Below are 72,089 nucleotides of genomic sequence, written 5' to 3' on the forward strand. Positions count from 1 at the left end.
AACAAATTCATTCATAAAAACCTAGCTAAATTACCAAAGTTAGTTCAGAATAAAGCTAGAAAGAGAAAAATAGAATAAGAGTAGAAAAAAATAGAGAGCATTGAGAAGTGCTGGATTTCAAGTAACAGTTGCATTATCCCCCTTAAAAATAAAACCTCGTTAATTTCTGTTAGTCCAGGGGTTCCCAACCTGTGGGCGGCCACCTCCAAGGGGTCGCGACATTACCCCCACATTTAAAAATATGTCATTGCACAGTTGAAAAATTCAAATACATAGGGGGAAATAGAGTAGCATCAATTCTCGAACGCAATGGCGAATCAAAACCCTTGTGCCTAAAACTATTTTTTTAAAAACTATGTTTTGTGAGAAAATATCAAAAACAGAACAAAATGTGTCAAAATTATTTTTTTGACCATTTAATATTTAGTAAGTTACCGCCCTATAGCCAGGGCTAAGGCAGAAATACATGAAATACACCGACAGCTCAGTCGATTCCAGCCGAGGACCTTTGTGGCTACTACAGGAGCTCAAACTGAGGGAGGAACACAATATTGCAACTAAAATTACGTGACTGAATTTTGCAGCACGGTACAAACGTCATCTGATCACTGGTCCACTACAAAATCATACAGCTCTAAACACTTTTACTGGTCCATTTTGTATCCTGGTATAAAACAATGAAAAATTAAGAGTATAACCGAAAACAGCAGGGGTCCGTCCAGGATTTTTCCCAGGGTCCGTTTTTTGTGAAAAATCAATTATTTTTGTAAAAAATCAAATTTTGCAAAAAAAAAAAAAAAAAAAAAAAAAACGAAATTTTTGAATTCTGAGATGGCGCAAACTGCATCATCGACATTTAAAGTTGAGTGTTTTCCCTCTTTTCTTTTCTATTGAGAATATCATTCTTGCTCGAGTATTTGGGGAGGGGGGGGGAGGAATCGCTCTCTGGGAGATGGGCACCCCTCAAGTATCAATATTTTTTTACTATTCTACATTATGTTACATTTTTCTAGAAATGTTAAATGTATAGTATTAAAAATAATTGTAACAAAGAAATTCAAGCAGAGGTTTAGCATTTAACTTTTTGAACCAAGATATTGTTAAAGAGCACATAATTTAGTTTAAAACTTATAAACTCTGATTTTTACAAAAATAAAAAAATATTTTATTTGTTTACCTCTTAACAAAGCGTACTAAACATCGAAAATTCGAAAAATCGGATTCCCATAGCGGATGCAAAGAGATTGCAATCCTCGAGTGAAAACATCAAAAGTATAAAAACGACTCGTAAAATAAATATTTTTGACAAAATTATTTTAGAATTGCAGTTTAGAGTCCTATGATAAACATATCATTAATGTCTGGACACAGTTGAATCAAGAAAAAAAAAAAGAAGGAAAGAAAAATAAATAAATAAATAAAATAAAAAATGAACATTTGATTCAGCATTTAAATTTTTGACTCATAAAAGAAAATGGAATTCGGCTTTAAAAATTTAAGATAAGCGTTGTTATAAAAATAAAGAGACTTCATTTATTTGCATTCTAATAAATCGAAGTAAGTTTGAAAAAAGAATAAAATAGGATTCTCAGATCGAGTAAAAAGATTGCGCTTTTCAAAATGTAGGCATCTAAAGAAAAAAACGATGAATAAGAGTTTATTTAAAATTAATTATCCTTTTTAGCATTGAAAAATCAAAGCCACATAACTTTCTACCAAAATAACAATTAAACATCGCTCCCACCAGACGCTAAGTGGCGTTAAGTTTAAAAATGGTAACCCTATCTGGAGGGATCACATTTTCCCCCCATCCCTACTATCCTTTGCAGTTCTACGTTCATTTTGCTGTATATTATTGTTTATTAAATCATGAGCAGGGAAAAAAGTTCTTGTACGACTGGACTTACTGAAGGTTGACGCTTTTTCAGAGAAGTTTACAACACCGCTGCATAAAACAAACAAGCAAAATTAAAAACTAAACTCACTTTTAGCTGTTAATTTCTTTCAAAGAAACCAACTACAAGCATTATATTTATTTGGTCTTAGTTGTTATTTATCGCTTGCAGGAGCATCACAAGAGTGCCGATTTTTTTTTTCTTTTGAAAAATTAGCAGATTTTGTATAAGTTGATCCCTCTAATTTCACTTTAAGAAAGGTTTCAAACATTATCTCGTTATTTTGATTTGTGATTTGCTCTTCCAAAAAACAATTTGTGAAAGATCCGTTTTTGTTTATCAGAATTTTGTGAAGGGTCTTTTAACAGACCCAAATTTCCTCTGGCCAGACCCCTGAACAGTGTTACTGAATATTTGGTTTGGTTTAATACAAACCAAATTCCGAAACCAAACAGTTGACACGTTCGACTATTCGACAATAAACAAACACATATTTTCCCACGCAACAGAAGAAAGTTATAGAAAAGTACCAAAGTACAAAAATTATGATCAATGTAGATTAAATTCATTTCACTCAAACATTAAATTTAAATTATGTTGCTTTTGACATCATCTCAAATATTATCACACATTAAACTCACTTAAAGTTTTACACCGTATGAAACATCAATTATTGTTTAAAAACAATCCAAAAAACTAATCATTGTAATGAAAGTTAAGCGATGATAAACTGTAGTATATTACTAAATATCCGATCTTTGGCAAAATATGGCGTTTGGTGCATCTCTAATACGAATATCAATAAATGCTCTTTAACTTATAGTTTCGAACTTTAAAGCTGAGTGATTTCATTGTTTTATGAAAATGAAATGAGAAATATTCAAAGACAGAATAAGATACCGACGGAGCCAGTCTTTTGTTTAAAATGGCGCCGCTTCTTTTGTTCGAAGTGACGAGAAACAGACAGAAATCCCAAGTCATTTTTGAAAAGAGTTCTTATAATTCTACCTTCGTAGACACAATAGATGTAGAACATGAAATAAATCTCTAACTTTGGGAAGGGGGAATAATTATAAAATTGTACCTTTAAAAATCGCACCAGTTTCACCTTTGGCAGCTAAAAAAGCACAAATAATGTTCTTAAACACTCGAACTGGTTTTTGAACCAAAGTTTACATTTCTTTACATGATAGAAAGAAATTTATTAAAATGAAATCAAGTGGACAAAAACATGACCAAACATGCATGATCCAAACAAAACACATTACACTACATTAAGTAATTGGAGTAGTAAAAAAGAAAAGAGATCTTTGTAAAAGGCTTCTCCTCTTCGCGACACATATGGAGTAGAAGTGTACCTTTGCTTACATTCGACGAGCACGACCGGTAGCGGCCGGTTAGTTAATCACATGACAGCTAATGATCACGTGCTCCATTCAACCACTCAACAGCTTAGAATGGTAACCGGTTGATCATAGAACGCTGAGGTAAGTAACCGGTTACTTCGGCTTCCATATTCAGTGTTTGTAGCGTTAAAGATATGCGTTTTCCTGTAGCTTTATTTTTTACCACTTGATTTTATTTTAATAAATTTCTTTCTATCATGGAAACAAATGTAAACTTGCGCCGATATGTTTTGCTATTGAAGGAACCATTCCGTCATTCGTCTTTTTCGTTAAGCTGTACAAATACAATACAATACAAAATGTGACTACCAGCACCAGGCTCTGGGCAAAGCTAAGCTGATCCTAATCAGTTTATAAGTCCCAAATGAAGATCATTGGTCTTCTTAAAGCTATCCACCCCCTTGCTCATTACCACCTCTTCCGGTAAGCTGTTCCGAGTGCCCACGACCCTACTAAAGAAGTAATTTTTCCACATTTCCAGGTTAGCCTGAGTTTCGGATAGCTTAAAACGGTGTCCCCTTGTCTTGCTTTCCGTGAGAAAATTTAACCCGTTAACATCTTTCATTTTGATAAACTTAAACAACTGAATCCATGTCCCCTCTGGCTCTCCTTTGCTCCAGGCTATTAAGTCTGTTATCATAGTCTAAATATGAAAGTCCTCTTACTAGTCTAGTAACCCTTCTTTGAACCCTTTCCAACACGGAAATATCTTTCCTGAGATTAGGAGACCAAAACTGAACTGCATACTCCAAATGAGGTCTTACTAAACTCTCCTATATAACGGCAGAAGAACCTTCTGAGATTTATTTGAAATAGATCTATTGATAAACTCAAGCATTCTGTTGGTTTTGCTACTTGCAATGCTGCACTGTTGACTAAACATGAAATCCCAATTTATTAAGATACCAGGATCAATAACATTTTCTGCCTGACTAACGACCAAACATTCTGTAAACGATAACTTACATTACAGCAGTTAATAACAATCGCTCGTTTAAACAGTTTTTATTTGAGGGGAGGGGGGATTAGGAATAATCTGTGAGAAATTTATGGCCTTCTCAAATTTAGCAGCATTAGATTAGGGAAAGTTGAGGTCAAAAAAATAGCGCCACACACTCCTACTGAACGGGACACGAAAGCAGGGTCGTCGAGTGTTACGATGGGCCCCATGTCAGTTTGGTCCCCCTTCTGCCATTTAAATTTATAAAATTTATACTATTCCGATCCCAGATCGGGCCCCCTCATCAGCCGGGTCCCTCGTTTCTGATTAGGCTGACATAGCCTCTCGTCGGCCCTTCAAGAAAGGCACGGGAACAATGAATGAACTTTGTTCCAACAATTCCATCTTCATGGAATACAAACGAAACAAAAAATAGAGTAATTTGAGAGTATTAAAAAAAATCGGACCTTTGGAACTCCGAATTCGTACTTCTTTGATTTCAAGAGACTACGTTCTTTCTACTTCGATGCAACGCTCGATTTTAGTCCAGACTTCGAAATTTATCGTTCGTGCTGCCATCTAGCGAACAACTATACAAGTAGTCAACAGAAAATATTCTTCTGACACAATTTGGAGATTTCTTTTTTTTTTTTAACGCTTTATTCCTTAAAACAATATAAATGTTTTTTAAAAAATACTAAATAGGTTAAAACTATTGTTTACGCTGAAAAAAAAGGAAAAATATAATTTTGTCTTATATACATGATTATTTACATTAGATAGCGCTACTTAATAAAGGAAAGATAAGAATTTTTTTTTTTTTAACGTTTAGTATAAATGGATGAATTTATTAATTATTATTATTATTTTTTAAGGACAATAAATTGCGTTGATGATTGCTACGATTCTTAAATTGAATAATGCATAAATGTGATAAAATTCTAATCGCCACAAGTTGTAAAAATAATAAAGTTATTCAAACAGAAATAATAAGGCATTATACATTATTTTTCATTTGGTATATATTGAATAACTACATTGAGCATTCACATGAAATAAACTTTGCATATGTAAGAGCTATTATTTGAGGAAAAAAAATAATTTTAAATAGGACAAAATGGATAGAAAATAGTGAACGTTCTTTGATGAATTTACGTCTAAGATGAATTTCATCAAAGACTGAAAAGCAGACATTATGTTACGTTTATTTTTAAATGAGTAATTAAATAGCTCAACTCCAAACAGAGAAATATCCAATCCTATTTATTATGCTTAGTTTCATTTAGCATCTTGTTGCATATATCCTTTGCTAGTTCTTTTCTTTTTTATCTCATTGCTATAATGATGTTTTTTTTTATTTCTGTTCAGTTTCAATTCACTTCATTTAACAACAATATGTGTGTGTGAATCATTCTTTCTTCTTTTCGTGAAATTGTTAAAAAAATAATATTTGTTTGTTTATGATTTCTTCTGATAAAAATACTCTGACTTTCAAATTAATTCTCCTGAACTTAAAAAATTTTAAACATCATGATTTAAATTAATGATTTAAAAAATTCAACTGATTTAAATCAAGTTGATGGGAAATTTTGACGAAATCCTACATTGTAATACTTGATTACCGTACATACTATATCACTTCTACTTTTTATAACGTACGTTTATTGTAACACTAGAAGTATCCGCACAGCGATGCCCTTGCTAAAAATTTAATGGAAGTCCGATGAATTAAAAAAAATTGACGCCCCCTCACCCTCTGATCTGAAATAATCATTTTTCTTTGCATAAAATGCATACACACCATTTTCAAAAAAAAAAAAAAAAACTATTAAAATTTCTTTAAATTTAACCAAATAAACAAAAAAAAAAAGACAAAAAATAATATCTTTCAAATGCAAAAATAGTTCCGCAACAAGTAATTAATGGAATAAAAAAAGAACTATTTATCGGATTTTTTCGAATTATAGCCTATGTCACTCAGTAAGAAAGCACCTCTCACATAGTGAAGAAATTTTTCAATTAGGTGCAGTGGCTCCGGAGATTACCTCGAACATATCAACACACAAAAATCCGCCCTCTCTCTTTATAATATTAGTACAGATAAGGTTCCACCCAGATTTAGCATTGTTTATTAATATGCAAGTATCCAAATATTTTATTGCTTTATTATACAGTATAAGAGGAGATTATGAGTATGAAGGTGGGGGGGAAGGGGGGCATCTAATAAATTTCGTGTCCAGTATCTTCAAAAACCATAGTCGGGCTCTGCAGAATTCTGTTTATTGTTATTGAAAGTGTAATGCTTAAAATGACATAAAAATGAACTTCAAACTTAATGCAAAAGTTATTTTATTAGTACAAGTTAAAGGTAAACAACGACATATAAAAAGCACAACATTTTCGTGAAATATTGTAAATATGTTAAGAAGCTTCGTTTTTAAGGCAAAAACATAAATTAATTGATGTGAAGAAGATTTGAGAGATACCAAGAGGGTCCTCAACTGATTTTTCCTTGTAACCCTGAAACCCATGTATACCACTATATGCAAAATTATGCTTTTTTAATATTGATTATAATTACTCTTCAGCACAAACATTTGTGAGTTCTTGATGTTTAAAGTTTTATTTCCACAAAAATAGGGTTTATGGAATGTACGGATAAAAAATAAAAAAAGTAAACTGAAATGCTCAGTTAGGAGGGTACCCTCACAAATAATGTCACCCTTTGAGGGTGAGGGTAACAAAAAATGTGACATCACCGTTTTCTGACGTTATTTATTTGGACAGTCCACAGCTTTCTGAAACAGTGCACAGCTTGCTGCACTTGTTTTAGATTTTTTTTTTTACCATCTGAAACGAAAAAATGAAATAGAAAAATCGCAACTCACCATTACAAATTCTTTTATAGAGAACTCTATAGTCTCACAATTCTCAACCGACTTTATTTTTAACAGGATGACAGAAACAATTTACCCTTTCTATATCTTTCCGCAACCATGAGATGATACGGAAACTGTTTGACCAGAAAACTCGTGGGGAAGAGAGTTGGTTGCATAATGCATTAATTTAGTATACTATAACCAGGGCCAGACTAAGGCATGGGCCATGGGCCCAGGGCACCAATATTAAGGGGAGGGGGCACCAAATCTGAAGCCAAAGTTTTAAAAATGGAATGAATTTAAATTGCACCATAGCCAGGGTTGGCAAGTTTCCGCCGAGGCGGTTAAAACCACTGGTAGAAACCGGTTAAAACTGGCATGGCAAAAACCACTGTCTGCCACATTTGTGGCAGAAACTGGCAAAAACTCACAAAATGCCCAAAAAAGAAAAATAGTTGTTGACATTCAATAGAAAATGCATGGAAAAGATAATGAATTTGTTACCAAAGCACAATTTAATTACAATATTAACACAATTCAAAATCAAATGTTACATTGCTTGGCCAAAGCATTTAACTCTTAGAAAAGATGGTTTCTAAAATCTAAACACTTTCTCGATTTAATATGCGCAAATGAGAAACTTTAGCATATTCTTCAACAGAAGAGCTAGCAGGCAATGCATCAAGGAACAAGCAATGTTCGTGAAACTTTCATCTAATTTTTCTGGATAAATAAGTTTGGAGAAATAGGGCCAATATGTTCCGCAAAGTTTTGACACTAGATACAAAATCTACGCTAATATGGGCAAGTAAAATTCTGGCACTTTTTTCTTGAAACTCACGATAATTTCAATCACAAAGCAATTCAGATGAAACATATAAGCGAGCAAATTACAATCAGTAATGCCTGTTTAATTCTGTATTGCACTCCTCTTTCCTTATGATTTTCCGTCCTTTGTTAGACTAATTCAAATATTACGAGCATCTGCAATTGAAAAGTTCCCTTTCCAAACTAAATCGTGGGTACTAGCACAGTATTTTATTTTTTTTAAATTATGAAATGAAGTTCAATTCTTTAGTTTACTTAAACAAATATCTTTCAGTAATTACTTGAGTTATTAAAGATGTTTTTAAGTTATTGCCAGTTTCTGCCGGTTATAACCAGTTTTTGCCACTGGCACGGTAAAAACTAGTTTCTGCTGACAGAAAGCCAAACCTGGCCATAGCAAAGCCAAATACTAAGTCCAGCAAAAAAAAAAAAAAAAAACTACTTAAAATCCACAAGTCCCGAAACCACTCCAGGCTTAACCAGGGTGTCCACATAAAGGGAGGGAGGGGTCATGGGGTAGACTGCGGCATTTAAATTGCTAGGAGGGTATTTTGAAGGGGGTTTTTTTCGGGGGGGGGTAGGGCTCCCCTAACATTATGCCATATTTTATTGCATTTTAAATGCTTTTCAGAGATATTTTTGATATTTATGTCTTATTGTTACCAGGCAAAAGTTTGACAACAACATACGTATATTATAATACTTTCGTTGAAGCAAACATTCCCCCATTTAGCGTGAAGTATCAAAATACTTTATTAGAAGTTTGTATAAGTAAGGGTGGGGGGGGGGGGGGTTCATTGAATGAACTTCATGCCCAGTATCCTCAAAAGCCTTAGTCGGGCCCCGACTATAATTATTAAAAGGCATTTCCAGAAATATCATCTTCTCTACCCCTAGCTAGATGACGAAAATGACACCAAAAACAGGAAATAAATATTTACAAAAATAAAATTATTCTTTACAAAAAAAAAAAAAGTACAAACACTAACGAAATTAAGAAAACTTATTGACACTTATGAGTATTAGGAATAGAGGATTAAATGCAAACCAAAATTTTACAAAAAAGAAAGAGGAACCAGATTCTGCCATCGAAAAACAATGTGTGTAAAATCAATGGAACACACAATACACTTGTGCTCAATCTATTTTTCCAAAACTATGCTATTGAGAATCAAGACTTAGATGTTGATATTAACATTCAAACTCCCGCATATTCGTTAGACTTTTTTTTGTTTTGAGTGTCAATTTCTTGAGAAATTCGGTTTGACAGATAGAAACAGATACAAAAACAAATATTTGTTTTGTTTGTGGCCTGCAGTAGTTATGGCATTCAGCTAATAAAACATGAGCTTTGTGAGAAGAGCAAGAATTGTGACACTTTGAGACAAAAGGGGGCAGGGGGCCAAATTTGTAGGAAAAAAATGCAGCACCACCTTTGGACAGCCCTTTTATGGACTTCACAGGGATGGTTGTTTCTGCCAGAGGGTAGGAGAAGGGAGTACACTAAAAACTGTCCCTGCCACTTTTAGCAAATATGGAAAAAATATTTATTTGGCATGCAACGGTTTTGTTTTTACAAAATTTAACTCTAATCTTCCGATGATAAAATTTAGCTGCGAATATCTAATGCCTCCTTGAAACGGTCATCTATAAGTCAAATTTATACTGTTTGATTAAATCTCTTTTTTTAGTTAGTACTATGATTACAGAACATTAGAAAGGGTAGAGTAAATAATAACAGGTTCATACTGTTTCAAATTAAAGACATCAACAATAAAACAAATGAATAGTCTTAAGGATTAAGGAAAACAATTATTTTGTTTCAGAATGAAAACAACTCCGTTTCGTATTTAAAGCGACCAAACCATAATCAAAGCTATGAGAGGACAGCTCCACTAGCTTCAAAAGCCCTCCGGTCAGGCACATCACAGTTAAAAGCTGCGAGGACGTTCTGCATATCTCGTTCACTCAAATAGGCTAATATGTCGTACAGGATCGTTCCCGGCAAAGGAGGGAGACTTCCGAACAACGTCTCGAAGCATTTCAGGCAGGGAGCCCTCAAGATTCTCCTCCTTTCAGCCTTCTTCACTTTGAAGTCGATAAGTCTGCATAATTGGGGAAGTCCCGCGCCAAAACCACCCCCCAGCAACGCATCCCGGAACTCCCGGCTCTCCAGATAGTCGGCCACCTTCCCCCACGTGCCTCGCCGCAACATCGTAATAGGTGATATTGCGACGGAGCACTTTCGTCTCTTTCATTCGCCGGATCTCCGAAAAACATTCTTCCATTCGTTTCTTGCAGATCTCGACTCTACGGGCATTCCAACCCTTCCAATCCACCGAAATGTCCTTCCAGGCAATAAAAGAAATGATCATCTCAGCCACGCTATTGTCCCCGCTGTCTCTGAAGGCAAACTGAAGAGGAGAACTTCCTCGTTTATCCATCGTGTGAGGATGCCCGCCGTTAAACAACAGGTTTCTCACAGTACGTTTGAATTTTTCAATCGCAGCCATGTGGAGCGCCGTTCTGCCTTCTTTAGTCTGAAGAAGGGGATCTGTCCCCTGCTGCGAGCAGCAGTTCAACAATCTCTGTGAAGCCATATTTTGCAGCATGGTGTAGGGCAGTCATTCCGTCGTTGTCCCGTACGTCGACCAGGTCCTCCTTGCTCGCCGAGAGAGCAATTCCTTCCCCCTTCCGCCGCATTCGAAGTCGATTCCTTTCCCGAACGGAGAGTTTTCCGAAGAGGTCCCGAAGACAGAAGTTTTCTCACAATAGTTAGCATTCGACATTGTGCAGCTAAATGCAACACGGTCCGACCACGGTGATCCCGAAGAACGTTTCTATCATCGGCATCGCAGATGACTTCTGCAATCTGCTCCTTGCGACAGCTGAGGGCGAAGTGAAGCGCAGTCTGGCCCCACTTGTCCTGAAGATGCGTATTAGCCCCTGCAGCCAGCAGCATTGCCCACCATCTCTGGGGGATCCCTACCTGCCGCCTCGTGCAAGGCCGACCTCCCGTATTTGTTCTGTATGTCTATGAGGGGCTTTCGTCCGTTGGCGTCTCTGGGATTAATGTCAGTGCGAGCTGCGAGCAACATTTCGACCACTTCGAGGCGCACACGATAAACAGCCCAATGTAAGGCGGTGTCCCCCATCATCGTCCTGTATCTCGAGAAGAGGGTGTGTGGCTCCGAGGTGGCTGCTGGACCAAGCTGCGAGCAACATTTTCACAACTTCTGTAGATCTCCACCTGACGGCGCGCATGCAAGGCGGTCCGCCCTCCCTCATCTTGCATGCCAAAGTCTTTCGGTTCGGCCGTTGAGATTGCCAGAGTTGCGCACCGGTCGCTGCATTGGATGGCGCGATGGAGTTTCATTTCCCCAGATGCGTCGTGACAAGCTTCCACTCTTTTCCTAAAGGACAAAATGGTTGTTTTTAGAAAGGATCGAATTCAGCTCTCTCACTTTCTTTTTTGATACAAAAGCAAATTTTTTAAGTTGCATTGTTGAGAAAATTAGAAAATTCCAAAAAAAGGAGGCCCCGAGGTAGAACAGAAAGGTTTCGTTCAAACCTTTGACACTAGAGGGAGGACGAGCGCCCGTTGACCTCGTGCACAGATTGTTATTCAATGAATCGAATAATTAACTGAAAGGAAAGGAACTTTCTATAATATGACCGTATATGATTGCTTATTTAATCATTTGGTCTTAGCCCATTGGCGCAGCCAGAAATAGTTTTGGAGGAGATTTTTTGATCAAAAATACCTTCCGGAGGTTTTTTTTTTTTTAAACAAAAATACCTTCTGGAAGGGTTTTTTGACTAAAAAATACATTCTGGAGGTTTATTTTTTTTTAATCAAAAATTGTTTCTGAAAAGGCGTTTTTTGATCAAAAACACCTTTAGAAAGGATTTTCTTTGATCAAAACAACCCTTTCATATGCATAAACTACGGCACAAGAATTTGCATTTATGTTAAAAGCAATAGGTGGGGGTGTTTTTCACCCCAAACCTCCGCCCTCCCCCCGCTTTGCTGCGCCACTGACTAGAAGTGTAATTATTGAACCTTGCACCTAGAAGGACGAAAGGGGCCATATTGGCTCCCGATGTATTTTGCATTACGAAGAGAGAAAAGCTTCCTCACTCCTGCTTACCTGTAGCATGAAAAACTGTTTTATTCCTTTTAGTTTCATTTATATCTTCCTATTACTGTGGTTGCATGGAATCCAAAATGCGAAATCATGGCGACTGCCCGCACGCCAAAGGGTGGGAATCTCTTTTCCAAAGAGATACAGTCGAACCTCCATATAACGAACTACCACACATCTAAATTTTCTATATATCGAAATTTCAGCAAATTTCTATGTTCATTACATAGAAATCTCTATATATCGAAAAAAAAATTTCGAGACATTCGTGGATTTTGATTCAATTTCAGGCTGTTTGTTTCGTGAAAAATGAAAATTAGGGGAGAAAATGATGTCCACTAACGGTTGCTGCAAAATTCATAAGGAATCTGGGGTTGAGGGCTGTGTAAATAGGTCGTTGTTCTGTTCTGGAGTTCTTAAGTTCCCTCAAGTTTATTTCAAATCTAAGTTGTAACCAGTAACACTGTAAAACCAGTTTCAAGTTATGCCTTTTGTCTGTTGATTATCATTCCCAGTCTTTTTGGCTTCAGTAAAAATCATTCAAGTTAAGATTTTTTTTTTTACTTTTCTCTCGATTTCATTGTCAAAAACGAAACAACCCTAATGTTGGGAATCTATTTAATTGCCGAAGAATGAAGATGTGTGGCGGCGCAAAAATGTAATTTTTGTTAATATTTTAATTATTAACTTTCATTTATTCCGATGCTCGTATAAATTAGAAAATTGGGTTTCATAACATGAAAATTAGCTTTAATCTTAGTGTTTTAGGAGATTTGTACGATAAAATAAGGTTGTTTCTATAAATCGTTATTTCTATATATCGATTTTTTTTCGGCAATATGCTACTTTTTGTTAAGAAAATTAGAGCAATTTAAATGGTTGTTGGAAAGGTTCAACAGTCGTTTACTATTATTTCAAACTTTTTTTTTGGGGGGGGGGGCAGGGCTAAGAGGTAGGGAAAATACCATTGTATCTCAGCTCAATAGGCTTTGTACTGTGTACAATTCAGGAAATTATCATCCCCCAAAGCTGATGCTACACTGCGTAAATGCTATTTGGCGAAAAACAGCTAAAAATGAGTTTAATACTATGAAAAAGGTTGTGACCTAAAAATGGACCACTAAATGACCAAGTTATCATAATGTGGAACCGTAACGTGGGCAAGCCGATTGGCGAGAATTTCATCGTGCATTATTTGTAAACATACGGGGGAACCAAAAACACCTTTGAATTTTTCTACTACGGGCAAAGCCATGTGGGTGCCACTAGTCATAAATACAAGCGCCTGACCAAAGTATAAGAAAATAGCCAAATGTTTTTTTTTCTACTTGGCATTTACTTACTCTGCTTCTGTATGAACATTTAAACTATGATTTTTGAATATATTTATCCAAGAACATTCTTCATCACACATATTTTTGCCTGTTTCACTTATCAACTAATAACTCACGCAAAACTATTGACGCAAATTCCGTAGCATAATATTCCACTTAATACGAAATGCTAACTCCATAAAGTTGAGCAAAGCTAAACCAACACTGTTTGATACAAACAATGTAACTACCAGATGTCAAGACGCAAATTTTAATCACAATTATTTTTTTCCCGAGGTTTAACCCCCCCCCCCCCCCCCAGGTTTTCGTCAAGAAAAAAAATTTTCCCCAAAAAATTCCCCTCAAAACCCATTTTCCCAAAATTTCTCCAGAGAGCACCAGATTTCCCCAAAATGGGGAAATTACCCCCAATCTGGCAACTCTGCTTTCTAGGTTAAATGATAATTTCTGAAGAAAAAAAAGAAAGAAAACGCTCAGCTGAAGGGTTGATTTCCAGCCCCTCACAGGGGGCTATCGCAAACGAGTAATGTGAGATCAGAGCCAGGATTCTGTTTCAGGGGAGGAGGGGGGGGGAGTCCTTACACTAAAAAGACTGTCACATTTGTCAGTTTTCATTAAATCGCAAATAGAGTTGACTTCATTGAAGATTATGCTGATTTTTGAGAACTGTGATTAGTGATCGTAAAATACCGATACATGGGTATTTTTTAAAGGGACAAACAACCTCAAAATTTATGCTTCATAGTAATACAAATAAAATGTGTGTGCTCAATTAGAACACAGAAATACTGATGCGTTTCTACAAACAATAGTGCTAATAATCCCTTAAAATTCAAGCAGAAAAAAAGAACATTGAACTAGTTACTTTCACAAGGGTGCCGATCTCCCCGAAGTTTAATGGCACAAATCCCCCCCCCCCCCCAAAAATCTCAATGCTCTATCCTTTTTTCATTTTTAGCTATCGCTTTAATTTTATTTATTTTTTAAAAACAGATTGTTTTCTTGAGTATCTATTTTTAATTACTTTATTATTATCATTATTTTATTAGAAAAGTTATGAGCTATGTCAATGACATACACACACAAAACCTAAATAAATTAATGAAATAAAATATAAACAGATAAGAAAATAAAATAAACAATTTAAAAATCAATCAATAAATAAATTTAATAAAATCAATGAATTAAAATAAAATTTAAAATCCCAATGTGTGGGACTTAACTAAGATCAGGGTTCGAAAATATATTCTTTGAAAATATCCGACAGTTTGATATCTATCATTTTGATATTATATCCGAAATTTTCAACCAAAACAAACTCAAGTCTTCAAAATAGTAAATGCATCGTCAAATCGCTCTTTATTTTCTTATATTATTATTACAATATGTAGACTTAAAATTAAGGTTTCTTTCATTATTTATATCTAATATTTCATTTTACATTTCCATCCATTTTAATGGAGTTCATTTAACATTACCTGTTTCGCTCATTTTTCTTCTATTGGCTACTTTTACAATTGTATATGATTCAGAAATAATAAGATGCATTAGTCGGTGCACAGTGTTTAGACATTTTCTTTTTTTCTGAGCAATGTTTAATATTTAATTAGGCAATTTTACTATGAATTAAAATTATTACATTACTAATAATTTTTTGAATATAAAATACAAGTAAAAAAGGAATTATTATATTACTTTGCTATATTAATGATGTATAAATACATCATAAAATATAGGACATTACTTTTTGGTTATTTTTAAGAAAAATGAACAATATTAATATGATTTACGTACTTTTTTTTATTGAAAATGTTGTATTTGGAAAAATATAGAAAATGTCAAAATATCATTATATTTTCAAAATAAATATCGGATATACAGTAGAAAACCAATTATCCGGGAAGTTTGGGACCATCGCTATCCTCGAGATATCTGAATTTCCAGGTTTTCTGGATCGCTAAAAAAGGCTATTGGCCGATTGTTTATGAAACTTAAATTACTGTAATATATAGTAATGCCGATTAAAATAAGAAGAAAACAGTTCAGAAATGCTGTTAAATATTGAAATATTAAAAACTATTGGGCGAGTGCAAAAGTTCGTGCGGAGTTGCAATAGATGGCGTTAGAACGGGCGTAACGTGTTGTCATTAATACCACTACCTACGTAAGTCAGATCGTTGGAAAGGTGACATGTGCAGCTTTCATTCCAATCGAAATAATTTGTGCAGGTACAAACTGCTTCGAGAAAGATTACTTTTAAAATGAGTGTTGATAAAGTGCATTTACGGCACGTCATGCTTTACGAGTTTCGGTAGGGAATGAACGTTGCAGCAGCCGTAAAAAACATTCCAGACGTTTATCAAGATCAAGCACCAGCTAAACGAACTGTGAAAAAATGGTTCGCAAAATTTCGTTGCGGAGATTTTAAGCTGGAAGACGAGCCACGCTCAGGTCGACCTTCCGACATCGATGACGACGTTTTGCGTTCTTTAGTTCAGAATACTCCGCGAATTTCAACAGAGGAAGTTGCTACAGCACTTAACGTTGACCGATCAACCGCTTTTCGGCGTTTAAAAAAAATCGGATTTGATTTAAAGCTCGATGTATGGGTGCCCTATTTGTTGACCCAGAGCAACAAAATCCACCGAATTTCTGCTGCCGTATCTTTACTCGGGCGGCTCAAAAACGAGTCGTTTTTGGATCGATTAGTGACGGGCGATGAAAAATGGGACCTGTACAACAACGTTCAGCGAAAATGAACATGGAAACAGGCAGGTGAACATGGTGACGCAATGGCAAAGGCCAGTTTGCACCCGATGAAGGTGATGCTCTGTGTTTGGTGGGATTGCAAGAGTATAATTTATTTTGAGTTTCTCCCCGCCGACCAAACGATCGATTCGGACAAGTACTGTCGCCAATTAACTAATCTGAACCGAGAAATCAAACAGAAACGTCCGAGTTTGTCAAATCGCAAAGGCGTAGTCTTTCAACAAGATAACGCTAGACCACACGTTTCAAGACAGACGCTACGCAAACTGAACAGCCTGAAATGGGATGTCCTAACTCATCCACCGTATTCTCCTGATATCGCACCATCGGATTATCACTTATTCCGGTCATTGCAAAATCATTTAAATGGAAAAAAAACTTGACTCTTTGAATGCCTTACAAAACGTCGTGTCTTCGTTCTTCCAATCTAAACCACGCAGTTTTTAGGATCGAGGCATCCGTATGCTGCCAGAACGTTGGAAGAAGATTATAGACTACGATGGAGAATATATCATCGATTGAATAAAGAGTTTTACTTGCCTAATCACTGTATGACTTTCGTTCACAAACTCCGCACGAACTTTTGCACTCACCCGATACTTTCTGAGGATTCATCGGCAGATATTTACCTGGGAGGTTCTTTCTCCGAATCTTCGGATTGCCGTTTCGACGTTGACGGCAGCTCGCGATTCGCTCCACAGCCATCTCCCTGGAAAAAAGAGAGCTCTTAGTGCCGATTTACACGATTCCCGCTTTCGGACATGTGACGTCATTTTGAGCTCGAAAACCAGTTTTCGCGCCTCCAAAACCTGCCTGACTTCGTCGGGAATGGGTTGTGGATCGTCCACAACTCCAAGTCAGAAAAGCGAAGTCCGACGTGCGATGATTGGCTATTGTTGTCACATGCACGTTTCTATAGTAACAATAAACCTTCTAAAATCAGGGAAAAGGTAGCCATCTTTGTGTCTACGGCAATGGTTTTGATGAAGTGAATTTCAAAGTGTAACTTCGAAATTGAACAAAGCCACATAAATCATTGATAATCGCGCGAAACGAATGAGCCTCTTTTTTATGAAGGCACTGGAAAAAAAAGCGATTTTAAACATGCTAGGAACTACAGCGTAGCATCTATACGAATTAGCTGGGTAATTCTTATCGGCAGGATCATTTCTGTATATTCTGTCATAAGAATTATCTTGCTGGCAAAAAGAAGATATTATAATATTATTCTTGCTTATGGAGGCAATGAGAAGATTTACTGGATTTTCAATGTTACACCCGAAACCTTTTCAAGTAAGTACCATTGTGATTGTTTATCATACAAATACTTTTTGATATTACTTACACCTAGTATGTAATAAAAATAATGACATTGTTTTCATTAGTAGCTAGAAGTGTTTAAACAATGTTTTACACAATATTGTAATAGCTTCATTTCATAACAAATGAAGAAATCTTTAAATAATTATCAACCAAATGTTGTAAAGTCATTTTTTTCTTAGCAACTTCCAAGTAGGTACATATTCTCAATTATGGGACTGCTAATAGTTCAATAGATTCTTTTAAATTTACTGTTTTATTCTAGGGCATAATTGTACGTAACTTATTATGGGACATAATACTATATGTACTAGTTATTGTAAAAAAGATATTCACGACAAATTGTTATGTGATGAATCAGTTCATGATTTGGCTGGGCTGAAACTCTGCTCCATTCCTATTTTTAATCAACAATTGTACTTTATGTTGAAACAACAACAAATTTTGGCAAAATATTCAGTATTCAGCTGAAGACAAGGACATAATTTTAACTTAATGTTCAGTATTCAGTGCATCCTTAGTTTTGGCTTATGCAGTCTTTTTAAAAAAAATAGAGTTTACGGAAAAAAGACACACAGGTATCAATTTTACATTTAATGATAATGATAAAAATAAATACAATGTGTATAAATTAATTACAACTTTTTCTTTAATTTCCTGATAAATATTAAATAATTATTACTCGTTTGATGGCTTCATAATAACATTGAATGCAAAAACTTTGTTCGATATCTTTCTTTCCAAAGCTACATCAACATTGGAAAAGGATAGGCGTTACTTGCGAGTGCCAAACTAGAGTGAAAGGTGGGTGGACGAAAGGGAAATATTCTCAATGCATGTTACGCATGTTCATTTTAAGCTATATTTATCTGATATTTTTCTGTTCGCATACAGGAGGGGGGGATCTTCAAGGTTTTTTTTTTCTTGCCATCATTGAATAAAAAATGACCATCAATATCTTTTATCTGACTAAAATTTCAATGCTTCATAGTTTCTTCTCAAATCCTTCACAATTAAACCTCCGGTTTTGCTAATCAACTTAGCTGAGGGTAAAATATTTATCTTCGTGTTTGTTGTTTTTATATTCAATTCCTTTGGTGTTTGCAAGTAGCGGGATTCTAAAAAAACAAAAAACCCTAATTAAGATACATTTCTGTAATGCAGACTGCGTCATCACCCCCCAGTAACTTCCCATCCATAATCACTTCTTTGACCTCCAGACAAGGCGGTCGGTAAAACTAGCATTTGTAAAAACCCAACTGGATTTTTAAAGAATCACCTGGATTTTTTCAGGTAACTTTTAAATTTTGGTTTCTTTTAAAATTTAAACTGATTATTTTTCAATTAAATCATGGAAAAAGTTAAATAAACAATAAAAGTAAAATCTATATATCTAAACAAAATATGATGTATGTTTGTGATTGTGTGTGTTATGTCCTCTATACAAATCCACAATTAGGGTCAGATTTTTGCCAAATTTGTCACAAAGGTCCTTTGATACTTAAGAATTTACATGAGGGGTTTCATCCCACGGTGGACAACCATGGGAGGGGGGGGGAGGTTCCTTACACAAATACAGTTTATCAAATGTTGTGTAATGCTTAGGAATACACATAGGAGGGTATTCGTCTACCTATGGGGAGAACGCCCCATAAGGGCTTTTCCTTATACAGCTCCATAACTTACAACAGATCTTTGTGAAATTTAGCGTCTTTCTGCGATTTTTTATTTGTGGTAATTCCACTGCTTTATGTTATCATACATAAAAAATACAGTTAGCGCATTTGTATTATTATTTAGATGTGCAGAACATTTATGTACTGTGGACAATAATTTAGCTTAACATTTTAGTTCCGAAAAGTAATGACTTGACCTTAATTACTCAATTCCCCTCCCCCCCCTCCCTTTATTTCTTTTATTATTTGTGTATTAAAAAAAAAAAACTTTGGAAGGACTACATATTTGTTTTAGATATTAAATTCAATGCCTCTTGTAAGGGTTCCGTGTTTTAGAGCTTTTGATTTCACCGGAAATTATTTCAGTTTCAGGAAGAGTTGGCAAGGTTTTGGACACTACGGTAAAAACCCTGCTTTTTACCGTCGTGTCCAAAACAATATTTTTAGAAAAATTGTATTCTGTGAGAAAACATCAAAAACAGAATAAAATGTATCAAAGTAATGTTTTATATTGAACATTAATTCAATGAGAACATTCAACTTATTTATGCAGCTGATTTTAATCTAGTTACATGGAAGTTGAATTCTTTTCAAAACCCTCGAGTCCTAAAGTGTCGAAAACTATTTTTGAGAAACTATATTTTGTGAGAAAATATCAAAAACAGAACAAAATGGGTCAAAATTATATTTTTGACTGTTAAATATATTTATTCAATGTGAAGTATACAACAATTCAAGTGTGAATTCATATGTAACAAGTATAAATACATATGTAACTTATTTATGCAGCTGATTTTAAGATACTTAAGTAAAAATTAAATTCATTGAAAATTTCAATTTGTATGCAAGTTCCCCCCCCCCCCCCCATAAACCAAATTTTTCGACATTTATGCAGGTGTGCAAAAGAAAGATTTCAAAATATAGCACAATAATTGACATAAATGCTATAAATTACAATTTTGTATAGCTACAGAATGTATATATTAAAAATATGAACTAAAAAAAGAATAACTCAAGTTCTATAAAATGAGTGTTAGTCATCAATTTCTTGTTCTTTAATCTATGATTTAAAAAAATAATTTTCGTTAAAACATCACCTAAAACTTATTTGCAAAAACCATTTTCAAAAAAATAAGCCTTTTTTTGCACCTAAATATTGCACATTTAATAACATTCCTTTGTGTTATAAATGGAACTGAAATTAGTTGTCTTGGTAGTGTTGAGAATTTCCTTCCATAACTCTACCAACTGTTACATAAGGAAGTTTTTATGTAATAGTTATTAGCAATTTTTTAAGTAAAATTTTTTTTAAATGAACATTTTGGAGAAAAATATTATCAAATACTCATTATTATTTATATGTATGCATTGGGAATATTGCAGTAAATAGGAATGATTAAATTACACCCCTTTAGCAGTAGCATAGTTTTGGGCAGTTTAGGAGAGTTTTGGACGGTAAAAACCACCTGTCCTGTCCTAAACCAGTTTTGGACAGTCCAAAACCCAACCCTGGTTTTAGACTTTAAAAAGGAATATCCTCTACTTCAATTTAGAAATCTATTCAGCAATCTGTTGTCATGTTTTGACACATATGAAACTTTGAATTATTATTTATAAATTTGAGATTAGAGAGATATTAAGAGCAGCGTCAACTTAGATATTTAAAATATTTTCTTTTTCCAAAAACGTATATGCATATCTAAAGCAGGGCCCAGCGCGAAAAATCACACCCGGGTTTTTTCGAGCAGGCATATTTGGAAAAATCCACTATCTCGATAAAGTAGGTTTTTCAAAATTTTGTACATTTTGAAACATTTGCTTCAGGAACAAACTAAATATTGATCAATACAAAGTCCAGAAATCGACATCTTGCTTTATGGACAGTAAATCAAATATTAGAAATTTAAGCTGCATATTAGCCGTTTCCCATTTTTAAAAAAAGTACTTATCAGACTAAAGTGAGCAATAATTATTTCAATCAAATTCCAAGATGTTTTTTTTTTTAATTGTTGGGGGAAAATGCTTTGATTAACTGAAACTGGCCATCTTTTTTTTAACAACAGCTCAATGCAAGGTTTCCAAGAGAAAAAGTCATAATTCAAAAGTCAATTCCGATCACCCCTCCCTTACATCCACCCTTACTCGAAACAACTTCGAGATGAAGAGATAACTGATTCCTGCTCAAAGGTAAAAACGTACACTGTGTTCCAAAAATAGATATATACATTGTTTTCCTTTTGATACATCAAATAAATGCCAAACGCATTTTTCAATACTGCATTTGTCTATAAAACCTCACCCCAGGAGTTAACTAGAATTTTTTCGAATGTTAATGCATAAAGGCGCTCAAAAAACATTTGCACGACGGCCCTGATCAGGCTTGGTGTGGGACTGCATACACGTAGATTTGTACATGTGTTAAATGTAGCCCCCCCCCCCCCCCACCGAAAAAAATTATTTCAACAACACTGTTATTATTATTCCACAATAACATGCAAATCAGTTCTAAAAAAATATACTCTTGATACATCACTACAAGCATTTTATTATACAGTGAAACCTCTCTGAGAAGCCACCCCTTCGTTCAGTGAAATTGTGGACACAGAAAGGATGGCCATTCTTAATAGTTTTCATTATTGAACTTGAGCTGTACTGCGAATTATATAATTCAACACTTTTTAATGATGTTTCAAGAAAATAAAGGGGTCAACAAACTAAATATTGATCAATACAAAGTCCAGAAATCGACATCTTGCTTTATGGACAGTAAATCAAATATTAGAAATTTAAGCTGCATATTAGCCGTTTCCCATTTTTAAAAAAAGTACTTATCAGACTATACAGGTTTCAGTGATACAGGTTTCACTGTATCACTAAATGAAAAAATGCTCCTCATCGAGTTCTGAAAATGTAATAGCAATAACACAGGAAAAATTATCAACTGTTGTTTTCCAAGCGGCTATCAAAAAGGAAAACTTTTGCACACTGAGAACAATGGTATTCCCATAGGGTACATTCCATGTATGCCGTATACTCTAAAATATTTTTTAGACATATAGCGTATACCCTCAAGTTTCAAAAATTTTCATATAAAGACATATTACGTATATCGTCGCCTCAGAGCAACACTAAGATATCCTACGTTGCTCTGAGGCAACAATATGATCGCATACGCATATTATGCGTAATGGATTACTGGGAGTATACCCTCAGAAAAATAGATGGGAACATCACTGACTGAGAATAATTTGCACAAGCCAAAAACCTCATTTTTGAAATAGATTAAAATAAGCAAATAAATAAATATATGTTTAAGTATTCTAAAAATTATTTTATTTATGAAATCTTTGTGCAATTTCAACTTTTCATGCATACAACAGCAGCATGGTGTGATAAGATCCTAGAACATAGACCATTCTATTTTTTAAATTAATCTTTGAATTTCAGGGGAAGGGGGGGGGGGTCGCGGGAGGGAAGGCCTGTTTGAAGAACCCAGAATATCTTCTATTTATTTTTTTAGTTTGGCTTAATTGTGCACATGTTATGTATTGAATATGCACACAGATTTAAAAAAAAAAAAAAAAAGCAGCGGTAAACCATTACCGCGAAACACGTGAAAGCACTGTTTGACAAATTCAGAATTTTTTACTTCTATTTTTTAGCGTGGCTTAATAAAAAAGATTAAAAAATAAATCAGCGCTATCCAAGACATGTTTTCTAAAAAAAACCTTCAACATTTACGGAGAACACTTCAATTCTTTAACAATTAAAAAAAGAAGAATAGGAAATAACAGAAGATTCGACGGAAACAAATATAAACAAACAGGAGCAGACGCCCTGTCAAAACACCGAACCGGTTACGAAATTTGCATACGCTTCCCGCTTTCCGCCTTCGTGTAAATGAGCAACGATTTTCCTCTGACTTGTGACGTCACATGCCTGCCGTCCGATGTCCGAAAGCGGGAATCGTGTAAAAGGGGTCTTAGGACAGACAACGCGGCTCACAAATCAAACCCCAGTCGAAGAGGTAGTCGGAAAAGGACGGTTCCTTTCGCGGCAATAGAGAGTTGCCCTTTATTGGGCGCAGGATGTGTCAGTGTTGCCAGATTGGGGGAATTTTCCCCATTTTGGGGAAATCTGGTGCTCTCTGGGGAAATTCTGGGGAAATGTGTTTTTTGAGGGGAATTCTTTGGGGAAATTTTTTTTCTCTTGGGGAATCCTGGGGGAAAAAGATTTGTTTTTCATGTTTAAATTCCCGTCAAGAAGTAGTTACATTGTTTGTATCAAACAGCGTTGGTTTTGCTCTGGTCAACTTTATGGAATTCGCATTATGTGGAATATTATGCTACGGAAATCGCATTAATGTTCTGCGTGAGTAACTAGTTGATACGGTAAAAATAAGTGTGATTCTTGGATAAATATATATACAAAAATCATAGTTTAAATGTACATACAGAAGCAGAGACGTAAATGCGAGTAGAAAAAAAAAATTTGGTTATTTCTTATCTCTCGGTCAGCCGCTTGTATTTATGACTAGTGGCACCCGCGCGGCTTTGCCCGAAGTTTAAAAGGTCTTTTGGTTCCCCTGTATGTTTACAAATAATGCATGATGAATTTCTCGCCAATTGGCTTGCTCACGCTACGGTTTCACGTTATGACAACTTAAAAATTTACTCGTCCATCTTATGAAAATTTTGCTCGGGAAAATGTTCTTAAAATTGGAATAGAAAAAGAATAAAATCGAATTTTGGAAACATCGCTTAAAGGCGCACACCCCCATGCTTCAAACTAATTCTTTGCCAAATTTCATGAAAATCGGTCGAACGGTCTAGGCGTTATGCACGTCACAGAGATCCTGACGATATCCAGACAGAGAGACTTTCAGCTTTATTATTAGTAAAGATAAAGAAAGATAAAGAAGACAAAAAAAAAAAAAAAAAAAAAACGAGAATGGGAAGAAAAAAAGAAGTTGGGGGAATTTTATCAGAAAATTTGGCCATTTTTGGAATTTTTTTTTCAAGAGACAAATATTAGAGGAAATCGATTCATTCTATGAAAATATTAGTGGAATTTCTTTTTTTTTTAATTTGAGGAATTTTGATAGAAAACATCGCTTTTTGGGGAAAAGTTGAAAGGGAATTGCGGAAATCTGGATTTGACAATCTGGCAACACTGGGATGTGTAAACTGGAATGTGCTTACTTTGATGTACATCCAAGTAAAATACTGTTTTTTAGAGTCTGTCAAAATTTGTCTCTTTACCAAAATGGAGCCCACAAAAACTTGTACGTGTTCTGCACGAAATCTGTCTTCTTGTATAGCCAATTATAGTAGGTATCTGCAGGGGCACAACCAGGGGGGGGAGCACAGGGCCTGTGCCCTCCCCCCCCCCAGAACGCAAATTTGAACAATTATCAAAAATAATCTTTTTTTTTTAATTCGAACGAAGATGGACGTGCTTTGAGAAAACAAAGTGGTTCTGAAGTAAGCAGGGATTGTAGACAATAAGACAATTTTATAAGTGTACATATGCAATGTGGGTATTTAGGACTCATCAAGTGTAAGTGATTTTATTGACTATTTTGTTGTATTTTAAAATGATTTCATGCCATTTAAATGTGTTCCTTTTTTTTCTTTCCTAGAATGATCTTAAAAATGTGAATAGTTTAGAGCTTTTGGTGATAAAAATTCGTGTGCATTTTGATTTATTTCATTAATATAATAAATGAAGTAATAACAAGTATTGATTTCCATTTATTAATTTGAACATCTTACCGCCGTACTGTTGTTTCAAGTACTTTAAAGTTTATTCTTAACGTGATTTCAATTCTGGCATAAGAACAATTCATGTTTTTGCAACAGTTTTTGAATAAATTGCAAAACTTACACAATTTTAAGGAATTTTACTAAATAAATATTAATACAAATACAAAAGTGACGACCAGCAACAGGCTCTCGGCCCAGCTAGACTGGTCCTAGTCAGTTTACAATCCCCAGTGAAGATCAATGGCCCTCTTAAAACTATCTGCTCCCTCGCTCATGACCACCTCTTCCGGTAAGCTGTTCCCAGGTTCCACTACCCTGCTAAAATGATTATTTTTCCTAACGTAGATGTTAACCTGAGATTTAAATAGCTTAAAGCAGTGACCCCTCGTCCTGTTTTCAGTGCTGAACTTCGGCCCCGTAACATCTTCCATTTTAGTAAATTTAAACAACTGAATCACGTCCCCGCGATCTCTTCTTTGCTCAAGACTGTACATTTTAAGCCTTCTGAGCCTGGAATCGTAGTCCAAATGAGAAAGTCCATTTATTAGCCTTGTAGCCCGCCTTCGAACCCTTTCTAATACATTAATGTCTTTCTCGAGATAAGGAGCCCAAAACTGAACAGCATACTCCAAATGAGGTCTCACCAAACTTCTATATAACGGCAGAAGAACTTCTTTAGATTCATTCGAAATAGATCTATTGATAAACCCAAGCATCTTATTATTGGCTTTGTTACTAGCAATGCTGCACTGTTGGCTGAACTTTAAATCCTGACTTATTAAGACCCCCAGATCAGTAACTTTGTCTGCCTGACTAATGACTGAACCTTGCAAATAATAATAACTTGTACACATATATAATAATAATAATAAATATGTATTGATGTAAAGAGAGAGAGAGTGCTGATAGAGTGCTGCGAAAAAAAAATTGTGCCCCCCCCCTCCCCTAAAAATATTTTCTGGTTGCGCCCCTGGGTATCTGTCGATCCTTGTACCGTAAAAATGAAGTTGTTACTAATAAACGAGGAAAATTGTCGCTAAAAAAGAATTCAACCAAATGTGTATCTTGATGGTGGGCAGCGAATCATGTGCTGGTTCACAAAATACCTCACTGTCAGTCTTAGAATGGGAAATTACTGACTTTATACATTACTAGCAGTACCTGCACAGCGATGCCCGTGCTGAAAATGTAATGGAAGTCCGTTGAGTAAAAAAAAAATTGACGCTCCCTCCCCCTCTGATGTAAAACGATCATTTTTCTTTGTATAAAATGCGTACACACCTTTTCAAAAAAAAAACCTATTAAAGTTTGTTTGGAATTTAAAACTTTTCATCAAATCATTAAGTTAGATTTACAGTCGTTTTAAAACTCTATTTAGCCAGTGAAGTGGTTTTTATTTCAATTTAAAATATTTCGCCAAACAAACAAAAAAGACATCAAATAATATCTTTCAAATGTAAAAATAGTTCCGCAACTCTATTGTTTATCGCCAAACTCGCCCAGCAACCACGCTCTCATAATCCTTCTGTCTAACGAAAAAAACAAAAAAAGCCAAAAAAAAAAAAAATCCAGTGGAACATTTAAAAATTGTCAGAAAATAAGAAGAAAATGTTGTACATTGCACTCGGATAAAAACAAAAAAAAATATCAAAACTCGGAAAAATATCAAAACTTTCTTTTCTTCCAAAACAAATTGCCAATACAATGAACTGATTTTATACATTATTGATATCGTTGCTACAGCATTTACTCAGAATCAAATATTTTTAGTAGGTTTTCACTCCAAAGAAACTGAAATGCTTCGACATTTAAAAATGTACGGGTTTTTAGTCATTATCTTTGACAGTAAAACTTTTGGAATGGATTATGGTAGAGGACCAGGGGCTTCTAATAGGGCAAGAGGATCTGTAATAAGTTATCGTGCATTGAATAACAAGAATAAAGTATTAATAATGAACATTAAAGGATAAATTGATTACAGAATTTTTTTTTAATACCTTTAAATAAAGAGATTCATTTTTATTTTAAATCTCATAATAGTTTTTATTTAAACAAGCAGTTCTTGTGGGTGGTTGTATATATACATATTGTAACAAATTCTGTAAATAGTAATTATTTTTGTGATTAATGTGTTGTAATCTAGCTAAATTTGGCTTTTATTTCATTATTTTTATCTAAAATTATCTTAGTAACGTAACCCGTAAATAGCTTTTTGTGATGTACATACCACCCCATAACATTCGGCCGAAGTATACGGCCCCCTCACTTCGGAATGATAAAATTTGTGAATGGAATAAAAAGAAAATATGAGATGGTCGTAGATCGGTCTGTGATTTTCTGGAATATTCGAGAGTACTCTTCGGGGTTTTATAAATAGCCCTGCGGCAAGTTCGAAGTCAGTCTCGTTTTAGTTTTTGCCTGTGAAGCCCTTCAGCTGTATTTTTGCGTATTTTGATGTAAATACGTGTTCGACCATTGAGTGGTGGCAATCGATATTTGCCTAATTGCTATGGTTAATTTAGCAGTTGTTAACGATATTTCTTGTACATAGTTGTAAATAAATCTCCTGCGTTTTCTCAAGAACTGTGTCGTCATTTCAAGAAAGTTTGAAGCTGCACGAACTCTTAACAATATATATACAGCAATTTCGGATTTAATTGTAGTTATTCTCATTCATCTACATCCGTGTTTTTTCTGTAAAAATGCAAATTAAAAAAATCATTTCATAATGCAGACTTTGCTTAGGTTAAGCCCTGAAAGAAACTAGCATAGCACAGACGATTTGCAACCCTTGCGATGAAAATGAGTGTCCCTATAAAATTTTAAACTTGCTCAGGGTTACCAGGCTTGGTTGTTATTTGCCTTTTTTCGGCTAATTTCAACCACACTCAACTGAGGGTGAAAAATTCAAAAGCAGATATTTGGCTTTTTTTTTTAAGCGAAACCATTATTTGATTGTTGCACTTTATTCTATTTATTCATTTTCTTTTTTATATTTTAAATAGATTTTCTTACTTTTTAAATCCCACATCTGCAAGACACAATATACAAACTATATCTAATACTCTATACAAATGTCTCGACACGGCAAGAAAAAAAAAACGATTGAATTAAAGTCTCAAGTTTTGGGTTGTTTTTAACTATTTGCCTCCCCTAGGCAACACCTCACATTTCGCTTTTTGTAAAGTAGAATAGCTCGTATGACCATAATTATCTTGAAAAACTTTCGGTGAATTCATTTCTCTTCGCTTTCTCCGTTTAAATATTTCCAGCCTGAAAAGACTATTAAACAGTCACGCAGACATACTGTGAATAATATTACAGGAAAAAGTTTGCTTTCAAGTATCATGTAAGAATAACGGAATTTTTATAAAAATAAAAGCACTTTTCATGATGCACTCAAAAGGACAAAATAACTTTTCTGGGTCGGAAAGAACAATTTAAGTATACCTGCAGTTTTCAGTTATTCGAAGAAAAAGATTTCACAAACGAAGAAAAGTGCGCTCAAGTCAAATCGAGAATTTCTCTCTTATATAACTAACTAGCTTTCAATCATAAATTTGAGAGTTGTATATTTTTCTTAATGGGAAAGATTGGTTTGAAATGTCCCTTTCCAGAACGGTTTTTTGAAAACCATGGTTAAAATTCATTGTAAAGGCCTCGTTTAAATTTCTTACAAACATTTTATTTGTACGCAAACAGAAGATGGCAACAAATTTTTTTTAAATCATCGATAGTTTTCGATGTTTTGCCGGAGCATCGCGTCATTTTGACATTTTATCCTGCATTTGTTTGGTATCACAAAGCAGTGCTTTCCAAATGATGAACGATACAAAAATTTTGTCTATTTGTGTGTGCCTGTGTATTACTGTATTGAGAAAATGAGTGGGTGGTGTTTTTTTTTTAATCGGTGATCATCGTCTACAGCGCTCTATTCCTCTTTGTGTCAAAGATCTCATCCCCGCAAACTTACAGCGCATTCGTTATTTTTTAATTAACAATCAAATTGTTCACTGTAAAATATTTATATGGCCGAACAACGTTTGCTGTGTCAGATACTGATCAATAAAATTTAATTTTGTTCATATACAGTAGGCGCCATTTAATGTGATCACGGTTTATGTTATCATTCGCTTAATGTTATCAGGATCATGAAGTCCGGGAACACTTGTACGTTAACACATGTTAAAAAGTCGTATATTGTAATCGGCGTCTTCGTTTATTGTTATCACTTTTTCATAAACTTTCAATCTTTTCCCCGTTTTTGTTCCTCAATTAACAGAAATACATAGGCAAACCCTGACGAGACTAACATTCTGTGTAGCATTTTGTGGTTTTCAATCAAAATTTTTCTGGGAATGAAGCTGCAGAAAGTTCACCCCCAGTGACCAGACTCCAACAAAGAAAACTTTCTTTGGCACCCAAAAAAATTCAGTCGCTGGACATGGCATTGATGTCGGACCTCTATTGTTGCCATGACTTTGTAAACTATTAAAGAATTGTGTCGAGATTGAAAACAAAGCAAAGTTAAATTAAAATTTAAACAACAAGCAAAATCATGCTGGAAAAGATAGAAAAGCTGAACGTGCTTGGAAACTGGTTTACGAATGTCGGGGAAAACGGTCATGTTTTACTTCACCTATTAGTATGTGATTAAAAATTGCATAATTTAGCTTTAACTTTTCATAATTCAGATATTTTCATTCTGTTAATTTAATAGTTTGTAATTTGAAACTGCGTTCAGTTGACTCATTGTGATTTTAATTTGAGGTTGCCGAAATAAATGCATCGTAATTGGAAAAAAATCATTATTTTGTGTCTCCTGGATTCTTTTCGGTTATTGTTATCGAATTATATTTGTCCCAAAGTGTTCACATTAAGCGGCGCCTACTGTATTTTGATGATTTTTGTTACAATACTTTATTTAAATGAGGGAGTGCCGCTTTACGTACGTAAGAGATAAAAATGCAAAAGATGATGTAGCTATTAAATTTAGAAGGTAAAAAATGTGATGGGTACACAACATTACCCCTGCTACATATTTTATGTCTTTTTCTAACTCAAAAGAACAGATGCAACACATTCGAATATACGCACCCCTTAACTTAATATTTTTTGACACCCTTAAAATATGTTATATTAGAGTTTGAGACTTTCAAATTCAAAAAATTTGGATGTTCTTGTGTGTTTTATGCATTCAAAATCTGGAGGAAAACACTGTATTGCTTTGAAAGAAATGATATTCTTAGTAGCTACAGTAAAAATAAATACTGCAGATAAAGCAGGATTTGAGAGCTGTACGATTCTCCAAAAGGTTATAATTTAAACATTCAACAAAAAATGTGGTGAAAAGAAATTTTTAAAACAGTTTTGAAAATTCAGAGGTTCAAACCCTAAAAACCCGCCCCTAAAATGCGGCCTTGAAACTATTACATAATATTACATGATATAATAAACCATATTCGAAATACATTCTACATTTTTTCCTATTTTTAATAAAGAATGAATCACTTCGATACAATCGAAAGCCCGATTTTACGTCCTCCGAATTTACGTTTTTTCTGCATTTAAAGATTTTTCATCAAATCCCGTCGACAGATTTGCTGCCATTTATTTCCCGTTATTTACGTTTTTTTTTAACCAAGATCCTCGAGAATCGTAAAATCGGATTTTCACTTACATAATTTTTAGATAGTTTCTAAAACAACTATCTTAAACATTAGATGTCGTGATATTTTCAAAATAAATATTGGATACATATCATCCTATTAAATACAGTTGGCTCTCTGTTGAACGACTTTCAAGGGACCACAAAAAATTGTCCTTAAGTAGAAAGCGTCCTCAAATAGAATGCTCTTAACACTACAGTGGACCATTCGGGACCGTGAAAAGCCGTCGTTAAATAGAGAAAGTCGTTAAATAGAGCGCCGTTAAACAGAGAACCAACTGTATCATGGTCATCAACCGATACATATTGGTGATCCCTGGTTTGCATACAAAACTGTGGAATGTGACGTAGAAAAGAAATCAAAGAGTTTGTGTTCAAATTGAAAATGTAAGGGAGGAAGAAAAAGGTTGATAAACTGGAATTCAATTTTCAGCAAGTGTCACCTCAACGAGTCTCCACACACACAAAACTTAGGGTTCATTTCAAAATACTTTCTAACGCCATTTTCTTTCCTGCTCTGAAGAAGCCCGCGTTCCATTCAAGATAATATCTGCACCCCAGAGCCAGACTGAACTAACAGGGGCCAATCCAGGATTTTTTTCTCCGCCACCTATTTTTGTGAAAGTATTGCATCATTCTATTTTTGTGAAAGTTTTTTTTTATCAGCATTGTTTTTGTGAACTTTTAGAGGCATCCTATTTTTGTAAAAGAAGTAGTGGAACAAGTGAAATTTTAGTTCGAAAAGTGTAAATGTCATCTGGTATTATTTTTAACCCAAGAAGTACTAAAAATACTGTCGTAATTTCAGCTTAATGGTCTATGTGCTGTGTACAATATAAGAAATGATGAGAAAAATGGTTCCTCAAAACAGATGTTTAAAAGATTGCGATAGTCTTGCTTTGGAGTGAAACAGCTAAAATTTAGTTAAAATATTACAAAAAGGTTTCTATTTAAGCAATCGTTCACATAAACCTGCTTATAATTTTATTTTATGAGTATATTTTGTTTTAAACAGAGAAACAAATTTTATTTTAAAATGCGAATTTTTGTGAAATTTTCGACGTTTTTGTGAAGCTACTGATTTTATTACTCGATTTTTGTGAAAGTATCGATTTCAAAATAAGATTTTTGTGAAGGTACCGAAAAATGGTAGCAAAATCCTGTATTGGGCCCTGACTGAGTCGAAAAATTGCGATTTTCCGCTCATTAGTGCATTGTATGTGGAAGCCTATTCGGTATCGAGCCACGTGAACGTCATTCTTTTCAAAAAACTCCTTTTTCATTTTTTTACCAATTTTAAAAGGGCGCACGCCCCATCCTTTGTATGAGCCAGAAAAAGTTTTTCCTCTCTCCCGTTAAATGACCATAATGTGACTCACGTCCTTCTGAGGTACAGGCATTCCAAAACATTGGCGTACCTTGGCGTCAGTTCTGTTTTTGAAAGAAAAAATTCAAACAAAAGTAGTTTCACTTACGGAATTCATCTTTCCTTAGTTTTACTTCTTCACTCTTTCCAAGACTTAATTAAATATCTTCTTTTGTTTTTACTTCCCAGTGCCTGCAATTGCAGTTCCTGTAATTAGAATCAAAAGATAGAACATAGGTTATGTATTCAAACAGATTTTAAACAATATACATTTTCATATTCGCAAATTTTTCAAAAATAAATTCCTCGCAAAACGAACATTTTTACTCAACAGCACACAAAAGTTTCATATCGGGGAGTCCGAGATTTAAATCGGAAACAAATTGCGCAAATGGCACCGACCGCTGCAGAAAGGCAAAAAAGGAGGCGAGATAAAATAAAAAACAAAGGAATGAAGATTACAGAAAGGAAAACAAAGTAAAAGCTAAAAAGAGCAGAGGCTGAAAAACAAATTAATTCATTCATAAAAACCTAGTCAAATGACCAAAGTTCAGGGTTGTAAGAGCTTTGGCCAGTAGTGGTTTTAACCATGGATAAAAAAGGTTTAAACCAGCAGGGATAAAATCAGTTTTATCCAGTTTTGACCACTTAGATAATTATCAAATTTTAAATGAAAACCAAATAATAATTTATTGAAAAAGAAATGCAACATAATCCATCGCCTTTCATTATTTATCTAAATAGTTTGTTTAACAGTTTGTAGAAATTACAGCATGTTTAGAAGATAAGGTTTACATGAAAAATATGCAATAACATTAAAAAAGTAATAGAGTGAAACATTGTAAGTTGAATAGATAGAATTTAATTCTCCCACACAAATGTACAAAGTATTTGGAAGTATTTCAAGTAATTTTGAAGAATAAATGAGAGAAAAAAAAAAGCTTATTTTAAAGACATATATAGGCATTTTTTTAAAAACAAAACTAAAGGTACAGGGGAGAAACACTTTTAAAAATTAAAAAGCAACACTACAGAAAAGTTACTATATTTATGTTACAGGCTATTTTGTATTCTTCATGTCTTTTGCTTTAGTTGTGATTAATTTCAGTTATTAATTTTGAAGAAAGTTGAAATTTGTTCACTACTACTGCTTAATGTAAATTACTTCTCTAATATTACATTTAATTAACTAAAAGTGCTGTGCTCAATTAAAAAACTTCCAACCATCAGATTTATTAGTTGCACAAAACACACATCTCTCACAAATTAGAAGTGTATTTTCACGTAATTTAGTTCTGGCCAGTTCTATGGTGGTTAAATCCAGTTTTGGCCAGTGGCTTGAAGGATAAAATCAGTTTTGTCCGGCCAGAACTACAACCCTGCCAAAGTTAGTTCAGAATAAAGCTAAAAGGAGAAAAACAGAATAAGAGTAGACAAAATATAGAGCATTGAGAAGTGCCACGTTTCAAATAACAGCTGCATTATCCCCCTTAAAAATAAAACCGTGTTGGTTAGTCATTCAAAGCACCACTTCCCATACCTTCACAAAAGAAAACAGCAGTTGTAAAAGGTTTTAGTCAAACAGATACTCCCAGATCTCCCTATATTACAGTTGAGGGTCATTCCATGTCAAATCAACCAATAAAAAATAAATTTTTAAGGTCAATGTTTTAGAATGTAATGATTTTTAATCTGTCTATGATACACACCTCCATGATGACAAATCTGAAGTTTCAAATTTTTTCAACAATTCTCTCCAAAGTTATAAATTTTTTTAAATCTGAAAGCATCATACATTTTACATCGTTTAGTAATCTTTAAAAGGCGATTATCAAAGAACTAATTGACTTAAAAGATTAAAACTTGTGCTGTTTTGTTCAGTATTTTAAGAGGTTTTAAAAAATATATAACAAAGCCTAGCTACAAAAAAAAAAAAAAAAAAAAAAAAAAAAAATATTTTAAAAAAAAAAAATTTTGTAAAAAAAAAAAAAAACAAGATACTTAGGCTTCTTTAAGCAACATAAATTCAAAATTTCATGATGGAATTTTTTGGTATCACGGAGAAAAAAAAATTTCTCTTTCAAACAGTTGCTTCAATTTTATTTGTAAAAAACATTTGTTCTAATGGAAAGTAGTTAAAGTTTAAATCGGGACTATTGCGCAGAAAAACAAGTACTTGGCAGTATTGCAAGCATATTAACAAGTTCAAACAATTTTTTCGGTGAAAAAATATTTATTATTGAATAAAAAATCTAAATTTTATTTAAATTTGAAAACTTCAATTTAAAAGTTACTGAAGCTTTTTTAGCCATATTTTAAAAGCAAATTTAAGTTTTATTTATATATATAATTTAATTGCTACAATATAAAATTTAATATTTTTTTAAGCCCATTAAGAAGCAGTTTGAGATGTGTGTAACTCACTTTGCTACTATAGAACTCAATTTGTAAGTCCTAGTATAGATATACTTTCTTCTTATGTAAGATTTCAGTTGCTTTTCCCATCTCCTCTTTCGAGACTTGGTATGTTCTGCTTGTAGCAGGGTTGGGTTTTGGACTGTTCAAAACTGGTTTAGGACAGGACAGGTGGTTTTTACCGTCCAAAACTGTCCGAAACTGTCCAAAACTATGCCAAAGCAAAAGCGGTGTAATCTAATAAATTTGTTATTTACTCCAATATTTGTAATGCATGAATATAGATATTAATGAGGTTTAATTAATGAGTAGTTGATAATATTTTTCTCCAAAATGTTCATTTAAAAAATATTTTACTTTAAAAAAATTGCCAATAACTATTACATAAAAACTTCCTTATGTAACAGTTGGTAGAGTTATGAAAAGAAATTCACAACACTACCAACACAACTAATTCCAGTTCCATTTATAACTAAAAGGAATGTTATTAAATGTGCAATATTTGAGTGAAAAAAAAGAAAAAAAAAAGCTTAATTTTTTTTAATGGTTTTTACAAATAAGTTTTGCATGATGTTATAACGAAAATTATTTTTTAAATCATAGATTAGAGAACAAAGAATTGATAGTTAAACACTAATGTTATAAAATTTGTGCTGTTCTATTTTTAGCTCATATTTTTAATATAATACTTTCTGTAACTATAAAAAATTGTAATTTTTTGCATTTAAGTCAATTATTGCACTATATTTGGAACACTTTTGCACACATGCATAAATGTCGAAAAATTTGGTTTATGGAGGGGAAAAGACTTCTGCATACAAATTGAAATTTTTAATGAAGAATTTAATTTCAACGTAACTAGAAATCAGTTACATATATATTTATACTTGAATGTTCACATTGAATAAATATATTAAATAGTCAAAAAAGTAATGTTGCCACATTTTGTTGTTTTCGATATTTTCTCACAAAATATAGTTTCTCAAAACGTAGTTTTGGACAGAAGGGTTTTGGACAGGATGGTAAAAACCTTGCCAACCCTGGTTTCATTGGTACACATTCATAAACATAAGGAAATTGGTTGCTAATATCAAAAAAAAAAAAAAAGAAGAACTAAATCAACTCATGCACACAAATTGAAATTTTAATCAAGAATTCAACTTCTATGTAACTAGATTAAAATCAGGAGGTGCATAAATAAGTTGAATGTTCTCATTGAATAAATGTTCAATATGAAACATTTCCTTTGATACATTTTACTCTGTTTTTGATGTTTTCTCACAGAATACAATTTTTCTAAAAATATGGTTTTGGACGCTTTCGGACAGTTTTGGACACAAGGGTTTTGGACAGGACAGTAAAAACCAGGTTTTTTACCGTGGTTTTTACCATAGTGTCCAAAACCTTGCCAACCCTGGCTTGTAGCAGTGACAGGATGTAATTTGCACAGAACAAAATTTTTAGAAAAGTCTGCTTTTCTTGGATAAATGAATGATGATGATGGTTCGCAAGGATGAAGGAAAGAAACCTGGATTTCTTCTTCTGCCTAATCTTTTGAAATTACATATCCTATCCACCATTTGCTGTCATAGGCACAAGCAATATAGCCCACAATTTCTTCAAACTTTACATCCCCATTATGAGGGCTCATGAACTCGGGATCCTCTGTACTAGAGCCTGGTTTTGGATCTTTGCTGAACTCACTCATAGCATCATCGGTTTCAGGAACTGAAGAATGTTTTTGCTTGCTTAATTGTATACGACAAGCAGTACAAATTTTCATTCCTTCTTCAATGCCATATGTTAGTATTGTCATCCACAAGCTTGCAGTTCTTAGATCTTTTTTCATCCAATGTCCTTCCTTTTTAAATGAATTGCAGCAAAATATGCTCCATTGTTTATCCATTTTCAACTGAAAGTTGGCTCTTAACAACAAAAATATGCATACATTTAACATTAAAATAACAATAAAACTTGGAAAAAAATTTCTCAAAGAAAGCAAGCAGTAAAATTTAGAATGCCACTGTCCAAAAACAAAGTACTGAAGATTTCATTGCCTCTGTAGTGGGGGAGAAAGCCTAAGGGTTCGTTACAGCAGGCAGCTGATGAGTGGGAGTGGCTACTTAGGGGATGGGTAGCAGGGATGTAGGTGCTGAAGCATGACTCATGATGGTCAAGCTCTTCTACTGTATCAACCCATGAATATAGGATTGAAAAAATGTTGATTGGAGACCTTTGCTTTACTGAATTATTTCAACATTTTCGATTACGGACCATTTGCCATCAATAAGTAGACTAATATATTTTCAGTTAGTAAATTTTAATTCTTGTCTATTTAAAAAAACCTGCATATATATATATATATATATATATATATATATATATATATATATATATATATATATATATATATATATATATATAAAGGAATCAAGCCAAGGGTGCCAATAACACCTCCTCAAATACTGTACAGCCCCCTCCCCCCCACAGGGATGAAACCTCTTTACAGAGAAAAATGCCCCTTAAACATCCCCTTAAAAATCTTAATGGCACAGTCTTTGCCATCCCTCCACCCCCTTTGGATGATCCAGCTGGTCAAGCAGTATGAATTGTTACATGAGTAAAGATGTTGAAAGAGGAAATTTTTTTTTTCTTATGATACCACAATAATGCCATCATGAAATTTTGCATAAATGTTGCTAAAGTAAAACTTAATAACATAAATTTTTTTCAAAAAAATTTTCAATTTCGATTTTGAGTTTTTTTTAATTAAAAATTTTTTTTTCAAAAAAATGTTAAAAAAAAGAAAAAGGTAGAACTAGGTCATGTCATATATTTTATAAAACCTTATTAAATACAGAACAAAACACTACCAATTTTAACTCTTTGAGTCAAATAGTTTTTTAATTACGGCCGTTTAAAGAAAACATGTCAAGAAAAATTTTCAACTTCGTCAAAACTTCAAAATATTATAACTCGAAAACAAATGAGTGAAAAAATCCAAAACTTTGTATATTTTCTCTGTTGTGGTAATTCTCCATTGGAACAAAAAATGAGCAAAATCTAAAGACATGACGTTTTGACCATTGGTTGATTTGATATGGAATTACCCTAGAATAAAAGTGCTTATCAATGTAAACAGTTAACATGGAATGGCAAAGTTCACTGGAATAACAATGGGTCTTAAGCAGGGTTGGCAAAGTTTGGGACACTACAGTAAAAACCCTGGTTTTTACCGTCCTGTCCAAAACTAGATTCATAGGGAAATTGTATTTTGTGACAAAACATCAAAGACAAAATAAATCTATCAAAGTAATGTTTTATATTGAACATTTATTCAATGTGAACATTCAACTTATTTGTGCAGCTGACTTTAATCTAGTTACATAGAAGTTAAATTCTTGATCAAACTTTCAAATTGTATGAATTAGTTTATTTTTATTTATTTATTTTTTGATAATAGTAACCAAGTTTCCCTATGTTTATACACATGCAAATGAAAGCGGGGTTGGCAAGGTTTTTAACACCCATTCAAAACACTTGTGTACAAAACTATTTTTTGAGAAACTATATTTTGTGAGAAAATATCAAAAACAGAACAAAATGTGTCAAAATTATTTTTATTTTTTTTTGACTATTTAACATATTTATAGAATCTGACCAATTCAAGTATAAATAAAAATGTAACTTATTTATGCAGCTAATTTTAATCTAGTTACGTAAAAATTAAATTTTTCATTAAAAATTTCAATTTATACGCAGGAGGGTTTTCCCCCAATAAATCAAGTTTTTCGACATTTATGCATGTGTGCAAAATAAAGTGTTCAAAATAAATATTTCAAAATTGACTTAAATGCAATAAATTACAATTTTTTCTAGTTACAGAATGTATTATATTAACAATATGAACTAAAAACAGAATAGCACAAGTTTTATTATGTAAGTGTTTAGTCATCAACTTCTTGTTCTTTGATCCATGATTTGAAAAAAAAAAAAATTTCGTTAAAACATCATGCAAATATTATTTGCAAAAACTTTTTTAAAAATTAAGCTTTTTTTTTTTTTTTTGCACCTAAATATTGCACATTTTAACAACATTCCTTTGTTACAAATGGAACTAAAATTAGTTGTATTGGTAGCGTTGTGAATTTCCCTTCATCGTACGTAACCAACTGTTACATAAGGAAGTTTTTATGTAATAGTTATTGGCAATTTTTTTAAGTAAAATATTTTTTAAATTAAGATTTTGGAGAAAAATATTATCAAATACTCATTAATTAAACCTCATTAATATCTATATTTATGCATTGTGAATATTGCAGTAAATACGAATTGATTATATTAAAAACCACCGATCCAGTCCTAAACCAGTTTCGGACAGTCCAAAAACCAACCCCGGTATGTTGACCAATACCAGTTGAACGAGATTTGTGAAAACTTTTGAGCTTGTCCCAATTAATCTGCACAGAACTGCATACATATGATTACATTATACATTTCACAATCTACTTTTATTTTTGATTCAACAAAAAATTAATTATTTTTGAATTCATTATAAAAAAATATTAACATACATAAAAAAGAAGAAGACTGATGGCTGAAGTAATGTTATTAATTTTCTTTTTTTTATGTTTTCTTTAATTTTCTATAATTTTGAATATTTTAACTATGTATACAACATTGCAACAACAACTTCTTTTATGTGTTGATACTTTTCTCCTTAACCATTAGTGCTTGTCGATAACTTTTTAATTTTCATTGCATTAAATGGCTACTAATAATTAAAAAATACTGTGAAACCTGTGTAAGTTGACCACTCGCGGTGCAGCACTTTGGCGGTCAACTTATAAAGGGCAGTAATTTTTTTTTGTCATTTCTTGCACCATGTATTCATTTTTTGAGGAATTCACCCTTACGCTTTCTGTTCAACTCACTTTCAGTGTTTAACATTATTGAAAGTGAAACAATAATTAAAAATACTATTCAAATAATTTTATTTTTTTCCTTGTTTTTAACTATATTAGACACTAGATTTAGAAATTCCACATACGCCAACTAATTTTCTCTGGCTTTCTCCATTTTTAATTAGTTTTAATATTTCATACTTTTTATTAATCTCAAGTTCAACTAACTTTCTTTTTGAAGCCTTTAATGTGTAGCACAAAGAGTAACAAGCTCGACTCTCCCAGTTCATAAAGGCAAAATTAAAATCTCTTAATCCCTTGCACCAGAAACATGTAACTTTACTCATTAGCAGGCCCAGATCTGTGCACTAAGACTTATGCACTTTACAAATAGACACTGCTGGCCACTAGGGGGGGGGGGGCTACATATTTTGTTGCAGGGGTGGGGGCCCAAAATATATAGATCCGGACCAGCTCTTTTTGCACAACTCCTGTGTTGCCACAACATGTTGCAACTGACACAAGTTCGGAGAATAAAGAGCAGCATAAGCTCTATTCTGCTGGTTTAGTTAGTAAAATGCTAGTCTGTCATCAAAGCATTAAAAACATTCTTGGAAAGCTATCAAATAATAATAATAATAATAACAATAAATAAATAAATAATAAAATAAAATAATTTTCTGAAGAAAGTTTAAAAAAATAAACCAAGTGGTCAACTTACAAAGGTTTTTTACAATACTCCAAACCAAATTTGCGTTACATTAGTGGTCAACATACAGGGGTCTGGCCAGAGCAAATTTGGGTCCGTTAACGGACCCTTCACAAAAATCCGAACAACCAAAACGGACCTTTCACAAAAATCCAATCAACCAAAACGGACCTTTGACAAAATCCCGATCAACCAAAACGGACCCTTCACAAAATTCTGATAAACAAAAAGGGATCTTTCACAAATTGTTTATTGAAAGAGCAAATCTCAGATTAAAATAATACAGCATATTTCCTGTATAAAAACGATAATGGTTGGAAACTTTTTTAAAGTTAAATTAGAGGAATCAACTGATACAAAATCAGCTAATTTTGCAAAAGAAAAAAAAATCGGCACTCTTGTGATGCTCCTTGGGGGCAAGCCATAAATAATTACTACGGCCAAATAAATATAATGCCTGTTGTTGGTTTCTTTGAAAGAAATTAACAGCTGAAAGTCAGTTTGGTTTATAATTTTGCTTGTTTGTTTTATGCAGCGGTGTTGTTGTAAACTTCTTTGAAAAAGCGTCAACATTCTCTGAATAGGCGTAGTAAGCATTTTTCTCCCCACCCATGATTTAATAATCAATAATATACAGCGAAATGAACTTAGAACTGCAAAGGGTAGTAGGGGGGGGGGATGTGATCGCTTCAGATAGGGTTACCAAATTCAAAGCGGTGCAATGTTTAACTGTTTATCGCCACTTAGCGTCTGGCGGTGCGATGTTAAACTGTTATTTTGGGAGAAAGTTATATGGGTTTGATTTTTCGATGCTAAAAAGGATAATTAACTTAAAATAAACTCTTTTATTTACCGTTTTTTTTTCTATAGATGCCTACATTTTGAAAAACGAAATCTTTTTACATCCGATATGAGAATCATATTTCATTCTTTTTTCAAGCTAACTTCGCTTTATTAGGATGCAAATAAAGGAAAAGGATTCTTTATTTTTGTAAGAAAGCTTATTTCAGGTTTTTAAAGCGGAATTCCATTTTCTTTTATGAGTCAATAATTAAAATGCTGAATCGATCGTTTATTTTTTATTTTATTTATTTATTATTATTATTATTATTTTTGCTTCAACTGTGTCCAGATATTAATGATATGTTTATCATAGGGCTCTAAAATGCAATTCTAAAATAATTTTATCCAAAATATTTATTCTACAAGCCGTTTTTATACTTTTGATGCCTTCACTTTGAGGATTGCAATCTCTTTGCATCTGCTATGGGAATCTGATTTTTCGCATTTTTGATGTTTAGTACGCTTAGTTAAGAAGTAAACAAATAAAATTATTTTTTTTTTTTGTAAAAATCACGGAATTTGTAAGTTTTAAACGAAATTCTGTGCTCTTAAACAGTGTCTTGGGTTAAAAATTTAAATGCTGAACCCCCCGACTGAATTTTTTTTTTCTTACAGTTGTTTTAAATACTATACAAATAACATTTCTAGTATAATTTAACATGATGTAGAATGGTAGATAAAGATTGATACTTGAGGGGTGCCCATCTCCCAGTGAGCAACCCCCCCCCCCCCCCCGATGCCTCTCCCCCCCCCCAAATACTAGAAAAGCACTAAAGAATGATATTCTCAACAGAAAAGAGGGAAAACACTCAACTTTAAGTGTCAATGATGCAGTTTCCACCATCTCAAGAGTCTAAACTTTCGTTTTTGCAAAAAAAAAATTTTTTTTTTTTGCAAAATTATTTGATTTTTACAAAAAACGGACCCTGTGAAAAATCCTGGACGGACCCCTGACATAGACAGGTGGTCAAGATAGAGAGGTGGTCAAGCTACAGAGGTTTTCCTTCATTATATGAGATAGGACAAATTCCGTTCCCGACAAAAGCGGTCAACATAGACAGGTGGTCAACTTACAAGGGTGGCCAACTTTACAGGTTTTACTGTAAATTATAAATGCTCCTAAATTAGCCTGCTGACCACAGACTACCCTTAATATTTTCATGTTTAGTTTGCATAATGTAATTTTATGAACAATAGTGTGATAGTCGGATCAAAAACTGGAATGAAATTTTAAAATTACTCGAGAAAATAACTTCTCTTGGGTGGAGAAAAATAAATAGCCTTTTAGCAATGAACTTACGACTATTTCTAAAGTCAAAATAAGAGAAAACATATGATCGAGAAATCGGCAGAATCAAAAATAATAATTGTGACTCGCCGATTAATCGGCATATTTACTTATCGGGGCATCCGTACTTTAAATAAGTTTTCAGGACTTTGAACGAAAATATCGATTTTCCATATCAGAAAATTTTTTTTCCCTATGACTATCCAGGATTTACATGACCCGTACGAACCCTGAGCAGAGCTTAAATGCTGCAAAATAAAAAAGAAGAAATTTTGAACAGCTAATCACCTTTGTGGCTACTACAGGAGCCCAAACTGAGGGAGGAACACAATATTGCAACTAAAGTTACATGACTGAATTTTGCAGCACGGTACAAACATCATCTGGTCACTGGTCCACTACAAAATTTTACAGCTCTAAACACTTTTACTGGTCCATTTTATATCCTGGTATAAAATAATGAAAAATTATGAGTATGACCGAAAACAGTGTCACCGAATATTTGGTTTGGTTTAATACAAACCAAATTCCGAAACCAAACAGTTACAACTATTCGACAATAAACAAACACATATTTTCCCATGCAACAGAAGAAAGTTATAGAAAAGTACCAAAGTACAAAAATTATGATCAATGTAGATTAAATTCAATCCACTCAAACATTTAATTTAAAATTATGTTGCTTTTAACATTTTCTCAAATATTATGACACATTAAACTCACTTAAAGTTTTACACCGTATGAAACATCAATTATTGTTTAAAAACAATCCAAAAAACTAATCATTGTAACGAAAGTTAAGCGATGATAAACTGTAGTATATTACTAAATATTCGATATTTGGCAAAATACGGCGTTTGGTGCATCTCTAATACGAATGTCAATAAATGCTGTTTAACTTGTAGTTTCGAACTTTAAAGCTGAGTGATTTCATTGTTTTATGAAAATGAAATATTCAGAGACAGAATAAGATACCGACGGAGCCAGTCTTTTGTTTAAAATGGCGCCGCTTCTTTTGTTCGAAGTGACGAGAAACAGACAGAAATCACAAGTCATTTTTGTAAAGAGTTCTTATAATTCTACCTTCGTAGACACAATAGATGTAGAACATGAAATAAATTTCCAACTTTGGGGGGGGGGGGGAATAATTATAAAATTGTACCTTTAAAAATCGCACCAGTTTCACCTTTGGCAGCTAAAAAAACACAAATAATGTTCTTAAACACTCGAACTGGTTTTTGAACCAAAGTTTACATTTCTTTACATGATAGAAAGAAATTTATTAAAATGAAATCAAGTGGACAAAAACATGACCAAACATGCATGAACCAAACAAAACACATTACACTACATTAAGTAATTGGAGTAGTAAAAAAGAAAAGAGATCTTTGTAAAAGGCTTCTCCTCTTCGCGACACATATGGAGCAGAAGAAGTGTACCTTTGCTTACATTCGACGAGCACGACCGGTAGCGGCCGGTTAGTTAATCACATGACAGCTAATGATCACGTGCTCCATTCAACCACTCAACAGCTTAGAATGGTAACCGGTTGATCATAGAACGCTGAGGTAAGTAACCGGTTACTTAGGTTCGTCGAACGCAACCTATATCTGCGAGTTCGGCTTCCATATTCAGTGTTTGTAGCGTTAAAGATATGCGTTTTCCTGTAGCTACATTTCTTACCACTTGATTTCATTTTAATAAATTTCTTTCTATCATGGAAAGAAATGTAAACTTGCGCCGATATGTTTTGCTATTGAAGGAACCATTCCGTCATTCGTCTTTTTCGTTAAGCTGTACAAATACAATGCAATACAAATGTGACGACCAGCAACAGGCTCTGGGCCCAGCTAAGCTGATCCTAGTCAGTTTATAAGTCCCAAATGAAGATCAATGTCCTTAAAGCTATCGATCCCCTTGATCATTTACCGCCTCTTCCGGTAAGCTGTTCCGAGTGCACACGACCCTACTAAAGAAGTAATTTTTCCTCATTTCCAGGTTAATCTGAGTTTTGGATAGCTTAATACGGAGTCTCCTTGTCTTGCTTTCCGTGAGAAAATTTAACCCGTTAACATCTTTCATTTTGATAAATTTAAACAACTGAATCATGTCCCCTCTGGCTCTCCTTTGCTCCAGGCTATTAAATCTGTTATCATAGTCTAAATCTGAAAGTTCTCTTACTAGTCTAGTAACCCTTCTTTGAACCCTTTCCAACACAGAAATATCTTTCCTAAGATTAGGAGACCAAAACTGAACTGCATACTCCAAATGAGGTCTTACTAAACTCCTATATAACGGCAGAAGAACCTTGTGAGATTTATTTGAAATAGATCTATTGATAAACTCAAGCATTCTGTTGGTTTTGCTACTTGCAATGCTGCACTGTTGACTAAACTTGAAATCCCGATTTAATAAGATACCAGGATCAATAACATTTTCTGCCTGACCAACGACCGAACATTCTGTAAACGATAACTTACATTACAGCAGTTAATAACAATCGCTCGTTTAAACAGTTGTTATTTGAGGGGAGGGGGGATTAGGAATAATCTGTGAGAAATTTATGGCCTTCTCAAATTTAGCAGCATTAGATTAGGGAAAGTTGAGGTCAAAAAAATAGCGCCACACACTTCTACTGAACGGGACACGAAAGCAGGGTCGTCGAGTGCTACGATGGCCCCATGTCAGTTTTGATCTCCCTTCTGCCATTTAAATTTATAAAATTTATACTATTCCGATCCCAGATTGGGCCCCCTCATCAGCCGGGTCCTTTAATTCTGATTAGGCTGACATAGCCTCTCGTCGGCCCTTCAAGAAAGGCACGGGAACAATGAATGAACTTTGTTCCAACAATTCCAGCTTCATGGAATACAAACGAAACAAAAAATAGAGTAATTTGAGAGTATTAAAAAAAATCGGACCTTTGGAACTCCGAATTCGTACTTCTTTGATTTCAAGAGACTACGTTCTCTCTACGTCGCACAGTGTGGCATAGTGGGCAAAAATCCACCGAACTCGCGCGTTTTGAGCTAGGATCTTCTATTATGGCTCAAAATGCGGCAAAATTCTTCGACTATTTCGTAGTGGTGCTACAATTTTGAATTTCTTAACCCCCTAGGCCCCGCAGAGCTCAGAATGAACCCAAGTCGTGATTTTGAAAACTAAAAAGTATGACCATATTTTTTCCCTGATATGTGGCTCAATGCTTAGTATAAATCGAGGAATTGGATGATAAAACACAACTTTTGATCGCTGCCGGGTGTTTAGAAATGCTTTTTTCCACCGTATAAGTCATTAAAAACATGATTTTTCAGGTTTTTCCGTTGAAAAAATGGGTTTTAACGGTCTTCACACATCTCCCGCTCAAGAACAAATACATGTTTTAATTTTAATCTACAAGTTTTCAATCATTTTCCAAAGTTCAAAAGGTAAAAACCTCCCTAAAACACCGAAAAATTGCTCAAAGTCCGAATTTCAGCTCGAGATCCTACCATTGTCCACGGGAATAAATCTGCAATAGCGGCAAACAGTTTATTTTATATGTATACATTTATGTGTATACATTTTGAGAATAAATCGTCTGCGTTCAAATTAAGACCTTTACATTTAGAATTTCCGAATGCTTTTGATGTTTTTAAGAAAATTTAATGTATTAAAGTAACAGTTGAGCAAATGTGTAGACGCAATATTAGTATGTTTGTTTCCTTGGATTAATCGGAATATTTGAATTATGGCAGGTATGTTCACTCTTTTAAATAAGTATGCAAAATGGAAAACTTTGTTCTCTGTTACATAAATAAGTATTTAAACAAATTATGTAAATTACATTTTTAAAAAATCAGTTTCTGCTTGTAAGACCAACAAAACAACACATAAATTTTAATATAAATTCAATAAAACTTTATAATCAAGTTAAAATAACATGTCTTTACTGTTTTTCATACTTCTAAAGTGAAAGCTAATGGACATATAATTGTAAATATTTGTTTTTTAAATTAAATAGAGTGAAGTAAAATCATATAATTTCATTAATCCTTTCATCCCTACCTTAAATTTAGCTGTATTATAACCTATAAATGATGTTGTTAGGAACAAAACTGGGGCTAAAAGGGTTCACTTGAGCATTAATTGTTTAGTTTAAAACACATTAAAATTTTAACATGTGTGTTTACATTTTAAGTTAGAATTCCAACAAAAACACTTACGAAAAAGAGTGAAAATACCAGTTACAATTCAAATATTACGATTATTCCGAGGAAACAGACAAACACACTAATTTTGCGTCTACACATTTGCTCAACTGTTACTTTAATACATTCAATTTTCTTAAAAACATCAAAAGCATTTGGATATTCTAAATGTAAAAGGTCTTTATTCGAACGCAGACGATTTATTCTCGAAATGCATACATATAAATGTATACATGTAAAATAAGCTGTTTGCCGCTATTGCACAGATGCACTCTCGTGGACAATGGTAGGATCTCGGGCTGAAATTCGGACTTAGAGCGATTTTTCGGTGTTTTAGGGGGAATTTTAACTTTTGAACTTTGGAAAATGATTGAAAACTTGTAGATTAGAATTAAAATATATATTTGTTCTTGCGCGGGAGATGTGTGAAGACCGTTAAAACCCATTTTTTCTACGGAAAAACCTGAAAAATCATGTTTTTAATGACTTATACGGTGGAAAAAAGCATTTCTAAACACCCGGCAGCGATCAAAAGTTGTGTTTTATCATCCAATTCCTCGATTTATACTAAGCATTGAGACATATATCAGGAAAAAAATATGGTCATATTTTTAGTTTTCAAAATCGCGACTTGGGTCCATTCTGAGCTCTGCGGGGCTTAGGGGGTTAAGAAATTCAAAATTGTAGCACCACTACGAAATAGTCGAAGAATTTTGTCGCATTTTGAGCCATAATAGAAGATCCTAGCTCAAAACCCGCGAGTTCGGTGGATTTTTGCCCACTATGCCACACTGTGCGCCCCCTCCACCCGACCCTAGCTACGCCACTGGGTGCAGTTTGATGTCTATCAAACATTCACATTCCCATGACGACGGACAGTAAAACAGTCAAAGAAGAAAATGGTTCGACTATCTACTTGTGATCTTGTAACATTTCACCTTGAGATGTCGGGGAGTAAGGCTCCAAAGACAACTCTTTAATTTGAAGGTGAAATTCTAGTTTTAAAATGCAAAATTTGATGAGAGTTTTATGTTTTTATTTATTTTTTTTTACTTCCTTTTCACAAAAAAGAAAGTATTGTATTCGCGAAAAAATTTTCACTCAAAAATCGACCTTAATTTACATTTTACTCGGCCCCGAATGAATGTTGAGTTTTATTTTTGACTCGACCACACGTGGATAAGTGAATAAGAACGTATAGACAGGCGAAATACCCATTTTGACCATTCCCGAGTTAATTACAACGAGTTTTCTCGTGACGTCTGTATGTGCGTATGTATCTCGCATAACTCAAGAACGGTAAGTCCTAGAAAGTTGAAACTTGGTTCGTAGACTCCTAGTGGGGTCTAGTTGTGCACCTCCCCTTTTGGTTGCATTCGGGTGTTTCTAAAGGGGTACTTTTCCCCTTTTGGGGGGAAATCATTGTTAATTTCGATGTCAATTCAAGTGGTGTTACAATTTTTCGGACACTTGGCGATATATCGCCAGTCTTTTGGTCGCCAAGTTTTGTCGCCAACTCGGCGACAAATTTGGTGATTTTTTTTTAATCTGTTTTAATTTGGCCACTGTTGGTGATATTTAGAGAGCAAACTATTGAATCACATTAAAATTGCCAGTAATGGGGAAATGACATTAAATTGGAGTAAAAAGAAGTCATGTGATGCACACATCGGCTTTTTTTTTTTTTGAAGTTGGCTGCCAAATCTTTACTAAGGTTCGGCGGACCTCCAAGGGGTCCGTGAACCCTAGTTTGGGAAGCCCTTTGTTACAGTATTTGTTTTTTGTTGACACATGTTTTGAACACCGCGCAAACATATATGTAGCTTAAATTGGTATAATTGAGCCAATACAATCTTTCCTAACAGTTGTAGTACCATCTATTTTATTAATTGCGCCAGAACACCAATAACGGCAAAGTGTTGAGTTTCAGTAGAAAGAATGAATCAAGAAAAATCATTTCAATAAAAAGTTCCATATTTTAGTAGATAGAATCGAAGGTCGTACAATGATAATAAATGAGTGTCTAACCCCCCCCCCCAATTTTGATATTTTCCCCACTGGTCATTCGGAAAATATTGATAAGAAATGTTTGAGTAAAGATTTTATCAACTGTTTTGAGTGACTAATTTGAAATTAAAGAAATAATTTCGCGGAACCCCAGAGTGATCTTTGTCTAACCCGGAGGTTCCGTGGAACTGAATTTTAGAGACGCTGCACTATTTGAATGTGAAAACAATTGGTAAAATGTTAATTCAGCATTGGCGATTTTATAATCTACTTGGCGACTTCTCACAGCTGCGAATTTTGCAATCTAAAACGTTTGTGCAGGGCCACCTTGTGGTGGATCAAATGTACACTAAACTCATCATAAACTTATCAGAACTAGTATGTTGTGGCCATCACGAAACTTTCTTCTATATTTTTCCTTTTTCTGATCCCTCCCCATGCTTGACGAGGAAGCAATATTCCCAACAAAAACAAAATGACACATGCAAAAACTTGACGACCATCCCAATGTCTGAATGATTGCAAAAGCAAAGCAAAGAGCGAAAATTGAAAGTTATTTTAAAAGCCTTGCTTGAATTAATTACAAATATTTTATTTGTTAACAAACATAAGATGGCAACAGTTAAAAATTTTAAATCATTGAGATAATATTTCCGATCATTTCCATTCAATTAAAATCACGAGAAATACGCAGACGACAATCTATTACGATTTATCTTTCTTATTGGTGCATTAATAAAAATATTTTTATTCGCAAAAAAAAAAAAAAAAAAAAAAAAAAAAAAAAATCAACACCTCTTGGAGCGATCGGCGTTAAAATAGAACCAAAGCCTGTTTACATATGGATTCACATATATTCCAAATTTCAACCAGAACGTAGCATTACTTCTTGAGATAGGGCACTCAAAATGGAAAAAAAGAACGGGTGATTGCGCTACCCCCCTTTTAGCTGTTGACACAAAACTAAAATCAGTTCTTATACCCACTAAGGGCTACTTGCCGATAAATTTTTCTTTCATTCCGTTCATTATTTCTTGAGATACAACAGTCACAATTGACGACAAAAAACGTTCTACAGCTCAACCCCCGTTTGAGTTATTGACACCAAAATTGAATCAGCACCTGTTCCTGTTAATACCAACATATGGACCAAATTTTGTTTGATTCCGCCAGTAACTTCCTGAGGAATAGCAAGCACGCGTAACTCGAAAAACGTCCCATTGCTCCACCCCCCTTGGAGTAATTCGCGCCAAAAACTAATGGGCACAAGTTCACATAGGGGCACATATGTGTACTAAATTTCGTTGGATTTCATGCGGTAGTTTTTGTTGTAGAGCGGCCACAAAAAACTGGTCACACACAGACGTGACACACATACATACACACACATACATACATACACACACACATACACACAGACAGACAGACATTTTCCAAAAATGGTCGAAATGGACTCAGCACACCTCAAAACGTTCGAATCCGTCAAAATTCGAAATTCGAAAATTTGCACGAATCCAATACTTTCTTCTATATATTAGATATAGAAGAAAGTAAAAATGAGACATTTGAATGACTCACCTTGTCTTTTAATGAATTGTTCAACCACTCCGAATCTCCATGCTTTCCGACTCCATGCAGCAACAAAGACACGAAAACGTAGAAAGAAAAAGGATTTAATATCAGAAGTTATTCAACATAAAAATAGATTCCACTAAATTTATACAGTGTGAATTAAATTTATTCATGAGAATATATCCTTATTAATTGCTAAATCTTCAAAAATTTTAGATGCTTTTAAATTTCCACGCACTCTCAAAATTTCGAGAGTAGGCCCAGAACTGAGTTTACACTTCTGAAGTAGAAGAAATAAACTTGATTTCGAAAAATTTATTGATTCAGAAGTCTATTATTAAATGTTCAAACTACCTTAAAGCCTTTTTATAAAATAATTCTCTTTAATACATTGTCAATGTTGTCCTTAACACACCGTTAAGTTTTTTAATGTGCCAGGTTTTTTTAATGCATTTATGGAAAATAGCGTCTGCATAAACAATAAACTTTTTTTTAATAATGAGTTGATTACTCAATTCCATTTGTTAATTCTCGTATCTCAATACAAACTTGGCGACCAGAAGACAGGCGATATATCACCAAGTGTCCACCAAATTATAACACCACTTGAGTTAGGATCGAAATTAACAATGATTTTCCCCCAAAAAGGAGGAAAAGACCAGTTTAAAAACACCCGAATGTAACCAAAAGGGGAGGTGCACAACTAGACCCCACTAGGAGTCTACGTACCAAATTTCAACTTTCTAGTACATACCGCTCTTGAGTTATGCTACATACATACGCATATACGGGAATCGTCAAAATGGGTTTTTCAGGCGTCTTATAGGTTCTTAGGTATATATGCACGTGAGCAAGGGCGTATATAAGGGAGGGGCTGAGGGGCCCGGGCCCCCTCCAAAATCTGGGGGGAAAATCCAAAAATAAAGGTAGCTATTCTTGGTTTTAGTTGCTCACAAATAATTTCCAAACTTATAGCTACAAAAATAATAATCTTTACTAATAATAAAGCAGAAAGTCTCTCTGTCCGGAGGATGTCTGTAGGATGTCTCTCTGGATGTCTGTAGGATGTCTGTGACGCGCATAGCGCCTAAACGGTTCGGCCAATTTTCATGAAATTTGGCACAAAGTTAGTATGTAGCATGGGGGTGTGCACCTCGAAGCGATTTTTCGAAAATTCGATGTGGTTCTTTTTTTATTCCAATTTTAAGAAAAAAAAACTATCTTTACTAATAATAAAGCAGAAAGTCTCTCTGTCCGGAGGATGTCTGTAGGATGTCTCTCTGGATGTCTGTAGGATGTCTGTGACGCGCATAGCGCCTAAACGGTTCGGCCAATTTTCATGAAATTTGGCACAAAGTTAGTATGTAGCATGGGGGTGTGCACCTCGAAGGGATTTTTCGAAAATTCGATGTGGTTCTTTTTTTATTCCAATTTTAAGAAAAAAAAACTATCATAAATTATGAAATTATCGTAACGTGGAACCGTAACATGGGCACAAGCCAATTGGCGAGATACGAAATGATCATAACGTGGAACTGCAACGTGGGTACAAGCCAGTTGGCGAGAAAATTCACCATACATTATTTGTAAATATACAGGCGAACCAAAATACCTTTTAATTTTTCTATTACGGACGCCACTAGTTACTAATAATAAAGCTGAAAGTCTCTCTGTCCGGAGGATGTCTGGATGTCTGTCACGCGCATAGCGCCTAGACCGTTCGGCCGATTTTCATGAAATTTGGCACAAAGTTAGTATGTAGCATGGGGGTGTGCACCTCGAAGCGATTTTTCGAAAATTCAATTTTGTTCTTTTTCTATTCCAATTTTAAGAAACAAAATATCATAAGACGGACGAGTAAATTACGAAATGATCATAACGTGGAACCGTAACATGGGCACAAGCCGATTGGCGAGATACGAAATTACCATAACGTTGTAATTGATTCGGAATTGAACGTGGAACCGTAACATAGGCACAAGCCGATTGGCGAGAAAATTCACTACACATCATTTGTAAATATACAGTCGAACCAAAAGACCTTTTAATTTACTATTACGAGCGAAGCCGTGCGGGTACCACTAGTATGTGTAAGTTTGGGAACCCTGCGTTAGATGACACTAGGCAATTGGCAATGGGGTTCAGAAGGGGTCAGGGGATCCGTACCCCTTACTCAAGAAAAGAACATGTCTTGGGGAAGTGAAGTTGTTTCAAGAAAACGTCAGTTTGAAAAGAAGGGTCTTCAAAATGTTTCTCTCGTTAACTCTCGTCCCCTGCAAGAAATTTAAAATAATTTTTAGTTGTTCGGTTTTAGTACCAATGGAAATTGATGTCCTAAAAACGCATTTATTTTGGCCTTTTTCCGACATCAATTTTAAAACATTTCTGGAGGAGGGTCCCCGAACCAACACCCTTTCACTAAGGTTACCACCAAAAATAGTCTGAAATTGTGCCTTTAAGATTTCAACTTTGAAAAGTTTCGGAGGAAGATTCCTAAAACCGTTCCTTACGTCTAAACGTCTCCAAAGATGACCTGAAATTGTTTTTTACCTTTCAGGGGAGGATTCTTGAACTCTTCCTTTCCAAAAATCGCCTAATGTTGGGAAAAAATCTGAATTGATTTTGAAAATAACCTTAAAATACAAAAAAAATCAAAAGTTACTGACTATTGATCAGGTAATTATGCCCAACTAACCCTATTTCTTTCAACCCCCCCCCCGTCCCATTTTTTCCCCTTTTTTCTATTGGTCTAAAAATAAGAAAGTCTTCAAAATGCTACACTTCGCAATCCCCCTCCACCCATTAAAACCATTAAAGAGCTTCTCAAACCTCGTTTTAAGGGCTTCAATGTCGAAAAATTTCCAGAGAATAATTATCAAATGCCTTGCCTTCTGAAAACATCGAAAATATTTTAAGATTACTTTTCTAGAGCTTCAATATTGAAAAAAACGGCCGAACTCATAACGTTACCAAACATGTTCTCAGGCGCGCTTTTAAGACTTCAATAACGAAACAATTTCGGATGAGAGTTCGACTGCTCTCGTATGAAATCTGAAAAATCAAAAACTACAATTTCGAAAAATTTGAATTGAAAAGCGCTCTCTTAAATCCCTCCACTTAATACAACTGAATACCTCTTTAAAACTTCGTTTTTTAGAACCTAAATTTCAAAATAGTTTTGGGGAGAGCCCCAAAACCGCGCTGCCAGTAACATCATTGAAGTTAGTCTAAAACTGCGTTATTAGAACTTCAATTTCAAAAAATTGGGCGGAGGGCTGATGGATTTCGCTCTATTATATAAAAAAATATATATATTTATATTTCTCTTGAAATCGTGATTACAGTACTCTAATTACTTCGAGACAATGGAATAAAGGCAAAAGAGCTAAGGCATTAATGAAGGCTTCCTCTTTGCCTGTATGGTTGTTTATTTTACGTAGCATGGAAAGCATAAAAGTAAATTTCTAGCTAGGTAAAATAAACAACCTAACAGACACAGAAGCAATCTTAGGAAGTTCATCCTGTGGTTAATAAGTAAGATTCAATACTTTGACGAAGAGGAAAAAAGATGTACAAATATGCGGCAGTGTATAATCGAACCTCATTAATTTTACTTTTTTTTTGAACAGATAATTGATCGAAAATGCGTTGGGAATTAGAGTACTTAATTTTGTAAAGCAAAAAAAAAAAAAAAAAAATTCTTCATAAAATCAATTTTTCCTGATTTTTTCAAAATTTCCTGATATTTCCCTAAATTTTCCCTGATTAATAAAGTTCCCTGACTTTTCCCTGATCTCCCTGATCTGTCGCCACCCTGAGGATATTTTCAACCAGTTATGATATCCGAATCTAGCAGTTTTCCCCTTCTAATGCACTCGACAGTCTAGAATAGCAATTAACTGAGCTGGAGACAGATGTCCTTTCATTGAATCGAAGATTCGAGTAGCTTAATTTAATTTAGCACATTTCACATGCCTTGGCCCTGGCTTAAGGACTGCAACTTACTGCATATCATAAATGTCGCATTTTGGCGTAATACTTTTTCTTCCATTATTAAGTCTCACCGAATTCAAGTTTGCAACATAACTCCAGTCTAAGTGTTATCCAGTTTTTGCCAAAATACTTAGCGCCGAAATTTCTCAATTTTATCTTCTTGTTTTCAATAAATTTAAATTTTTTAAAAACAAAACCTTAGATCTAGAGTACTTGACTGACAATAGCAGCATAGTTATTAAAAATTGAACTTCACCCACTCCAGTTCGCGAAAAGTTCAAAAAAATTTCACAGACTCACACTTCGAAATTTCACACACTTCGTATTGACTACTTAAATTCACGAACATTTAAAGAAAGAAAACTGAAAAATCTAGAAAATAATAGAAATTAATTTTCAATAAATCAGGGGACGATTACAAAAACAAAATAAGTATTCATCATTTGAGCTATTTGTGTTGTTTGAAGACCTAAAGGGGTTTTATGTTCACAAAAAATTAATAAAATAAACTCGTAATTAGATTTCCGATTTATTTCATTTTAATGGGATCGTTTCCAAAATTATAAAAGTTTTTTTTTTTTTTTTTCTGAAAAAACAAGCTTAAAAACCATAGGATCTGACCATTTTTTAAATAATTTGTTTAATATTTTAAGAAAATTACTCAAATCGATGCGCTTTTCATTGTTTACGCTTCTGCCGAATGACATCACAAGTGATGAAATGCCATTCGTGTTACCACTCTCAGAGCAAAATATTTAATTCGCATCTTTACTCACGTGTATTGGCAACGATGGATGATAGCAAGCGTAGAGCGCAATTTCTAAGTCGCTTCTTGATTATTATACCGTGGAAACGTGGTAGAAAGATGCACCAAAGAGCATCATTTGTGACGTCATCAAGACCTTGTTTGAAAATTCGGACCTTTTAAAACAATTAAAAAATAATGGTGGGAAAATGAAAGTATTTTCTGAGTCTATGTTTTTTTTGCTTATTCTATCAATTTCAGTGGAAAAAAAAGTACTACTTTTGACTGAAGGAAACAACCCCATTACGTCCATCACGAACATAAGTATATTACTAATGCTTAGGCAGAGGTCATTTGATCGAGTTTCTTCGTGATGTCTGTAAGCACGTATGTATCTCTCATAATTCAGAAATGGTTAGCAGTACAAAGAATGAATTTGATATGTAGGACATGCATTTAGTCGCTCACTTCACATTTTATATGAAATCTGTCTGACGCCGATTGACGATATCTTTAAGCTAACATCTCTTCACACTAACTGCTCCCCTCCCCTCCCCCCCTTGAGTATTCCATTTCGCCATTACAGTTCCAAATCGCAGACGTAAAACATCAAATTTCTTCAAGTTATGAAAGTGCCTAAATTTACAATTTCAAATGCTGGATAGGCTTAAGGAAGTGTAAAAGAACTCATTTAAAACATTAAAAATCCATTTAGAAATTGCACATAAAATAAGTTTAACCTTTAACACACTTAGAGCTTGTATACAAGATTATATATAATACGTATGCGAGAAAATGTGTAATTTTTACTTCCTTTTGCAAAAAAGGAAGTATTGTATTCGCGAAAAAAAATTTCACCCAAAATTCGGCCTTAATTTCCCTTTTGCTCACCCCCAAATGAATGTTGAGTTTTTTTTTTTTTCAACCCGACCACACGTGGATATGTGCCAAGGAACGTACAGGCACACGAAATATCCATTTTGACGATCCCCGAGTTAATTACAACGAGTTTTCTCGTGACGTCTGTATGTATATGCGGATATGCGTATGTATGTCGCTTAACTCAAGAACGGTATGATCCTAGAAAGTTGAAATTTGATACGTAGGCTCCTAGTGGGGTCTAGTTGTGCACCTTTTTTTTGGTTGCATTCGGATGCTCCAAAAGGGGTCTTTTGCCTTCTTTCGGGGCGGGGGGGGGGAATCATCGTTAGTTTCGATGTAAACTCAAGTGGTGTAATAATTTGGCGGACACTTGGCGATATATTGCCAGTCTTTTGGTCGCCAAGTTTTGTCGCCAACTTGGAGGCAAATTTGGCGACTTTAAAAAAAAAAATTAAATCTGGTTTCAATTTGGCCACTGTTTGTGATATTTAGAGAGTAAACTATTGAATCATATTATAAGTGCCAATAATGGGAAAATGACATTAAATTGGAGTGAAAGGAAGTCATAAGATGCACAAATCAGCTCCTTTTTTAAGTGAAGATGCTTTGAGATGAAGGGAAACTAGTGTTGAGCTGGATGAGGAACATTCCTTTTTGCACAATCCAAGCATAAAACCAACCCAACAAAATAAAAGGAAAGGTTCCGATGCGTAGTTCTTAATTATAAATACATAACAGTTCGCCTATTCAAAATCTGGATTGAAAAAACTATACTCTGTTCACAGAAAGATGGACCGAAAATAAACGAACAGGTTGCCTGAAGATTTGCCACAATGGGCAACTTTTGTAAATTGTCTTTATTGAAAAAATAGCATTTGTGCCGTCTGTTTAGCACCAATTTGTTGTTTTGATAGCCAAATATGAGATTAACATTGCCAAATGGCACGTTTCTTCGCTTACATCTGGTGTATTTTATTTAAGTTCCTTTAGCATCTATACATCCCTATAAGTTAAATATTTTACCTCGAGAAGTTTTCTAAGACATTTCAAATAACATTTATTAAAATAGTAAATTCTACAAATAATCTCGAATTCCCATTTTATTTTCATTAGTAAAAAATACGAAAAATTTACTCACGTAACTTGAGCACATGTTGATCAAATTCTATCTGAAAAGGAAAACAGGAAATCTGAATTCAGGAAAGCATAAACATTCTATGCAAATACAAATTCAAAACAAGAATTGCTTTCTACCATACACAACCCAAATTCAAAATAATAGAAAATCAGGACTGTTTAAACTAAACGTGTCAATGAGTCGGATAAAATGAACGCATGCAAAATAAAAAAAGTAAAGCATGTTATTAATGAACGGATGAAATAATTTCAGCAACTTTGCAGAGATTATTTTATGAATTATTAAGGGTCGTAAACACATTTGAAAATTATGTTGGTTTTTATATGGTTCAAAAAAGTGACAAATTTATCTTTCAGCAAAAATCCACTTCGTGTCGCATCTTCAAATCGGCTCGTAGATTTTAAACAGAAAGGGGGATTTGGGTATTAAACTGCCAATCAAATATACAAATCTCAATACGATCGAGAATTTGTGGCATCGTCCAATCTGAAGAAAAAGGTTCAAGACCTAGTTCCCTCCCACAAAATTGAGCTGTACTCAGCCCAATGCTTTTCTCTGTTTTGGGCTGGCATTGAGAAATTACCACCCACAGGGGTAGGATTCGGTGTGTTTGTCGACGACATAGTTCTCTGGTGCTCTAAAACCAACTTAATAGATATAGAGAGAAACCTTAACACTCTCTCCGTATTTTCAAACTTTGCCTCGGATTTTAAACTCTGCTTCAACTCGGCGAAATCCATTGTTACATTTTTTACTTCAGCAAAAAATTATACATTTACCAACCAAAATTAATAATGAACAATCAAGACTTTGCTTACGAGAAATGTCCTAAGCATTTGGGATACATTTCGGATCCCGAATAGACAAGCATAAAAACATATAGAACGTATCGTCTCAAAGAGCAGAAAAAGGTTAATTGTCCTTAAAGTTCAGCTGCAGTGGTGTTTTTTTTTTATGACAAATACAAATGTGACTACCAGCGTGAGGCTCTGGGCCCAGCTAGGCAGAGTCAGTTTATTATTCTCCTCTACGAAAATCAATGGCTCTCTACCTCATTACGTCCCCTCTTGCTCATTACTGCTTCTTCTGGTAAGCTGTTCCAAATCCCACATAGCCCTACTCAAGTAATAATTTTTCGTAATTTCTAGATTTGCCTGAGACGGAAACAGCTTGAAACTATGATTCCTCGTCCTGTTTTCCACGCAAAAATCTAACCCATCAACTTTTTTCATTTTGATAAATTTAAACCACTGAATCATGTCCCCTCCGACTCTTTTTTCTTTTCCATACACATTAAGACTTTTATGAAATTTGACATCATAATCTAAATCTGACAGTCCCCTCACTAGTCTAGTACACTGTAAAAAAAATCTGTAAAATTTACGGAAAAAAAATGTCAGCCAGAACGCCAGTTTTCTTCCGTTTATTTTACAGAAATCTTCCGTATTTTTATTATTTATTCAAGCTGATTTATTATTTTATGAAGATTAAAAAATGAAACTATACTTTTATAAATACATTTCAATATTTACTATACTACTAGAAATACATGTATACAAAGGTAAATTTCCGAATATGCCTCTGTAACAGATGACAAAAAAACATAATAATAAAATATTGATTAGGATGCAATGAAATGGAAGTTGCAAACGATTTAAGACTTACTCGCTTTAAATAAATATAAGATCAAAAACTCGAGCACGAGAACCAAAATCCAAACACGCGGGCGAAATTTCGAAGAAAAACAAAGTACGCGGTGAGGCGATGGTAACAGTTAACGCTTATAACCGGTTACAGATTCAAAAAAAAAACAGAGAAATCCTGTATTTTATTACGAACAGTTTTTTTCTGTAAAAACAAGGGATAACTTCTTCAAAATTTACAGTTTTTTTTTACACTGTAGCTCTTCTTTGAACCCTTTCCAATAAAGAAGTATCGTTCTTGAGATAGGGAGACCAAAAGAGAACAGCCTACGCCAATTAAGGTCTTACCAAACTTCTATACAGGGTGTTTCTGAACTCTTGGGCATAACTTTAAGGGGTGATGGTACATATCAGGACCAACAATATAATAGCAAAAATAAGGGTCCCAAACGTCTTCCGAAGGATAAAGGCGCCCATTAAAGTTTAGGGTTCACAATTTAAAATGATCATAAAAAACGGAAAAATTGGTTCTGAACTCTTGGGCATAACTTTAAGGGGTGATGGTACATATCAGGACCAACAATATAATGGCAAAAATAAGGGTCCCAAACGTCTTCCGAAGGATAAAGGCGCCCATTAAAGTTTAGGGTTCACAATTTAAAATGATCATAAAAAACGGAAAAATTGGTTCTGAACTCTTGGGCATAACTTTAAGGGGTGATGGTACATATCAGGACCAACAATATAATGGCAAAAATAAGGGTCCCAAACGTCTTCCGAAGGATAAAGGCGCCCATTAAAGTTTAGGGTTCACAATTTAAAATGATCATAAAAAACGGAAAAATTGGTTCTGAACTCTTGGGCATAACTTTAAGGGGTGATGGTACATATCAGGACCAACAATATAATAGCAAAAATAAGGGTCCCAAACGTCTTCCGAAGGATAAAGGCGCCCATTAAAGTTTAGGGTTCACAATTTAAAATGATCATAAGAAACGGAAAAATTGGTTCTGAACTCTTGGGCATAACTTTAAGGGGTGATGGTACATATCAGGACCAACAATATAATGGCAAAAATAAGGGTCCCAAACGTCTTCCGAAGGATAAAGGCGCCCATTAAAGTTTAGGGTTCACAATTTAAAATGATCATAAGAAACGGAAAAATTGGTTCTGAACTCTTGGGCATAACTTTAAGGGGTGATGGTACATATCAGGACCAACAATATAATGGCAAAAATAAGGGTCCCAAACGTCTTCCGAAGGATAAAGGCGCCCATTAAAGTTTAGGGTTCACAATTTAAAATGATCATAAGAAACGGAAAAATTGGTTCTGAACTCTTGGGCATAACTTTAAGGGGTGATGGTACATATCAGGACCAACAATATAATGGCAAAAATAAGGGTCCTAAACGTCTTCCGAAGGATAAAGGCGCCCATTAAAGTTTAGGGTTCACAATTTAAAATGATCATAAAAAACGGAAAAATTGGTTCTGAACTCTTGGGCATAACTTTAAGGGGTGATGGTACATATCAGGACCAACAATATAATAGCAAAAATAAGGGTCCCAAACGTCTTCCGAAGGATAAAGGCGCCCATTAAAGTTTAGGGTTCACAATTTAAAATGATCATAAAAAACGGAAAAATTGGTTCTGAACTCTTGGGCATAACTTTAAGGGGTGATGGTACATATCAGGACCAACAATATAATGGCAAAAATAAGGGTCCCAAACGTCTTCCGAAGGATAAAGGCGCCCATTAAAGTTTAGGGTTCACAATTTAAAATGATCATAAGAAACGGAAAAATTGGTTCTGAACTCTTGGGCATAACTTTAAGGGGTGATGGTACATATCAGGACCAACAATATAATGGCAAAAATAAGGGTCCTAAACGTCTTCCGAAGGATAAAGGCGCCCATTAAAGTTTAGGGTTCACAATTTAAAATGATCATAAAAAACGGAAAAATTGGTTCTGAACTCTTGGGCATAACTTTAAGGGGTGATGGTACATATCTGGACCAACAATATAATAGCAAAAATAAGGGTCCCAAACGTCTTCCGAAGGATAAAGGCGCCCATTAAAGTTTAGGGTTCACAATTTAAAATGATCATAAAAAACGGAAAAATTGGTTCTGAACTCTTGGGCATAACTTTAAGGGGTGATGGTACATATCAGGACCAACAATATAATGGCAAAAATAAGGGTCCCAAACGTCTTCCGAAGGATAAAGGCGCCCATTAAAGTTTAGGGTTCACAATTTAAAATGATCATAAAAAACGGAAAAATTGGTTCTGAACTCTTGGGCATAACTTTAAGGGGTGATGGTACATATCAGGACCAACAATATAATAGCAAAAATAAGGGTCCCAAACGTCTTCCGAAGGATAAAGGCGCCCATTAAAGTTTAGGGTTCACAATTTAAAATGATCATAAGAAACGGAAAAATTGGTTCTGAACTCTTGGGCATAACTTTAAGGGGTGATGGTACATATCAGGACCAACAATATAATGGCAAAAATAAGGGTCCCAAACGTCTTCCGAAGGATAAAGGCGCCCATTAAAGTTTAGGGTTCACAATTTAAAATGATCATAAGAAACGGAAAAATTGGTTCTGAACTCTTGGGCATAACTTTAAGGGGTGATGGTACATATCAGGACCAACAATATAATGGCAAAAATAAGGGTCCTAAACGTCTTCCGAAGGATAAAGGCGCCCATTAAAGTTAAGGGTTCACAATTTAAAATGATCATAAAAAACGGAAAAATTGGTTCTGAACTCTTGGGCATAACTTTAAGGGGTGATGGTACATATCAGGACCAACAATATAATAGCAAAAATAAGGGTCCCAAACGTCTTCCGAAGGATAAAGGCGCCCATTAAAGTTTAGGGTTCACAATTTAAAATGATCATAAAAAACGGAAAAATTGGTTCTGAACTCTTGGGCATAACTTTAAGGGGTGATGGTACATATCAGGACCAACAATATAATGGCAAAAATAAGGGTCCCAAACGTCTTCCGAAGGATAAAGGCGCCCATTAAAGTTTAGGGTTCACAATTTAAAATGATCATAAGAAACGGAAAAATTGGTTCTGAACTCTTGGGCATAACTTTAAGGGGTGATGGTACATATCAGGACCAACAATATAATGGCAAAAATAAGGGTCCTAAACGTCTTCCGAAGGATAAAGGCGCCCATTAAAGTTTAGGGTTCACAATTTAAAATGATCATAAAAAACGGAAAAATTGGTTCTGAACTCTTGGGCATAACTTTAAGGGGTGATGGTACATATCAGGACCAACAATATAATAGCAAAAATAAGGGTCCCAAACGTCTTCCGAAGGATAAAGGCGCCCATTAAAGTTTAGGGTTCACAATTTAAAATGATCATAAAAAACGGAAAAATTGGTTCTGAACTCTTGGGCATAACTTTAAGGGGTGATGGTACATATCTGGACCAACAATATAATAGCAAAAATAAGGGTCCCAAACGTCTTCCGAAGGATAAAGGCGCCCATTAAAGTTTAGGGTTCACAATTTAAAATGATCATAAAAAACGGAAAAATTGGTTCTGAACTCTTGGGCATAACTTTAAGGGGTGATGGTACATATCTGGACCAACAATATAATAGCAAAAATAAGGGTCCCAAACGTCTTCCGAAGGATAAAGGCGCCCATTAAAGTTTAGGGTTCACAATTTAAAATGATCATAAAAAACGGAAAAATTGGTTCTGAACTCTTGGGCATAACTTTAAGGGGTGATGGTACATATCAGGACCAACAATATAATGGCAAAAATAAGGGTCCCAAACGTCTTCCGAAGGATAAAGGCGCCCATTAAAGTTTAGGGTTCACAATTTAAAATGATCATAAGAAACGGAAAAATTGGTTCTGAACTCTTGGGCATAACTTTAAGGGGTGATGGTACATATCAGGACCAACAATATAATGGCAAAAATAAGGGTCCCAAACGTCTTCCGAAGGATAAAGGCGCCCATTAAAGTTTAGGGTTCACAATTTAAAATGATCATAAAAAACGGAAAAATTGGTTAGTTCGTTTTCAGTTTTGGCTAAAATTAATTCTTTTCATCAGTATTTTCTTGAAAATAAATTTTGAAAATAAATTTAGTTTAAAAAATGCCGATAAAGTGCGCTTTAGACTAACGAACAACTATTTTCTACCTCTATTTTTGAATCTCATTAGATTGTTTCTAATGCTTGGCCTTAAACTTAAATTTTAAGCTCACAATAAGAATCATTGGGCGTGATTATGTCGCGCAAACTGAACTGTGTTCAGAAGTTGAAAAACTTTGACCCTTTGTTTTAAATTATCAACTTTGAAACTAGAGACACACCGAGTACTCGGTAACTACTCGGTAATCGGCCTACTCTGCCAATTTGCAGAGTACTCAGTACTCGGCCAAATTCTAATCAGATACTCGGCCAATACCGAGTAGTTGCAAAAAATTGAATATTGTGCAAGGCAGAAGAGCAAGCATTATATACTGCAATCATTTACAATTAAAATTTTTAAATTTAACTTATATTTTGAGAATAATGAATTTTGTAGTTCTTCAATGGAATAAATCTTTATTTTAATGTCCCCAAATTTAATAAAACTTATTTATTAAAAATTATGCAAAAAAGGTAAGTATAGAAAATATGGAATTTTTATATTAAAAATGAATTTTTGTTGCAAACAAAAATTAGTTATAAAAAATATAAAAATACCTTTGCTTAAAAATTAAAAGGAAATAAAACAACGTTAAAAGCACAGTGCAGGAACACTGCGGACGCGTGTTTTGGCGTTACAAGGAATTCCTTTTTCAATGTACAAAATGGGAGCTCGTGGATTTAAAGGCATCCGACAAGAGTCGGATTTTTTTTTGTGGAATGTCTTTACATTCTTTAGCTCACATGTTACACACTGAAAAAGACGTTCCTTGTAACGGGGGGGGGGCAGAAACACGTGTCAGCAGTGTTCCTGCACATTTGCTGTATTAAAATTATTTATGTTTAGCGGACTAAAACTATAATTGATTGGTATACAGTGAAACCCCTCCTAACGGACACTCCTCTTATGCGGACAATTTTTAATTCTCCAGTTCCAATCCAAATAACATTATTAAACCCCTATCCTGCGGACACCTCTCTATTGCGGACAAAAAAAAATTGTCCTATTAGTGTCCGCATTAGAGGGATTTCACTGTAATTTGTTTTAATTCCAACTTGATTAATCACGCCTTTTATTTATTTATTTTTAATTTTAAAAATAATTTTTTTGTAAAATTTGCCACAAACAAAATTGTTTATATAATGCGTAATTGAATTTCAGCAAGAATTTAGTTTTAAAAACTATTATATGGACAAGGAGGTCTAGACAACTATTCCAATAAGTTCAAAATTCATCACATGTGTGTCGGTGGTTCTTAAAACATAATTGGTACTTGATAACTCGACCGAGTAGTGAAAGGTCGAGTACTCGGTAACTCGGCCGAGTAGCGAAAGGCCGAGTACTCGGTACTCGGCCAAAGTGCTACTCGGTACGTCTCTATTTGAAACCTTGTAGTTAAAAAAGTTGATTTGATGTCATAGATTTCTTCCCTGGACCTCAAACTTACTACCTGAACAAAATAACTACAGCTGTATCTCAAAGTTATTGACAGTTGCGCAGAGTTATTGAACTTGAAACTTTTAACTATTAAAATTAATCTGAACCGTATAACTACTAAAACCAAGAATAACCCGTGCAATTTTACGATTTTCGTAACAAAATGCTATGCTAGCTATATTTATTTTCGAGGGTCACTCATGACTTCAGCAGATATCCGGACACAAAGAAGGCAAACAAGTAAGGAAAATACCATTTTCAATTGACCTTTGGTGGCTCAAACATGACTTTGAGAGCAAACTATTTATACTAGCATGTACTTAGTATCAAGCAGTGACCACATCTGAAGAAAATGGCATGGACCACGCATTAGTTGAAGCAAAACGATTGCATACTTAGCATAATATATTCACGAACATAAGTTTTGACCCCTGCTCAAGGCCAACAAGTTTTAGAAAAAAGAAGCTGCTTTTTTCCTTACTACTGTGCTAGTAATAAAGTGTGTCCCAAAATTGACGCAAGATTTGAATTTGCCACCATTTTTTCCATAAATTGTTGGCAGCCATGAAAAAAGAACAATGTGACAGTTGAGAGTTTAGGGTTAGTAAAAATGGGGTGTTATTGTACCATACAGCTAGAGAGTGAAACATTTCAATTACTGCATGAGGCATTTTCCTCGTCGCGTACTCTCTCATTTCGGTCATCAGAATTGGCACCCCAGATCGTGTGATTTAACATTTTTAAATTTCTTCTTGTGGGGGTTATTTGAATTCAAAGGTCTATGTCAACAAGCCCACAACCACCCGTGCATTACCGTGTTGCGATACCGAGCGCCAATAACAGTAACTGCTTGACCAGCCTCAACTTTCATTATTTTTGAAACAATTGTTCAATAATGAAAGCGCGTTATTGTATTGTATAACGCTCCATTTTTGATTACCCTAAACTCTCAGCGGTCAAATTGTTCTTTTTTCAGGGTTGCCAACCATTTATTGCAAAAATGGCGGCAAATTCATATCTTGCGTTAATTTTGGGACACCCTTTATATTCTGAAAGCTTCAGGAAAATTGAAGGCGTCTACTATCAGGCCACCATTAACTTGGTCCAGCTTTAAAAAAATGCCTCTTAAACAACTGTAGCAATAAATCTCGGTTCCAATTCGATTAGAAACAACAGTAACAAAAACTTGCATTTAAAATTCCAACAAAAATCTCTAGCGATCGTTTCTAGGCTGCACAAAGAATAAATAAATATTAAGCCCTAAAAAAAAAAGAATTCTGAAATTTTGAATTCAAATTATGTTTTTGCCAATCATGAGCTGCGACAGGACCCTACTCATTAGAGTTATTGTTTTTAAAAACGGCTCCTGTCCCCCCGAGCATCTCTTCTTGGGCGGTTACATGTGTAGTTGTGTATGTGTAGGCTTGGGTATGTGCGTAGACCTATGTGAATGCACGTTGGTGTGTGTGTGTGTGTGTGTGTGTGTAAAGGCGCGTGTGTCTGTGACTGTGCATGTGTGTGTGTGTGTATATGTGTGCTTGTATGTAGGACATGGACGACACCGACCAGGAGAAGCGGATTCCATTGGACACTGCTCAGGACCGGCGGAGCCGCGTCTGCAGAGGACGGTGGGGTTGGAAAAGGAACTGGAACATCAAGTACGGTCAAGCGGAAACAATTAGCAGTCGTGATTGCTCAAAAAATTAGAAAGGGATTTTTTAATCCCCTCGTTGCCTCTTCTGCCAATGGGGGTTGGGTGCAAACTAGGGATGCACTGATTAATCATAAATAATCGGTTACTTTGGCGATTTTTTACAATCGGGAAGCTTTCACAGATTAATCTGCGGATTATTTTCAAAATTTAAATTGCTTTCCATTTGCAAAGATCAAGTAACTATGCTGAATGTGTTCATTCTGCGCTGTAAGGATTAAAAAACTCTTGCAAGTGTCTTTATTCCAACTGATATCAGGTTCATAATTAAAAACTTGTAACTTTTCTGTCACACGCCTCTTTAGATAAAAACCAATTCATTTGAAAATATGTTTTTTAATTTCATCTAAAATATATCTATTGAAACTTGCCAACATTTTTTAATCATAATTTTTTTGTTAATACATTTTATGTTCACAGCATGTGAATTCTCAACTCCGTGGCATGTCACACACCTGGTGCGACTGTTTATCTTGCTTAATAACTTGCTTAGTTAAAATCATATTTATTCATTTATTATTTCTTTCACAAAAGTCTCAAATACTAGTTATTTAAGTATACTTATTTTTTTAATATTGTGTTTCAGTTCGTTTCAGTAAATAAGTAATTACGTCACACAATTCTCACCTCCATTACTTAAACACAAAATGCCTTTTTTCATTAACAGGTGGCAGTAATGGCATAAAATGGAGCTCAATCGCCAATTTAAAACACCTCCCAGACACGCCTGGTATTTTGCAAAATGTCCTGGTGAGTCCTTTAGACTCAAGGGTAGACTCCTCCAGACAACATATTCGAGATTCCTGAGTGGCCACACAAAAGCTCTTAGATTCTCTGGGAATATCAAGACTTTTCCGGAGTGTCACTGGTGCTCTGCTGGAGAGGTTTCACCTGAGCACATTCTATCTTATAACGAATAAATACCTTTGTGCTGAAAATTCAAAAAATCAGTAATCCAACGTCAGAAAGTTTTCTGCAAATATTTGTGCTTTCTGACGTTGGATTACTGATTTTTTGAACATTCTATCTTGTTTGGGTTTTACGAAGGACGAGGTCCTTAGTGACCCATTGCTGTTCTTGGATTTTTTGCAGATATTTGGATTCATGGGGGTTGTTTAGCATTGCTAAACATGCCCGAGATAAGTCAAAAAAAAAAAGTAATGGCATCACATTTCATATCCCATCATACCCCAATGTTGATTTTCAGCCAGAAAGAAGTTGCAAGATTTTTGTAGAAAAAACAAGATAGATTTTGTTTTTAAATCCAAGTGTGGCATGGGAACACTCACCCATGAACTTGAATGAAGAACCCCTCGTGAACTTGAGTTTCAGGGACGTAAATTAATGTAAAAAGTGAAGTGTACATGTTTACAAATGCTTAACACGTGCAGATTGTAGCAAAAAAGAAAAAAAAACTCCCTGAAAAATGTATCCATTAGGCCTATATTAATGAAAAACTCTTCACCTCAGTGACAGACCTTACCAATGTCATAATTTCTGAGGTGAGAATGTATCCATTAGGCCTATATTAATGAAAAACTCCTCACCTCAGTGACAGACCTTACCAATGTCATAATTTCTGAGGTGAGAATGTATCCATTAGGCCTATATTAATGAAAAACTCTTCACCTCAGTGACAGACCTTACCAATGTCATAATTTCTGAGGTGAGAATGTATCCATTAGGCCTATATTAATGAAAAACTCCTCACCTCAGTGACAGACCTTATCAATGTCATAATTTCTGAGGTGAGAATGTATCCATTAGGCCTATATTAATGAAAAACTCCTCACCTCAGTGACAGACCTTACCAATGTCATAATTTCTGAGGTGAGAATGTATCCATTAGGCCTATATTAATGAAAAACTCCTCACCTCAGTGACAGACCTTACCAATGTCATAATTTCTGAGGTGAGAATGTATCCATTAGGCCTATATTAATGAAAAACTTCTCACCTCAGTGACAGACCTTACCAATGTCATAATTTCTGAGGTGAGAATGTATCCATTAGGCCTATATTAATGAAAAACTCCTCACCTCAGTGACAGACCTTACCAATGTCATAATTTCTGAGGTGAGAATGTATCCATTAGGCCTATATTAATGAAAAACTCCTCACCTCAGTGACAGACCTTACCAATGTCATAATTTCTGAGGTGAGAATGTATCCATTAGGCCTATATTAATGAAAAACTCCTCACCTCAGTGACAGACCTTACCAATGTCATAATTTCTGAGGTGGTAATTAATGATGTCGGGGAAATACATCAATTTTAGAGAGTCTACAAAAATCATAAATTACAAGTATATTCTCAAATTTACTAATTTGGAAATATATTTATACTATATATTTTTTCAACGCAAATTTGAATTTAAAGGATAATTAAAAATAAAGCAGTATTTTAATTAAGAGAAATTAATATTAGATTCTCACTAATCATTAAAATAGCTCATTGTTTGCACATTTAACAAAATTTTTTCTTTGATATTAAATTGGCCTCTATTTGCAAGCACTATAAGTTTCTTCTTTTTTTTAAATTTCTGTGAAAAAAGCATTTTTTTAAATTATTTTTTATTTTTGAGTAAATAATTTGGAATTTAGCTATGCCATTGCTTATGATTACTTCTAGAAGGTAACACTTTCATGTAAGAATGAGGCAAAAAGAAAACTAAAGGTTTTGAAATTAAGAAATATTTTCGTTCAAAGTTACATATTGTTACAAATTCTGTAAATAGTAATTATTGTAGGAACGTAACCTGTAAATAGTTTCCCGTAATGAATATATAAACCCCTTTTTCATATGACTAAAGTATACGACCCCCTATTTCCTTTTTGTTCATTGATAAAATTTGATAACGGTCTACTACTTTACAGAAGCGTGTGGAATATTTGAGAAATTTCTTTTCGGTGTCTATATAAGCCGTTAGCGATGGATAAACAGGGGAGTTTCGATTGAGGATTTGTACTGAGAGTGTGTATTAGCTCTGTTTATAGCGAGGCATTTCGCTGTGTTGTTTTCGTATTTGGAAGTAAATACGTGTGTAAACGTTGAGTTTACGGTGTTGTGTGATAATTGCTTTATTGCTGATGAATAATTTAGCAGTTGTTGACGATCTCTCCTGTACATAGTGTAAATAAATTTCCTGTGCTTTTATCAAGAACTGTGTCTTCATTTTAAGAAAGTGGAAGTCGCACCGAATCCGTTACAATATTTTGTAGAATGACCCATATATCACCAAAACCATTGGGACACTTTCAAAAATTCATTTTTTTTATGGATATTTCAAAAATAAGAGGCCAATTGTTTAGTCGTTTTTGTCACTTTAAAAAGTGTGCTCCTGCTGTTATTTTCCAGTTAAAATTTACTTGCCCATGCATTTAGGAGATCAGCAACAAATTGAGGAAAACAAAAACGGTTTTTGACCGTTTCTTATTTACAGCTTAATTCAAGCTATTTACGATAACAGATCTCAAATAGTTTCACTATGTGCAACTATTTTATACTTTCGGGACTCAGAAAAATTTCCATTCAATATCTTAACGAGCTGATGTGTGCATCACATGACTTCATTTTACTCCAATTTAATGTCATTTTCTCATTATTGGCAGTTTTAATGTGATTCAATTATTTACTCTCTAAATATCACCAACAAGAGATAAATTGAAACCAGATTTAAAAAAATAATAATAAAAAAAAATCACCAAATTTATCGCCAAATTGGCGACAAAACTTGGCGAACGAAAGACTGGCGATATATCGCCAACTGTCCGCCAAATTATAACACCACTTGAGTATACATAGAAATTAACAATGATTTCCCCCCAAAAAGGGGCAAAAGACCCCTTTAGAGCATACGAATGCAACCAAAAACGAAGGTGCACAACTAGACCCCACTAGGAGTCTACGTACCAAATTTCAACTTTCTAGGACATTCCGTTCTTGAGTTATGCGAGATACATACACACATACATACATACATACAGACGTCCCGAGAAAACGCGTTGTAATTAACTCGGGGATCGTCAAAATGGATATTTCGAGGGTCTATACGTTCTTAGGTACTTATCCACGTGTGGTCGGGTTGAAAAAAAAAACTCAACATTAATTCGGGGGTGAGCAAAATGGAAATTAAGGCTGAATTTCGAGTAAATTCTGAATGCGTTGGTATAGGGTAAGTATATGGGGGAAGGGAAAAACAGGTTAAATGGGGAAAAAAAACTTACCGTACTTGGTGTGATCCTTAAAACTAAACTATTGAACGGGTGAAGAGTAATTAACATAAAGAAGACGTTCCGAGAGTTCTGCTTGCTTCCAAATTTCTGCGTAGGCATCATCACGGTTTGAAGACGACACTGAAAGAGAGAGAAAATTGTATCTTGGAGTTGTGTAAACTTGATTTTTGCTCTTCAGCAGGTCTGCAAATGTGAAGTAATTGGTTTCAATTAATTTTAAAACGTGAATCATATGGTTACAAAACACAGTTATGAATTTCACCTTCCCAGCTATTTTCAATGTTCAATTTAGATGATTCCATCTACCCCATGCACATTGCTGTACTCCGGAGAGTCGCTGTCAATGTCTCATTTCTTCATAAGAGTTAAGAAATTTCTCACAGATTAATCTTAAAAAGGTTACTTTTTTATTATTAACCAATTATTTTATTTAATTATTTTATTTAAAAATTTTTATTATTTTTTATTATTTTTATTATATTTTACTTTAAGGTAACTATAGAAATAAATATTAAGTTCGAGAAATTATCGATAGGTTTTGCATTATCCCAATGTTTAAATCAACTTAAAAGGTGAAAAAATATCTTCATGCATTTTTACTTAAATGCATTAATTCAAAATTCCATTAAATAATGATACTACATCAGTTACTCAAATTAGTTATTTTTTTTCCTTCATGTAAAAATTTCTCATTTGATTTAATGTATCTACCAAATTTTCTAACTTCATGAACTTCCGATTGATGTAGTAACCTATCAAATATAAATAAATAAATAAAAATAAAAAAAATAATAATAAATTTTTACGTTACATTTTTACTTCCTTTTACAGAAAAGGGAGTATTGTATTCGCGAAAAAACTTTCACCCAAAAATCGAACTTCATTTCCATTTTGCTCACTCCTAAAAGAATGTTGGGTTTTTTTTTCGACCCGACCACACGTGGATATGTGCCCAGGAACGTACGGACACCCGAAATATCCATTTTGACGATCCCCGAGTTAATTACATCGAGTTTTCTCGTGACGTCTGTATGTATGTGCGTATGTGGGTATGCATCTCGCATAACTCAAAAACGGTATGTCCTAGAAAGTTGAAATTTGGTACGTAAACTCCTAGTGGAACCTAGTTGTGCACCTTCCCTTTTGGTGGCATTGGGATGTTCCTAAGGGGGTCTTTTGCCCCTTTTTTTGGAGGAAATCATCGTTAATTTCGATGTAAACTCAAGTGGTGTTATAATTTGTCGGACACTTGGCAATATATTGCCAGTCTTTTTGTCGCCAACTTGGTGACAAATTTGGCGATTTTTTTTGAGCAATCACGATTGTTTATTGCTTTCATTTGACTGTTTTTGACGTTCCTTTGATTTTTCCCACCGCCACCCTCTGCACCATCACCGTGGACCGGCTGGCTCCTCACGATGCTGCTCCTATAGCGAAAGCCGTCTTCAGGTTGCATCCATGTCCTACACACACGCGCATACATACACAACTACACACACACGCGCACATACACACACACACACAAACACACATACACCTATACACACATACACCTACACACACATACACGCATACATACACATACATACACACAACTACCCACACATTCCTGCCTGCACACAGACACAAACACATATGCCTACTCACACATACACATACCACCCACACTTATGCCAGCACACAGACACAAACACACATACCCCGTACACACAAACACCCCCCCCCACACACACAAACACACATACACCTATACACACATACACCTACACACACAAACACAAACACACGCATACATACACAACTACCCACACATTCCTGCCTGCACACAGACACAAACACATATGCCTACTCACACATACACATACTCCCCACACACACATACACATACCACCCACACTTATGCCAGCACACAGACACAAACACACATACCCCGTACACACAAACACCCCCCCCCCCCACACACACAAACACACACGCCTACATACACACACTCGTGATTGCGAAAAACATAATTTGAATTCAAGATGTCAAAATTCAAATTAATTTTTTTTAAAAAAATCTTGTTTTAATTTGGCCACTGTTGGTGATACTTAGAGAGTCAACTATTGAGTCACATTAAAATTGCCAGTAATGGGGAAATGACATTAAATTGGAGTGAAAGGAAGTCATACACATGCACACGTCAGTTTGTTTTATCCCATAACAGACTTAG

The 72,089-nt window shown here is 34.4% G+C and overlaps 1 long non-coding RNA gene across 1 annotated transcript; it reads right to left on the reverse strand.

Moving 5' to 3' along the window:
• Positions 1-11,222: 11,222 nt before the first annotated feature.
• LOC129233030 (uncharacterized) lies at positions 11,223-32,204 on the reverse strand. The gene is made up of 3 exons (XR_008581421.1): positions 32,101-32,204; positions 16,826-16,905; positions 11,223-11,361 (listed from the first exon to the last, which is right to left on the reverse strand). It is a non-coding gene; the product is annotated as an uncharacterized LOC129233030 (long non-coding RNA).
• Positions 32,205-72,089: the final 39,885 nt, after the last annotated feature.

Source organism: Uloborus diversus, unplaced genomic scaffold (assembly GCF_026930045.1).
Source record: "Uloborus diversus isolate 005 unplaced genomic scaffold, Udiv.v.3.1 scaffold_15, whole genome shotgun sequence".
Classification (NCBI taxonomy): Eukaryota; Metazoa; Arthropoda; class Arachnida; order Araneae; family Uloboridae; genus Uloborus; species Uloborus diversus.